General features: G+C 33.2%; 1 long non-coding RNA gene across 8 annotated transcripts; it reads right to left on the minus strand.

The window, feature by feature from the left end:
• Positions 1-7,278: 7,278 nt before the first annotated feature.
• LOC104647291 (uncharacterized) lies at positions 7,279-22,093 on the minus strand. Of its 8 annotated transcripts, XR_011220540.1 has the most exons (8): positions 22,001-22,093; positions 21,834-21,924; positions 16,018-21,083; positions 15,851-15,941; positions 14,490-15,728; positions 11,276-11,343; positions 8,652-8,784; positions 7,279-7,406 (listed from the first exon to the last, which is right to left on the minus strand). It is a non-coding gene; the product is annotated as an uncharacterized lncRNA (long non-coding RNA). The 8 variants fall into 8 exon arrangements; XR_011220539.1 differs by lacking the exon at positions 7,279-7,406 and having other exon boundaries at positions 8,355-8,784; XR_011220537.1 differs by lacking the exons at positions 7,279-7,406; positions 8,652-8,784 and having other exon boundaries at positions 11,035-11,343; positions 16,018-16,092.
• Positions 22,094-72,089: the final 49,996 nt, after the last annotated feature.

Raw genomic sequence — 72,089 nt, forward strand, 5'->3', positions numbered from 1 at the left:
GTTATAACTTTATGATAGAGTTATCTTGATTATGTGCTCAAATGTGTTGATATGCATGTTGTCTTGACTAGACTTAGTATGGTTGATCTTACGATGTACATGGACTTTACTTAATGTATATGTCATAATGATTGGTGCGGTTTTCTTGAATGTACATAAGTATTTTCAAAGTAAAGTACATGCTTTAATGAAATGTCCCTTTATAGCATAATTTTATGATGTTTGTGCATATGGTCTCATACTTAGTACAAGTGGTATACTTACCCCATTTTTTCCCTTCGCCACAGCATTTTAGGTTACAGTCATCTAAGGGATTTTGAGACGACTTTGAAGGAAGACTTGAATTATCATTCATCCAAGTTGGGTAGGTCCTCACTTTTCGAGGTCCATGCCGCTATAAAGCTTTTGGGTTGTTTTAGTTATATGAATTCTAGTTCTCTACTTTTTAGTTGAGTACTAAACATTGTATAGCCTATATATGGATTTATTATATTGATGTATGGGATATGCCCAATTAATATACTCTTGTTTTAGATGGTTATGAGATGAGACATCTGTTTAATACTATATTAAGTATCTTATTTATCTATGTTCAATAAAAGTAGAAGACCATGCAATCCTCTTATACTAAGAGTGTATGTATACTCGATATAAATATATTATGTGTATGCAAGAGGTCTATACAAACCTCAGGATATAGATATAGAAATTTTTAAATTTTCTGAATTTTGACCTATGAATGCAATAATATAAGCTAAGAGACTAGTCTCAATCCTCAGAGAGGAAGACGGTGTTGGTTACGTCGAGGGTGTGCTCCCCGGATGTGACAATGCGTACAAGGACCTAGAACCATAAGTGATCCCAAGCTAACTCTGATGGCATGCCATTAGGATATTATGATAACAATACTGATATGGAAACTTAAATAGACCGTGCGGAAGCAAAATATCATAGAAGTAATAATGATGGGGAATATCTATATACTAAACTGAATATATGAGAAAATGATAGTTTCTATACAAGAGAACATTAAACTCAAATACTAAGATAAGTCTAACTAGTAATATACTAGAAATGTTTGGACATGCCCCAACTAGATCTAGCAAAACAGAAACTAAAATACTAAGAGCGATAAAGATAAACATGTAAGTAGTCCTGAAAGAATCAGGACTCACCACTAACATTGTTAAACCGAAGATCGGGAATTGATCTATACGTGATTTGAATGTTGAGGACTTGAACCTACATCACAAGAAAATGAAGTACAATCTATGCATTAGTACCTAAGAGTATTGATCATGAGGGATAAAGTAGAGCTGAAATAAACATATAATTGAACAAATCAAATAAGAAATGAAATAATAATTAATAATAGAGATAATGAATACTGGACTATTTTAATGCAAAAACGAAATTCCAAACACGTGGAAAAATGTACTACTCACTATACCTAAATGGCCAATGCTACAGAGTCTGAGTGAAATATGGGAGCTACTAATAACCGAAAATGAAAAAATATGATCTAAATGTGAAGTCCGATGTATACACTCCATCGAGAGGACTCAATACCCGGCTAAAGGTATAGAGGCATGCATGTGTGATAACTAAAATGTTTCCTACAAAAGGGACTTGCAATCTAAGTGTCTAGAATTTTTTGGACCATTTTGGGTATGATAAAACCTAGTCCAACTCAAGTATTATGATACTCCCGCTACATTAAGAGCCCATCTTGATTGGCCAAAAAAGAGTAGCTTTAAATTTTTTTTTGAAAGTACTCAACTTATTTTTAAAATAAGTAGTTATGTGTTTGGATAAAAGTTTTGAAGTTAAAAAATTGTTGATGTGTTTGGAAAATAAGTGTTTGGTAAACATTTTCTTTAATTAAAATGTCTTGAATACCCTTAAAATCTGTTAACGTGATAAAGTTGAGTAATTTACGTTTTTTATACTTAAAAAAAAAGAAACAAAATTATTGATATTTTACATCCATAACTAATTATATTTTGCTATCATTCACATATTTCTTTGTTATTACAAATTATTTATGAATAATAATTATAATTATAATAATATATAATAAATATTATTATTAATAATAATATAATAATATGAAAAAAAATAATAATAATACTAAGATTAGTAATATATAATAATAAAATAATATGAAAAAAATAATAATGATAATAAAATAATATGAAAATATTAATAATAACTATAATAATAATAATATGAAAATAATAATAACAATAATATTAATAAAATGTATGAAAATAATAATAATAATACTAATAATATGAAAATAAAAATAATAATTACAATAATAATACAATAATAATAGTATATAATATATAATATACAATAATAATATTAAAGAATAATAATGATTATAAAATAATAAATAATAATAATTATTATATAATAATAATAATAGTAATAATAATAATGTTATATAATAATAAAAAGAAAGAATAACAAATAAATAAATAAATAATAATAATAAGTAATCCTAATTGATAATAATAAATAATCATAATATTTATTAATAAATAATAATAATAATATATTAATATAATAATAATAATAATAATAATGATAATAATGATAATTATAATAACAATAATAATGATAATATATAATAACAATAATAATAATAATAATATATAATAATAATAATATATATTATTATTAATAATATATAATTATAACAATATAAAATCAATAATAATAAATAATAATAATAAATTAATAATAATATTATAATAATAATAATATAATATAATAATAAATAATAATAATAATATATAATATTATAATTATTAATAATAATGAATAATAAAATAAATAATAATACTAAATAATAAAAGAATAATAATACAAATAATAATACAAATAATTATAATAATAATAATAATAATAATAATAATAATAACAACAACAAAAACAACAACATACATCATCATCATCATCATCAACAACAACAACAATTCTAATACTAATACTAACACTAATAATAATAATAATAATAATAATAATAATAATAGTAATAATAATAATAAAAGAATGACGGGTAAAAAGGTAATATACGCAGTTAATATAAAATAACTTTTATGTTTTTAAAATAAAAATTACCACTCACCTAGCTTTTAGCTTTTTGCTTAAAATAAGTTATTTTTAACTTAAAGTAAGTTACTTTGGTATTTGTCAAACACTCTTATAAGTCAAAAGTTAACTTTTAATTCAGTTTGCCCATCTTTTGAGCCCATCAAAACAGGCTCTAAGTGATGAACTGACCATTACTGTTATAGTGAGGCATGTATATTTTAATAACTGAATTAACAGAAACGTCTGACCTATGATATGTAATTCCTGAACTAAATGAGTACATAGCTGGGGTTGTGAAATTCACGCAATACACTGAACAATAACATACAAATATGATTTGCATCATTCTAACAGTTAAAACCCAAACAATTCTAACATTTAGGAATCATAATTTGAGATGACATTAAGGGAATCAAGAATATGACTGAAACCAAGGACTCAATTGGTAAAAGGGGCGCACTAGTGACATCTCACATACCTCGTCACAAATTCCATTGAGAAATCTTTCTATTACGGGGCAGAAACTTATGAAAACTTGTTGTGTTCTTGGAGCTAGGGTGTCACGCCCCGAGCTATCCCTGAGACGTGGACACAAAACCTAGGACCATAAGTGATCCCAAGCTAACCCTGCTGGCATAATCATGAGCATTCTAAAGATAATAAACATAATGTGGAAGCTAAGTCATAATTTAAACTGAAAAGATGGGGAATACCCATATTCTATAACTGAGATAGTTGAAAACAATTATTTTAATACAAAGGAAATATTAACTCAATACTGAGCTGAAACTAACTATGTCTGAAATAAGCCTCTAACTGATTAGACATACTAGGACAAGCCCAAACTAAGTCTAGCAAAAAAAGAAACTAAATCACTAAAAGACTGAAATCAACTCATGACTATGGACCTCGGAGATGAGGACTCACAAGTGATTCTGCTGAACTACAGATCTTGAATCGATCTATGCTTGATCTGGATGCTGAGAAACTGAACCTACATCATGAGAAGATGTAGCACATGTATGCATCAGTACTTCAAAGGTACTGAGCATGTAGGATAGAATAAAGGTAAAATAAAACATTACTAAACAAGCACAAAAGGAAGTATATTATCTGAACAATATATAAATTTTTAATGATGAGATAACTGAATGCACTGACCAACTTATAACATGCTGAAACTAAATACTGGATATATTATAAATGGTCAACACAGTGGAATCTGACTAATCTATCAGAGCTACTATAACTGATAATAAAACCACGTGAGCTAAATGTGGAGTTCGATGTATAGGCCTCATCGAGAAGGCCCAATATATCCTTCCAGAGATATAAAGTCAAGCTAGCATGATCACTAAACTGATGCCCACAAAGGGGACTTACAACCTACTTTGCTAGTAGTTCTAGGACTATTAGGTACACTTAACACTATTCCAACTCGGTATTAATGGAACTCCCAATGAATTATTTAATTAACTGATTTGGACATGCAAACATATAATACAACCATTAATCTTGTAATTATGTATTTAATTTGACCTAGCATGTCTAATTCAAGAACTCAAGAAATACATAGCTACGGCTATGAATTTCATGCGATAAACTAAATAATAACATGGAAATCTGATTTGGAACATATAACTAATTTATTTATGAACATCTGTTGAAGTTCTAGAAACCGTACGTCTAATCATGATATGGGAATCAAAAATCTGATTGAAAACTAGGGATCTTATTGGTGAAAGGAACCCACTAGTGAAATCCCACAAACCTAGTGATAAAATTCACGGAGAAATATTTAGATTTCAGGGCTGGAACTGATAAAACCTTTTTGGGTTCTTGAACTTGGTTTCTTGACCCTTTTCTCCTTTCTTTCTTCTAATTTTCTAAAAAAATTTATTAATGATTTGACTTAGGTAACTTTTAGTTATGTTTATAGGCTTAAACTTACTAATGTATGATAATTTATGGTCAAAATGACGTATCTTAGGGTTTAAACGAAGTGGAAAAACACCAAAAGACCCCTGATTTAATTGCTATCAGGCCAAACAACGACCTGTACATACGGACCATCGTTTAATCCACGGTCCATTTTTTTGGTCCGTAAGTTCGGTCTATTCGGCAGTCCTTATCTAAAATGGGCATAACTTTTTAGTTGGAGGTCTGACTTTTGCAAAGTCGGTTACTATAGAAAGATAATAATATTATTTATCTTTTGGTATGTGATGAGATACCCAAAATTATTTTGTGCTAAGAGTTATGATCATTTGAAGTTGACACAACTACATTTCCCCCCAACTGTCGGCGAATTTTCACCTACGGTCATATCTACAAAATGTAGATCGAATTAAGGTCCGTTTTCATTATTCGTCGCTTGTGTTAGAGGCTGGGTAGTAAGAGACTCAATCAACAAACATCGTCGATTTACCGTAGTCTGATCTACGTAGTATCAGTCCGTCCGTGGGTCGAGAATTTGTTGATTTTGTTGAGCTAAATTTTATGGAGGATACAGTGACAATCTACGGACTTGCAGTACGAGCCGTAGACCAGAATACGTTCTGTCGATGGTAACCATCGATTGGACCTCATTTTTTCTGACAGTCTGATTTTTTCTATGTTGTGAGTACAGAGTGTTACATAGGGATGGTAAACTCTTTCTCCTTTCTTGATTCTTATTTTCTATGTTTTGAAATTAGGGTTAAAACAATGAGGTTTAAAATTCTAACAAAGATGGAAATGTCTGAGATACCCTTACATAAAAACTTGACTGGCTGACCACGACACCTTCACAGACCGTGATAGGGACCACAAATCATGATGTCGGACGTGATCTTAACTTGAACATAAATTCTGAGGGTCCAAGATCACGGGCACTACTACGGTCTGTGTAAAGAACCACTAACTACGATAGTGTTTGTGGTCTTCACTTGGGTTTTAGTGTAGAAGGGGGATGGCTATGGGGATCAGTAGTCCAACCTTCACGGATGCAACTACGACCTGTGAAGTTCCTCGCAGTCCTCACTTAGGATTGGGCGTTTGAGGACTAGGCTTGTGAAAGCTACTGCATCACTCTTCAAAGATGCCTCCACGGTTCGTTGACATGACCACGACCTGTGATGGTGCCTGTGGTCTGACATCTGGGCCTGGTGGAGTCAAAGTGAGGACACGGGTAATTGAACATACAATGAACCCTCTCACGAGTTGTGAACCCTGCCGTGGTTTAGTGATTTAGCTAGTTTTCTGCATTTTCTTCTAGTTCTGCTTTTTCGAGGTGTTACAATTATAACACAATGAACCAGAAAAATTTAGACGTCCTATGATTGTTTTTGTATAACTCCTAGCTTCAACCGGTCTTATTCCATCCACAACCTTTGTTGTTAGTATATTTTGGAAGTACATCAGCGTGTTTACTGCCACTGCCTAAAATAAACTTTGGAAACTTTTTCTTTTTTAAGATCTTAGTTTTTCTTGTTCCTTAGGAGAAATTTTTTAGCATATATTGTATAAACTACTCTTAAGATCTTAGTTTTGCTCTTATGCACCTTGCCTTCACTTCTTTGTACTACAAAAACTTCGGGTTATGCTACATAAATGTACCACTTCGGGACTGTAAACGTCAATTGGAAGTTGAAAAGTTGTAGAAAATTTATGGTGCACTAATTTTAGAAGCCCTTCTACGCACCTAAGAAGATTTTACGGCCATATGAGAAAGTCTTGTTTTCATTTCTGGAGTTAAGGAAAATGTTATGTCTTACATTGGATTCCATGAGCAAGGAGTATGATTTTCAGAAAGTTGAGTCTCCGATTATTTTATTACGACTTGGTAGTACGGCCCATCAACGTATGTATGGACCATACTTGGCCAACGTGTAATTATTTTCATACAGTGATTTCAAAATTTAATGTATGTCCAAGTATATTTTAACCATCAATTGAGAAGATCACTTATGATTCCAAATGTATTATTTTTGCAGGGAGAAAAGTATTCCTATTTTAGTAAGAGCTTATTTAGTTTTTCAGAAGAATTTTTAGTCTAATGATTAATAATCCTTTAAAGATGGACATTTTAGTAATAACTCAATCTAATGAGTAGTATTATATGAGAACTAATACATACATTTTGGTAATAGTATTGAGTACCAATTTGAATAAGAGTTAAGATAACTTACACACCATAACTTGCTCAACCAGTGTATGTAGGATCGTATTGCAATTCGGGTGACTCCTCACAATCCTCAAGAAGCCCTTTAGATGGATTCAAAAGTTAAGGTTCCTCCTCTATCCCTTGAAGGTATACGGTGGTTCTGGAAACATGGTTAAGATGATTTATCATCACGAAACTGTTAGTGATAGTTGTAAGTTAGAGAAACTCCACAAGAACGTAAAGTATTTTGCTATCACTGGTTCCTACTTTTAAAGATTTTAATGATTTTGTTTCATACTTCGTGCTTTACTTCAGCCAATTATGTTAGTCGGTTATTTAGTTCATTTACTTTAATATAATTCATACTGATTCATGTAACTATATCAATTTCTTTTAGCTATTTGGTGAAATTTTTTAAACTTTGTTAAAAATTTCAGCAAGAAAGATTGAAAATTGATCGTCCGTTTTGTCCATTTCTATAGGCTTTTTCATATAAACAAAGAAAATTAATTTTAATATAAATGCTACATAACTGCGCTTTCTCTTGTCATGTTCACAACTAATAACGATGCTGAAATGATTGAAATAATTTCATTAGGTTCTTCAGTAAACAAAACTTTTATTTCTACCACTATTATTTGTAGTTTTTTTTCAGTATAGGGGAGTCAAATTCAAATACATGAATTAACCTTCATATGAACCGTGTTTCATTTCTAAAATTTCTCTTCCTCCTATTTCATGAAGCTTAATCTTTTGTTGTTATTCATAGTGATTCACGTATAGATTGCAATTTCTTTATGTTATTTTTTTTTAATTTTTAAAACTTTTTCAATTAAATTTGTGAACTTCAAACATCGATATAGCACTACCGACTATCTTTTTGAAAAATATGTTAACCAAAATATCATTTTCTTCTTTATTGTTAAGAAAGAAAAGCCATCCTTATTATTATTGGATGATATTTTAAGTTCAACTCTCACAAAATTAAATTGTGAGATTTTGATATGTTATGTGTCATGGTTTAGAATAACCAGTTATGAACAGTGTCATTTCGATAACACCTACTGCTTGGTTCATAATAGCATTAATTGTTTGTAACTGCATAATTGTCACACTATGAGCCTATACCTTGAGTGGGATTAACACTCGTTGACCATTGCTTACCTCGTGTGGACCCTTGAACTGACTTACTTAACTCAGCAGAACAAGATAGTCACACTTATAATAATAAAAGAACTTATCTTAGCTAAGTAATACTATAAGTGGAATTTCTTAATGATTCAACATTCAACTTGGCCAACATGGCAACCCAAGTCTTTAACATAAGAATGAAAATGTAAAAACTAATGAACTATTATTGGTCAATAAAGCCTCTAAACTGACTGAGATTGATGTTGGGACAAACCTTAGAACATCCTATAGAGCTCACTAGAAAGCACTACAAGATGTCCTCCGGAGTGAAAGGATTCTCACAAACTGACTATGGAGTGCTATGCTGGATAAACGATACTCTGGATGACGATCCTCATTACCTGTGTCTGCATCATAATACAATGCATGCGAACTGACATCACTAAATTTAATATACGAGTATTAGATGGAATGCTACAACACCATAGGCTAGAAAGAGATTCTGAAAGAACACTTACCTTGAATCTTCTCAACTTATGAATACTTACTAAACTCATTTCATTATAATGAAGGTTTAAATAAGGGACATATAAAGAAAAACTGGTTAAAAACATGGCCAAAACATTGTGTGTATGCCAAGATACAAGAAACTCTGAGATCTATATAAAAATACAATCAAATGATGTATATAAAAATACAATAATTGATATGGGAGTTTGTCTAATCGACATTCATCACATAAGATCTATAGTGAGGATTCAACGATCTACCTCACGTTGCCAGCGCATCCTTTACATGGCCAAAGGTATAAGACCTTAACTGCCTAATGGATCCACTAGTCTACTGTGAATACGCTTCATCTAAAAAGTATGACCCTTTTCTACCCATTATGGCTACATGGTTTAGGGGGAATGTGAGTTGTCTGAAATCTCCTTCATATCGTTTCCCACTACTACTCCCAAAATATATTGGCTTCTATGTTTCTAAATCATACTTATTTTGTGGTTTGAGATTATTGCTCAAAAAACTTTTCTCAAGGCTATGTTGGAAATCTCAATTTCCCTACTTACATCATTTAGAAAGGTTATTACTCTTTAAAAAAACTAGCCCGAATTCTCTTTGGAAATCTCCGTTTCCAGTATTGTTGGAATGTGAAAAAAATTCTTTTAAACCTCTTGGGTAATATATAGTCCCCATGTACTTGTTTGAAGAAATCACTTCAAACTACACTCTTTATTTAACTCAAAACTTCAGTCTTAGAACAAAGTTTAAATGGTTTTAAAAGACTTATGAAAATATGAAATGACTTCTCTGATTTACCTCATGTTTTCTTCTAACTTTAATTCTTCACTAAAATAATATATTTTGCACGTGGGAGATCCCAATGTTATGAGATCCTCAAATACATTTATAGGGCTCATCCTCGACAAATTTCACTCATAAAGCTAGACGTCCTTGACGAATTCTTGCCTTATCTCCCTTTCTTTCTTCTTTTCTCTCTTCTCCAATCCCTTAGAGTAACTATGACTTTTCCAAAGTGATATAAGACTTTTTTTTACGTTTATAACCTCTAAAAACAAATTGGAAATTTATTAGTGAAAAGACTAGTTTTTCCTTCCATAAATCTGGATTGAGACTTTCCCAAATCCAACGGCCCAACTCCTGAAGGGCATAACTCACTCATACAGTATTAAAATCGCGCAAACTCGGTGGAGTAAGAAAGATTTTTCCAAGAACTTTTTAACAATATCAATAAATACCTTTACGCATCATGAGCTAGAAGTTATGTCGTCTGCAAATGGTCAAATCCACTTTCTTAACTTAGACAAATTTTCCTGATTATTCTTTTTTCTTTTAAAGAATGATTATTTTTAGTTCCTAAGATATTTCGAGTTGCGAGATGTCACAATAATATAACCATAACAAATACGATGGTTCAATTACAAATAAATTAGGGTCGGTGATATAAAAGTTAAGCAATATTAATGATTATTATGAGACAATGAGAAAAACCATTTATGATACGGATTAACAATTTTAGGCTCGTTTTTAATATATACATGATAGGACCTACTATAATAAAAAAGATATTAATGGAGGTTAATATTAAAGGAGTCAAAGGTCCTCCATTTGAACTCAGTTAATTATGTTTCTGTATGGACGTAATTTTCAACTTCACCTGGGAATGTTGTTTTTCTAGGATTTTTGGTCTTTTCTTTAATGTATGATGTTCTTCTTTATAACTTCTTGGAAATGTGAAAATTTTATTATTTCTGACATTGAGACTTCTTTCTTTTTTCTTATACTTAAATCTCTCTATGACTCATATTTTTATATAATAAAAATGAAGAAATAGACCTTTATTATTTCAAAGAATGCTTTGCCTTCAATTTTTTTTTACAATGTAGCGTGTGTATAGAAAATATGATTTTTATTGAATGATCATATGTATTCTTCATATAATAGTTCAATCTCGTGTGAAGAATCAATAATTTACCTAGTATATATATAAAAGAGACCCCTAAACCTGTCACGCCCCGAGCTACACCCGAGACGCGAACACGGAACCTAGGACCACAAGTGATCCCAATCTAACCCTGCTGGCATAATAATTAGCATACTAAAGATAATAAACTGTTGTTGAAGCTAAATCATACTTAAAATGAAAAGATGGGGAATACCCATATTCTATAACTCAGATATTTGAAAACAATGAGTTTAATACAAACGAAATATTAACACAATACTAAGTTGAATCTAATTATGTCTTAAAATAGCCTCTAAACTAGACTACAATTACTGGGATAAGTCCTAGATAAATCTAGCGAAAAATAAAACTCAATGACTAAAGACTGAAATGAAAATCATGACTGTTGTCCTTGGAGAATGAGGACTCACAACTGAATCTGCTGAACTGGAGATTGAGAAATCGATCTATACGTGATGTTGATGCTGAGAACCTAAACCTACATCACGAGAAGATGTAGCGCACGTATGCATTAGTACTTGAAAAGTACTGTGCATGTAGGATAGACTAAAGCTGAAATAAAACATAAATAAACAAGAAGAAAAACAAGTATAATAATTTTAACGTGATATGCTGATTTCTGAGCTAACTTGATGCAATAACAAATTTATAACATGTTGAAACTTAATAATGAATATTCTGATAAATGGCCAATGCAGAGAGTCTGACTTAACTATGGGAGCTACTAATAACCGATAATAAAACCACATGAGCTAAATTTGGAGTCAGATGTATACGACCCATCGATACACTGCCAAAGATATAAAGGCATGTTGTCATTATCACTAAAGTGATTTCCCACAGAGGGGACTTCTAACCTACTTGGCGATTAGTTCTAGGACTATTGGCTACGTTAAACCCTAGTCCTACTCGGTATTATGCTAATCCAAATGAATTTTGTAAATTAACCGATTATATCTGAATTTCTGCAAATACTGGATACCTCAAAACTGAACATGAAAAATGAAAATGCAACAAATAATCTGGTAATTATGCATTTATAATGGAGGCATGTATATCTGAAGTGTTTGAAATATATGACCTAGCATGTGTAATTCAAGAACTAAAGAAATACAAAGGTAGGGTTCTGAAATTCAAGCGATAATCAGAGTAATAACATGATAATCTGATTTGGAACATATATTTAATAAATCAATGAAGTTATATCAAAGTTTTAGAAACCCTAGGTTTAATCATGATAAGATAATCAAGAACTGACAGAAACTAAGGACCCAATGGGTGAAAGGAACCCACTAGTGAAATCCCACATACCTGGTGATGAAATCCAAGGAAAAATACATGTTTCGGTGCACGAACAGTTGGAGCTTTTGGAATTCATTAATTAGGGTTCTTGAGCTTTTTTCTCCTATCTTCCTTCTAATTTTCTATGTTTTGATTTAATGATTTGACTTGGATATGTTTTAATTATGTTTCTAGACTTAAACAGACTAAGATCTGATAATTTATAGTAAAAAATATGTAACTTAGGGTTTAAACAGAGTGGGAAACGTCAAAAAGACCCCTGGGAAGGTTACAGCCAGCCTTCACGATAGCCAGGACTGACTGTACGTCGTGCGCCCGACGCCCCATTGTTGGGTCCATCGTAAGGGCCCTTTTGACAGGCCTTTAGTAAAATGAGAATAACTTTTTAGTCGGAGGACTTATTTTAGCAAGGTCGGTGGCTAAGCAATGATAATTTAATTATGTATCTGTGGGTAGGTCATGGGAGACCTAATTTATTTTGTGCTAAGTGTTATGATCATTTAAGTTGGCCAAACAACATTTCCCCTTAACTAGCTTCAAATTTTCACTTACGGTCAGACCTATGGACCGTAGTTCCACCTACAAACCATGTTTGTCATCCATAGCTCTTGTCAGAGAGCGTTTGAAGGGAGTCTTGATTGATGCTCACGGACTACGGACCTTCGTTGACCTACGCACCATAAGTCCTCCCGCCGTTCAAGACTTAACCACTTTTTCGAGGATGAAATTTTTGGGAGTTTCTGATCCCATCGACGATTGTGTATGACGGCCCATGGTTCAGGCTACTGTCCGTTGATTCAACTGTTGGTAGCACTTGCTGATTTTTCTGAAAAAACTAATTTTTGGTTTGCTTTTGCTACGGGTGTTACAAAAACCACCTACGTGGCGCCGCCACAAATCAGGATTCCTTTTTTAATTTTTTTATTTCAAAAATTTCTATTCACCTTTGATGAGAAGTTGTGCCTATTATGATAAGTTGTGCCATTTTATGAAAGGTTATAAACTTTTTGAAGGGTTGTAACTTTATCTAAGAGTACAAACCTTTTCGAAAAGTTGTGACTTTAATGAAGAATTTGCCTCTTTTATGAAAATTTTTTATTTTTATAAAAGGGTGTGTCCTTTCAAAGGATTGTAACATTTTCAAAGAGTTGTAACCTTTCGATAAGACACAATTATCATTTGTTCGCACTTCCATTAGTTGTTAAAAAAATAGAGGAATTCCCTCTTATTTTAAAACAATGAAAATTTTGTACTACTTCTTCCTCTCTTCTTATGGGAAATTACAGAGTTGTTTACTTTCTCTGGTTGAATGGCTCACTCAAACCATTATCTTTGTATCAATATAGTTGTGCATAGAATCTTTATTTCTTTAAATGATTTACTTCTAGTAAACATGTTACTAGAGGAGAATAATTTCCTGAAGGAGCATTGTGCATTCAATGGCTTTATTTTCTCCATTCTGTTTCATTCTGTTTTTGAAGATCCTGGTAAATTTTTTACAATCGTTACTTATGCTTACATTATTAATTTTTGTTTTTTAGTACATGTCACGATCCAAAAACGGACGTGATGGCACTCGTCTTTTCCCACCAAGACAACTCAGCCTAAAACTCAATCATTACAATAAGTGCGGAAATAAAATATGAGTAACTTAATAAAAACCCCAAAACCTGGTAGTCAAGTGTACAAGTCTCTAAAGTATTACAATTGATTCAAAAGAAAAACTCAGTCTCAAATAAACTTGTTTCTAGAATAAAACAAGATCATAATTATTGAGAAGAAAGTCTGCTAAGATGGAAACAACTACCTCACAAATCTCCAAGAAGTCTCGAAAAAGAAGAGAATGACAAGTACAACAAAAATCTAGGCTCATAACCTACAAAAAAATTTGTAGTAGCAAGGGGTGAGTACCAAACCACACGGTACTCAGCAAGTAAACCTCTAAACACAAGCTAAGGGGATGAAATACGGGTACTCCTACCACCCACAACCGAACCTCCACAACTACAACCTGCATAAACATCAGCCCAACCTAACAGCTCCCAATTTACATAGCACATAACTCAATACATAGCACGTAACTCAAAAAAAAAACACTTACACAAATTACATATCCTCAACAACAACACATTAACGAATTACATATCCTCAACAACAATACTTCAACAAATTACATATCCGCAATAACAATCTCAATATTGATCTATCACAAGTTCCACATGATGCAATCGAAGATCAGCAAAACACGATATAAAGTTCATTAATAATAAGTATGTGCAATGCAATGGAATGCAATGTCAAGTAGAATGATAGATGTCTGACCTAATGATACACACCCGCTGTCTCTCAGTCCGGGACCCATGGGGGACATATCTGTCCATGCATCTGTCGCGGCGCACGACACGGCCCTCGATAATAGTAACCATCGCGGCGCACGATACGTCCCTCGAAATATCGTATCCATCGCGGCGCGCGATACGTCCCTCGAAATGGTACATCCTCTTAAGTACCCATTCTTTCTCAATGCATATAAAACTTTTCACAACCAATGCCTCAGGATAATGCAAATGACAAGTTCACACAAATAATGAGGAGATGACCATTTTCATAACATTGCACAGTTCACAATAACACAAACATGAAGTTACATCAACAATGATTCAACAAGCCTTCAACCATTTCTCAACACAACACACATAAACAATTAATTACATTGCCTTTTTGTTGTCCCCATTCTTTTAATCATTAGAATTAATCAATGTGGACAAGTCAAACCATCACCAATCCCATTACTCCCAAACATATAACACGAAGACATACACACATTTCATACACTTCACAAGAGTTTAGAAATCCACTTGTCTCAAGTAGTCGAACAATGACTCCAAAATTCAAGCCTTCGCTTTCGTTGGGCTTTTAAACCAATGCAATCTATCCAAATATTTAATCAGGATAAGATTTCGAAACCAACAACACCCATATTACTATTGGTTTAGTCTATATTTAAAATCTTACACAAATCAAAAATCAATTTCCTTAATTTTGATGTCAATTAACATGTCAACTCTCATGTTTTTTTTAAGAATTTTAAATCTAGGATCAAGTTCAAATTTCTCAAAGTATCATCAATTTAACAAAATAAAAAGAAGAATTTCAAGAAAATTAATAACTTTCAAATAATCTATCGTTGCACCAACAAGAGGAATCAAATTTAATTCATGTTTTTCCTTTCAAACCTATATGCCATAATGGTAATCATTATCCAATAATGACAATTGTTATAAGCAATCACTGGCAGCAACTTGCTGCCCCAATCTTTTGCCATAATTTCCATCCTATAATTTCCACTTAAATCATCCAACAGTATATAATTGCTAGTAATAAAAAAATATAGATCAAAATCTCAATTCACTTTAACCATTAACTTAACAATCAATTGGTAATGAATACATAATGATTATTCCAGAAACAAAATAACCAAAGTCCACCCACTGTAGTTATATATATGATCATCGAGCATATAGATTCCAATCCAAAATTTGCTTATTCTCCTTTCTCAATCTACCAATAATAATAATAATAATAATAATAATAATAATAATAATAATAATAATTTATTACATTTTGACCTCTAAGCATAGCATGTTCACAAATACACAAATTGATGCAGGATTCAAACTTACCTCGATGAAAGATTAAGCGGTTCCCATGCCGACCATCGTTTTCCAGGTAATTTCTTTTCCTTTATTTTCTTTTGTACTCCTTTTTGTTTCACTATATTATATAATAATATTATTAATAATAACATAACCTATAAGTATATGCTTTAATAGATCAACTGAAATATTACCTGATGTGCAGAAGTCAATTCCTATGCCGGCGGCCGGTTTGCACAAATTAGTGTTTCTTCTTTCCTTTTTTTTTTCTAAAATAAATATATACTAAAAGTGATAAATTTTACTAACTTAATTTAACTATATGGAACAAATGGTATAAGATCTTAAACAAATGATACTTTAGTCCATTAACTATCAGTTAAGTCAATTATCCACAATTACCCATCAAATAATTAACTAAAGTCAATGAATAGTTCAAAATTTTAAAAAAATAACTTTCTGGGTCATTACATTATCCACCACTAAAAATCATGTTCGTCCTCGAACATAATGAAGAAGAACTAAGAGTAATTGATATTACCAAAAGCGTGAGTTATGACCTAACTGTCAGTGTTTATCTCTCTAAGTGAGCTCATCCTTAAAATCATTCCATCAAAATCAACTACTAATAACTGAACTTTTAAACAAACTTTGTAAGATCTATAAGTTAAGTGTGATTATCAGGCCACCAACTAACTCATGAACCTAATCTAAACTGAAACTCATTGGACATTAACTCACAACCATCATGATGAATATATATTTATTTTCACATAACCAAGATAACCATCCGAATCAATATTGACTACAACTAGAAGTGAGCCTGAATCAATCACTAAACACTCATAATGCACAAACCATTACATATATTATCAAGATTTCTCTTTCACAACACAATCTTTTCACGAAATTAAATCATAAAATCTGATTTTTTTTGACATTGAGTACTCATCAAGGGGGAATCAAACTTATCTAAGTCAAGGAATGAATTGATCAAGTAATCACTCAACAAGCAATATAACTCAAAAAGCAGAACCTGTAACAACACTATTAGACAATTGTAACTCATAGTAGCTCTTATATAAGTTCTCATAAGCAAGGTTGTGTGAATAGAACTATTGATACATTTCAACTATTCCAAACAATACCAAATCCATCATAACTTAAATGACTGAGTTTTCCCAAGGATCCTACCCTAACAAGAGGAAACAAGAGGATCGGTACATCGATCCACCACTAGGGATTCACCCATAGATGTGAAAACACGAGTAGCATAAGCAGTGATTCATACTCCAGATAATATCTAGTACGAAGAAAGTTGTCATATAAAAATTCTTCCATTATGCCCATATAAATAAAATTATTTCATTTGACTCTATCTCTCGACTTCTTCTTTTAGCTACCAACAATCAACCAAACTGACCCCATTACAATATTACAAATACTAGATTCATCGAACCCCACATACTTCTCAAGTACTCCATTGAATTCAACGCTCTTAAAACCAACAATCATCATAAATATACCAGTCATTTACCTTACTCTCAAACTGTTGCTAGTATTAAAGTCTCCTTAAAAAAATACATTACCACCTCCAAAATTTGAAACAATGGCGCTCTCTCTTTCCATTTAAACGTTCTGTGAAAGATACGCATCACACATAAGATTGATAGAACTACTTCCAAGTCAATAATACTTTTCATCGAGGTAAAATAATTGAAGCACACCCAACGCTACTCTACGCAATATTTCACATACCAAATTTAAACTAATATACAAAGTAATTATATATCTTATATCAACACTTACAAAAAAAATTGATCACCCAATTTACTTAGTATACCATAAGTTCATTATCTCTGATCACCATCAAATGCTAATGTAACAGATCATAATAGTCTGTATTGGCCAATCAACAAAGTAATTTCAATCTCCTTGAAATCCTCATTAATCATGTAAAACTGTAGGTCCACACTATTTAACATCCATTTGTTACTTAATCACATTCTGAACAATCTAGCTCGACATAACCATGTATAATCTTCCATACGTCATTTATTGTAACCATCAAAACTTAATATTTAGAAAAGTTAATAACAAATCCATAGTAAGTAGGTGCTGAACTAGTTCACATCTCATAGTCACATCTAAACTCAAAGGCGAAATCGCTACAACCATCACCTCCGAATCCAATGATTGTACGAGAGATCTTATTGTTCCTTTGCCTTTCATAAAATCTTTCCATGACGGAAATTTCAAATAACTTTAACTCTTCAATACACCATAATTTCTCTCCTTTTTGCTAACTCACTTACAAGTCGTTTTTTTTTTGACCAACAATATGGGAAACCTTAGGTATAACTACCAAAAGTAACCAAATGAACTGCTCAAATTTTAAGTCCTTCTAAATGCTTCATACTCAATGTGATCGATCATTTCTTACCTTACCAATTCATACCTTTACAAGATACATTATCATAAATCAAAACTCACCATGTAAACTTGAAGTTTTGATCCCAACCATGTAACACAATCCCATTATCTGACAATATTAGCTCATACCTAAAAAAATTACTTAACGTATTTTAGTTATCATTGATTGCCTCTTCATTGACTCTACCATATCTTTTTCTAAGAATCTTATCATACTCCTCACCAAATCAAAACCACAAAAGAACTAATCATGATACTCGAGTTGAACGTCCGTACTCCTTTCTCAAGTTTTATCCAATAGTTTTTTTAATCAATCTATTGATCTTGTCACACTATATTATATCATAATCTGGAAGAAACAGGTAAAATCACTTGTCTCTGAACCCAATTCTCCAAATTCCTCTGAAGATACATCCTTAACCCTTGCAACCAAAGTAAAATAGCCTAGATTAATGCTCGGTCATGAAAATTAAACTATATACCACTAATTCTTTCCATTATGGCTCTAGCCCCTTTCAATTTTATTCGATGAAATCCCAACTCCTTATAAAAATTACCATAAAACCACAGTACTTATGAAATAGAAACAACCATAACCATAGAAACTCAAAATTCATAATTACCATAAAAGATCGTTTTAACCAACACCCGTATCATATAGTTGCATTTCAATCATAATGCGTCATACAATTTTATAATCATCATGCTTAGTTCGTCATTTCCCTCACTACAAATTTATCATTGCCATTAACATGACAATCCAAACCTAGCTATGCCAACCATCCAAGGTACTTACACAATTTATATGTACTTTCTTACTAAAATTCTCAATTAAATTCACACAAGTATAACTTTTTGAGACTTCCTTTACTTATAAGCTTATCATCCATATTTCCACTTCCATGGAGTTAACGATGAAATCGACACTCATTTACAATCCACAAAATACATATCACAACTTGAATGTATCAATATCATACCAAAGATCCACCACTAAATGCTTCCTTATAAATAATTCTTAACACATCCACTCCATATATTGCTTATACAAGATAAGTACTATATTTATTATTATTATTTTACAATAATAACAAACCTTGCTCAACGTTTTCAAATATAATCACACATTCGTTTCATAAGTATATCATTTCCACCTTAATACTAAATCTAACATCAAACCAATACATGACATGTCAATGATTCACAAAAGGAACTACGCACGAGTCATCATATAAACGAAAGCGAATGGGGTGAAGCGATAACAATCAAAATGGGACCAAGTACGCACCAAAGAGATCCAAGAAGTGAAGATATTTCCTAAAAGTCACTATAGCCTCTCGAAGATAGGTACAGACGTCTCCGTACCGATAATCGAGACTCTATTTAGACTCGACTTGTACACACGTGAGACCTATAAACCTGGGGCTCTGATACCATGTTGTCACGATCCAAAAACAGACGTGATGGCACTCGTCTTTTCCCACCAAGACAAGTCAGCCTAAAACTCAATCATTACAATAAGTGCGGAAATAAAATATAAGTAACTTAATAAAAACACCAAAACCTTGTAGTCACGTGTACAAGTCTCTAAAGTATTACAATTGATTCAAAAGAAAAACTCAAGTCTCAAATGAACTTGTTTCTAGAATAGAACAAGATCATAATTGTGGAGAAGAAAGTCTGCTGAGATGGAAACAGCTACCTCACAAATCTCCAAGAAGTCTCGGAAAAGAAGAGAATGACAAGTACAACAAAAATCCAGGCTCATAACCTACAAAAAAATTTGTAGTAGCAAGGGGTGAGTACCAAACCACACGGTACTCAGCAAGTAAACCTCTAAACACAAGCTAAGGGGATGAAATACGGGTACTCCTACCACCCCAACCGAACCTCCACAACTACAACTTGCATAAACATCAGCCAAACCTAACATCTCATAATTTACATAGTACGTAACTTAATACATAGCACGTAACTCAAAAAAAACAATAGTTACACAAATTACATATCCTCAACAACAACACTTTAACGAATTACATATCCTCAACAATAATACTTCAACAAATTACATATCCGCAATAACAAGCTCAATATTGATCTATCACAAGTTCCACAGGAGGCAATCAGAAGATCAGCAAAACACGATATCATGTTCACTAATAATAAGTATGTGCAATGCAATGAAATGCAATGTCAAGTATAATGATGCATGTCTGACCTAATGATACACACGCGTTGTCTCTCAGTCTGGGACCCATGGGGGACATATCCGTCCATGCATCTGTCGCGGCGCACGACACGACCCTCGATAATAGTAACCATCACGGCGCACGATACGTCTTTCGAAATATAGTATCCATCGCGGCGCACGATACATCCCTCGAAATGGTACATCCTCTTAAGTACCCATTCATTCTCAATGCACATAACACTTATCATAACCAATGCCTCAGAATAATGCAGATGACAAGTTCACACAAATAATGAGGAGATTACCATTTTCATAACATCGCACAGTTCACAACAACACAAACATGAAGTTACATCAACAATGATTCAACAAGCCTTCAACCATTTCTCAACACAACACACATAAACAATTAATCACATTGCCCTTTTGTTATCCTCATTCTTTTCATCATTAGAATTAATCAATGTGGACAAGTCAAACCATCACCAATCCCATTACTCCCAAACATATACCACAAAGACATACACGTATTTCATACACTTAACAAGAGTCTAGAAATCCACTTGCCTCAAGTAGTCGAACAATGACTCCAAAATTCAAGCCTTCGCTTTCGTTGGGCTTCCAAACCAATGCAATCTATCAAAATATTTACTGAGGATAATATTTCGAAACGAACAACACCCATATTACTATTGGTTTAGTCTATATTTAAAAACTTACCCAAATCAAAAATCAATTTCCTAAATTTTGATGTCAATTAACATGTCAACTCACATGTTTTTTTTATGAATTTTAAATCTAGGATCAAGTTCAAATTTCTCAAAGTATCATCAATTTAACAAAATAAAAAGAAGAATTTCAAGAAAATTAATAACTTTCAAATAATCTATCGTTGCACCAACAAGATGAATCCAATTTAATTCATGTTTTTCCTTTCAAACCTATATGCCATGATGGTAATCATTATCCAATAATGACAATTGATATAAGCAATCACTGGCAGAAACTTGCTGCCCCAATCTTTTGCCATAATTTCCATCCTATAATTTCCACTTGAATCATCCAACAATTTATAAGTGCTAGTAATAAAAAAATATAGCTCAAAATCTCAATTCACTTTAACCATTAACTTAACAATCAATTGGAAATGACTACATAATGATTATTCCAGAAACAAAATAACCAAAGTCCACCCACTGTAGTTATATATATATATGATAATCGAGCATATAGATTCCAATCCAAAATTTGCTTATTCCTCTTTCTCGATCTACCAATAATAATAATAATAATAATAATAATAATAATAATAATAATTTATTACATTTTGACCTCTAAGCATAACATATTCACAAATACACAAATTAATGCAGGATTCAAACTTACCTCGATCAAAGCTTAAGCGATTCCCATGCCGACCATCGTTTTCCAGGTAATTTCATTTCCTTTATTTTCTTTTGTACTCCTTTTTGTTTCACTATCTTATATTATAATATTATTAATAATAATATAACCTATAACTATATACTTTAATAGATCAACTGAAATATTACCTAATGTGCAGAAGTCAATTCCTATGCCGGCAGCCGGGTTGCACAGGTTAGTGTTTCTTCTTTCCTTTTTTTTTTCTAAAATAAATATATACTGAAAGTGATAAATTTTACTAACTTAATTTAATTATATGGAACAAATGGTATAAGATCTTAAATAAATGATACTTTAGTCCATTAACTATCAATTAAGTCAATTATCCACAATTACCCATGAAATAATTAACTAAAGTCAATGAATAGTTCAAAATTATTAAAAATAACTTTCGGGGTCATTACAGTACATTCTTTGAACTTGGTTGTTTACATTTATGAAAAGTTATTGTTATAATTATTTGTTAGTACACATTAAATAACAAACGTTAATTGGGTATTCACGCAAGTTTTCTCTACATAAATTGTTGAAGGAACAATAACAAACCGTTACAAATCTATAATTTCTTCATCAAAAACGTCATTCCTTCACTTACAAGGATGAGATTTAGTGTTCTTCAAAAAATAATCTGATAGTTAATAACTTTACATATCCATATCTTTTGGTTTTTATGTTATTGTTATCTATTTTACTAAATTTTGTCAGTGGATATTATGAGTACATCATGATTGAAACTTGATTGAAGTGTTAATTAATTTTTATGGTATGTTATTAAAAGAATGGAACTTTTCTGGTTAGTAATGATGCTAAGGAACCTTTATTAAAAGTTCTCATTATTTGCTCATGTTATTGCTCTAATATAGTAATACTTTTACATTCCTCTATAATCTACTCCTATATATATATCTTAGGAATGATTGAACAAAGCTATAATCAAATTTAAAAGACAGAATGTTATTCGAGTTATGAGACCTTCTGAAGAAACTCAGGTCACAACTTATAAACTTGGTAAGTAAATCCAGTCTCTGCATCCTCAATTAAGGCCCACAATTTCGAATGCCAGACTACTAAAGAATAGTCCATCCTCATTTCCTTTTTAAATGTGCTAAGCTAACCTTATATCATCAGCGTTACAATGATACCTATATATAAGTCCCACTTGTATTAATTAACTCCTCGTTCACCACTATGAAAACAACCATTCGTCCTATAAAAAGAATTTTAAATGTGAACCTCATCTATTGAAGGAAAATATCTTGCATGTGTGAAGAACATCAAAACGTTCAATCTCACACAACCTCTAAAAACTGTAGTAACAGGGCATACTGATATTGGGATAAAATCCTATGTCAAAAAAAAAACTTGAACCAAAGATAAGAACTTTAGTAATTGGTATGAACTCAGCGGAAAAGGATATCTACTTGAACCAAAGATAATAATATTAATGTGAAATATGTATGAAAGATACGTGAAAGAGTGTATATTGGGAGAAAAACATTGACCACCATAAACAAGGATTCATTCATTCGAGATATTGTGATTCAAGCTGTCAAGTTGTTTATGATTGGCTGTATATGAAACGTACTTGGCAAGATCAACAATAAAACAAATCAAACTCATCGGTAAAATTACTAAGATAAATGGAATAACAATAAATAATGGGTTAATGAGTTTAGATTTGATAATCTGGATCAGCATAGGGGAGTTGATAAAAGATAAACTGAGGTATGCACAGTTCATGAAAACAAAAAATCGTTTCCACACTAGAGAAAAGATGCCAAGTCGGATTAGTAATGCAGATGACTTAATATAAATTTTCAGCAATCTATGGAAAAATGTGTGTGCCTATTCGCCATTTATTTAAGCTAATTAGAGCTAAATGTGTGAATAAAATTTATTTGAATAACAATTGATTCAGAATCTTGGTACAACATATTTTTTTCTTCTTCCCTTTTCTGGCAAATTTTTAAATTTAGTACCATGTTGAAGAAAATCTCAAATTTAGGTTACTAGCGATTTGTGTTTGATTTTCTTCATTTCAAAATTTCAAATCAGTCTACTAGTTTATAGACTTTTAGATGTTAATAATCATATATGGTGTTAGCTATATTTTCTTTTCATTTTCCATGATTAGATTTTGTTGGTAAAGTATCATCCACCAGAACCTGAGCAAGCAGTCATAGAGCACGCAGTGATAAAGGCAAGAGCAGCTTCCGGTCGAATCAGTTTCCATTTTTCTGAAATTGACCGACGGTTTAAGATGTCTCATATGATAAAAAATATATGTGACAAAAGTATTTTTCTTTGTCATCTTAGATTTTGTTTTCATATCAAAAATGTCTTAAAAGTAGATATTGATACATGATTGCTAGATATTCAGACATGTAGAGAGTGATACTTAGTTAACTTCAATAGCTAAGCAGCACGATGAGACAAGAGAGACTAAGAAAACAATTCATTAGAATTGCTTTTTCATAGATCCAGATCTAGATGATTGATTAGAATTCCTTTTTTAAAGATCAAGATCTATATGATTGACTAGAATTCCTTTTTAAAAGATCCAGATCTAGATGATGGCCTTAGTACCATTTATGGGTTGAAATACATCGACTTTGGATTTACGAAAATGAAAGAAAACATTACCTATATTTTTGGTAAATGATACGGATGAGATGTTAACGATAAAGTTGTTTCATCCTCTAATCTATGATGAAGAGCAGTTCGGTTTTTCCCTCATATAGCTTAGCAACATACTTCATAAGCATACAATTAAGATGATAATCTTCTACATTAAAGACGAACATTGGCATAGCTAGATGAGTTATAACTTCATAAAGTTCATCGGCGAAGAGAAAGAAGGAATCAGTGTGAAACTAAAGCAGTGAATTGTAAAAAGTTAGAGGAAATAGAAAATTTTAGGTCAAACTTCAAAGAGAAGCGTCACAAAAAGGCTTAGTGCCACAAAAATAACGTTGGCCCAACCAAACTCGTTATTGGGATAGGGTTCAGGTAATATTTTTTAACTCAACTCTACCTATATTTGATGTCTTTTAATGAAAAACATAATATCCAAATATTTGTGTGCAATTTTATTGGTATTAGTATTATTTTAAGCTACACAAATTAATATGGTACTTATATGGGGTACGTATGAAAACCATGTAACACACATTACTATTGATCCTGATGAAACATTGAAAAAACCAAAATTTCAAATTACAATTTCTATCAGAGTTTTGTTGCAAATATATGTATCTAACGGAGAAAAGATGTGTATACTTGATATATGCAGGTTAAGAGTATACAAATTTGGGGCAGCCAAAAAAAGATCATAATTTAATGACCAAAAATAAGTCTAGTCAAGCCAACATGCATATCAACACATTTGAGCACATAATCAAGACAACTCCATCAAGTTATAACATCAAAAATCATGAATAAGGGTTCGTTACAAAATAACCAAAGAAAGACCATTACTCATGAACCCTCATTAAGTCAAGTAGTGCAATGACTAAGTAAATCCCCATAATCTTACTCATTCAAGTAAACCCAACAAGAACCATAACCTATGTCCAACTTCTCATAGCATATCATTTCGAGTACATATCACCATTTTTTAGCAATAGAGACCAAACACATATTCATAAGTAAAAACAATCCTCATTTAGTATCACCAATATGAAAGAACATCATATACATATCATATACCATTATAAGAATATATAAATATATAATTATTATTATTAATATTATTATTATTATAAGTGGGAAGTTTCTAACCTCAAAGTTGAATTACCATTTTACCCTTATTTTACCTCTAAAATAAATTAATATTAATATCTATTGAATTAATTAAATATTAAGTAAAATTTATATTTAAATTCATGCATCAAATAAGATCTTAATGCATCATATATTCATGTACTAATTAATTGTAGACAATGAAGAGTCTAATAACCTTACAACATTAATTTGTATGATAAGTGGGGTAATGAAGAGTCTATCAAACACACTCACACCACATTATATATATTCCTTGTTTTTATAAGTTTGTAATCATCTTACATACTACAGTAGGTTATTCTACATCCCTTGTAAAATATTCATTACTAGTTTGTGATTATAAACTTAATATTTTATTTATTTGTATTCTTTAAAATTTCATGCATATTAGTCTTCTTTTTGTTGAGAAATATGTAAATTATGATAGTTATATGAAGTTGTAAGTAAATATTTATTTTTCACATCTCCATCGTTTTGAGTTTTTAAATATAACTTTGTAATTGATTACTGTATTTTTGTATTCATACTTTGTTCTATTTTTAGGATATATATAGTAAAGATAATCACATTTTGTATTTATCATCAACTATTTTAACGGTAAACATGTTAAATCCCATAGAATAATAATTACGTTTTTTTCATAGTTTGATAATCATTTATCTTTTTAAACCAACATATTTGTACGTTTTCCTTTTTATATGTAATCTCAAATGTTCAAAAAATTCATGTACTTAACTTCTCTAGAGAGGTAAAAAATAATTGCAAAATTAAAATAAAAAAAAATAATGTATAGTAAAAAATGACTAAATGATACATTGAATAATATTATTTTAGAATTCATATATATATATATATATATATATATATATATATATATTAGAATAAGTCTACTTTTAAAAAAATGTAATTCAATTAGTATGGAAATATTTTTGTCTATATATTTTAATGTGATGTCTTTTATAATGGATGCCTTGTCTTTCTATAACTTTTATGGTATACCGCCCAAACATTTTGTAATATGTTTCTCGATACTTATCTTTTTTTATAGACAATTTCTTTTTTGATTATTGGAACATCATTTTAATAATTAAAATATATTGATTCCTCTGATAAAATAAAATGTTTATTTTTCATGATGTATTTCATATATCAAACCTCCAACATCTAACACAAGATTTTCATGTTATATTTTGTTCAGAATTATATTCTTAAGTTAAACTTTCATATGAAAGGACTAAGATTTGAACTTTGCTATATAAATTAAAATTTTCTAATATCAATTAGGGGACAAACGTGCGATGCACGTTTCGAGGACTAGTATATATATATATATATATAAGAACATCATCCTAATACTTCCCTCATTGTTAACTAGTGCAATGATTATGCAGAGTCTCATACCCCTACCTATTCTAAAGTAAACCCCTTAGGTCATTCTTGTTAGAGTTTATTCCTTTAGTTCATTTTACCTTTTAGGAAACATCTTGCCTTAACCAACATAGACACATAAGCTAATGTGGAATCCGGTGTCATGGAACCCTACACCGAAAGAAGGGTGACTACTTGCCAAGGTAGTACCAAAACATGAACATAACATCTATGTTGATCCACTAGCTATTATTTCTATGGGGAAACATAGTTGAAGAACTAGATGATATAGTTTGCACCCTTTTTATGCTACATGCATTATAGTCTCCAATCTCATGAGTATATTATTGATCCTACCTTCCCTATGTGGGAAGGGACACTTCTCACTCTAGTTCACTCAATGCTAAGCTAGATTCCCTTTTGAAATGTATTTAATGCCTTTAGTAATCATCATTCCTTAATATAGGTCATAGGGTATACCCCTTATATAATAATAATCATCATAGCTCAATAATAATTGCATGAGTATTGTCCTTTCATCACAATTCATACAGGTCAAGTTAGCACATTTACATAGTCACATCATAATAAGACACATTGGTAAGTAATCACCATCCTTATAGCCTTTACATCTTAGAAAAACTCTCACAATTCATAGTTCAATACATTTCAATTCAACATCATACCAACCCTATCAATCTTAATGTAAGGTATACTTTAATATAAAATCATCACTTAATCAAAAGTAATCACAATTGAAGTAAATAATAAAGATAATAAGACTTATTCAATCTCCTTTACAATGCCATTATCAAGGTCTTACCATCAACCTCTAACTTAACCCAATAATGGTATAATAACATAATAGTAAACAACATAATTAAGAGGGCAATTGAATCACTATACAACAATCCATCACTAGTTCATAGCCTAGAATTAGAGTCTTAGGTCGAATTCATAACCTACTTCACAACTTAGCATAATTGAATTACAATTTATAACAATCTACTCATAATTAACATAATAACTACATAGGATATTAATTCACACACTAACAAAACCAACTAAGTCAATAACATACAATTCAATTCAAAATCACCACCTAGTGTTAACGGGAATACGTCATCTTCTACAATTGAAACCAATACATCAAGAAGTAACATAATTGAGTTATAATACACGTTAATCTACACATTATATCCAAAATTTATCATAAAAAAAGTAATTCAAAAGCACAATGCCTTATTGGAAGAAAACCCACTTTAATTTCATGTTTTTTAAATCATTTGGAAGGAACCCTTTGGGTAAATAGATCCCAAAGGTAAAAGTAATCAAATACCTTGTTTATTGATTAATTTTAATGGATAAACTTCACATTAGTATCCCTACAACCCTCTTAACCTTGACTTCTATGGTGTTCTTCTACTTGGGAGAGAGAAAGAAGGGAGAAGGAGGATCAATTTGGGTTAGGGAAATTATGAGGGTTAGGTTAGTTTTATTAGTTTAGGTTCTTTATATAGGTAATAAAACAACTTAATTAGACCTCCCTTAACCCCTAACTAATTAACTAAACACCTAGTTAATTAATTTGACTCACCTTAAAACATGCAGCAAAACAATGGACTCCACAGACGAGACCACGTCTACGGTCCATTTGTCAAACAATGGCCTTGGGACCATCCGTCCTATTGGTCCCTTGTTTTGGTAAGATACTTGTTAAAACAAGAATCCGATGGATTTTTTAAAGTTACCATCGACGCTCGGTCTATTGTCCCATGATTCGTCGTCTGCACTTGTTTGTGGACATTGCTTTTGGAAGCTTTTTGCCAAATTGCAAGGGTCCTCCTCAATGTCTGTGGTTGTTCCTTGAGGATTCATACCCTGTTTTTTCGACTATATACTAACTCTAATACATTTTAGACACCCTTCCACTAAAATTCATCACTTTTAAACTCCTAAAACTTACTCAAATAGGCTAAGGAACATTAGCACCTCATTGAATTAGTTCCTGGATGTCATGACCGTTCCTTGATGTTTTGATTCATAAACTTCCTAAATGACTTATATACACTATTTTTTACCTTAAAACAGTGACACAACCTTTCGACATTCATGTTAGGCTATATATTAGGCTTTTGACTTCCGGAGTATTACACACATCTCAGGGGTATCTCGGGGCATGACAAACTTGGTATCAGAGCATTAGGTTTAAGTTTCCTTGGATGTGTGAAGAGATGCACTATGTAGGGTCTTTTTCATGGATGTGAAGTGAAGAAAATTTAATGAAAAATGAGACTCCAAGGTGTTTTAGGAAATATCTCTATTTTCTTGTTAGCCTAATCGTGCGTAATGTATGATCTAATTCTATTGTAACTCGACATTTTATGTTTCAGTGATCATGCCTCCTCATAGAAATAACTCAAGGAATGCAAAATCAGTTCCTCTAGTCCTAAACAGGAAGTTTCGAATGCAGAGTTCAGGAATATCGTTCAGATTTTGGCTTAAAATGTTTCCAACCATAACAATAAGAAGTTTCCAATTCAAGCAAATGTGAATGTTAGGTCAGCTTTAGCAAGAGTGCGGGACTTTGTTTGTAGTAATTTTTTCAAGTAATTTGATGTTCTCATCAACTCGACCCTAAATGAACTTTGCAACATAGCCTTATCAGATCTCGATTGCTTGTTGTTCCTTGAAGGTAGAAGTTTTAACATATCTAGGATTAAATAGTATTGGTGCACTAACCAAAGCAACACATGTACTTGTATATGGCTCAATAAATACCATGTATTCTTCATCCGTGTCTATATCTTCTCATATTTCTTTGTAATTTAAAACATCATTACATAAAATCTGCAAAACCATTATTTTTTGTAATGATGTTCTAAATTTTGAAGATTTAACAACAAAAATTGACAAGATAGATATTGAATCCGAATAAATGCAAGTATTTTTTTTGACACCAAGATTAATTTATTCTAGATAAACTAAAATTTCTTTCTGTAAGAAACACAAGAAACATAGCTCAAAAGTTGCCAAAGTCTTTTTTGGGCAAAGGTGATAAATACATAAATTTATCATTTAAATAGACTCTCAACAAGGGTCTTGGATAGAATGACATCATTTGTATCTTAGAATTACATAAGACTATCAATAACAAATCTTAAAGTGTTTGTTCATTGTGTTATACTAATGTACCAACTTTCAAATAGAGAAAGTTTCATTCGTTACAGGATTTAGGATCAGCTTTGATTGGCTCATAGATTCTTGTTATTAATAGGAGATTAGTTTTTTCTTAGTCATTGTACTAGTAATTAGTTATAATTGTTTCGTATTCTATAGGCATGTTAGATGTCTTTTAGAAGTCCATGTCTTGTATTATTTGTATTGCCCCTCTACTTATTGAATTAACTCGAAGTTCGATAAAAGTTTTTCTTCATATTCAAATTCATCTTGTTGTTCAAGTTTATTAATATCATTGGAAATGAACTTCCTTATAATAGAATAGTATAGAAGATACTTGTAACTTTACCAGAGAGATATGAGGCAATTATTGCTTTATTGTAAAATAATAAAGATATGTAAAAACTTAGCTTGGAAGAGTTATTAAGTTCAGTACGAGCACAAGAACAACAAAGAATGATGAGGCATGAGGGATCCATTAAGGGAGCCTTGCAAAACAAGTTTCAGCTCGGTTCAAGTGACAAGGGAAACTAAGGAAAAGGAAAGAAAGAAAATCATGGAAACTAGGAAGAGAACAACGAAAAATGGTGTTTCTGCAACTAAGAACAACAAAGAAGACCAATATCCTCCATACCAACATTTTTTGACGAGAAATCATCCACACTTCAAGTATTGGAGGAAATCTGATATGAAATGCAGAAAATGCCACAAGATCGGTCATGATGATTATTTGAAAAGAGAGGTATTACAACAACCAAATGATGCACATATTGAAGAACAACAAGAAGAAGATCTACTATTTGTGGCCATCTCTTTCTCTGGCAAAAATTCAAGAGAAAGTTGGCTTATTGAAAATGGTAATACCAACAACATTACCGGTGATGAAAACCTTTTCAGAGAACTTGATAAATCAACTAAATCAAGATTAAGGATAGAAATGTAGAATATCTCCCCGAGCAAAGAAAGGGGACCATAGCAATTGAAAGTTACAAAGGTACAAAAATTATATGAAGTTTGATTTGATCGTGAAATTGATGGGAGTTTATTGAGTATTGGGAAACTCCTAGAAAATGGATTTAAATTATTTTTTAGAGATATAGCGTGTCTGATCATTCATTCTATTGGGCAGGAAATATTATGAATTAAAATTAAGAGAAAAAGGTTTTCACTGAATCCATTGAATGAGGAACACATAGCTTTTCCAAGCAAGGTCAATGTAGCAGAAACATTGCACAAAAGGTTGGGTCACTTCCATAACAAAGCTTGATTGTTTATGAAAAGTTGAAAAATGGTAAATGGTTCACCAAACATGGAGGAGAACTCCTCAAATTGTAGAGCTTGCGTGCTTGGCAAGCATAGTAGACATTCATTTAAAAGATTCACTTTGTGAGCTATAGTAAAGTTACAACTCATTCACATCGATCTTTGCGGTCCACAATGAACCCCATCACTCAATAGCAGCAAGTATTATGTTATCTTAATTGATTATCTTAAAAGAATGTATAGGATTTATTTTATGAAGTTTTAGTCTGAAGCTGCTGGAATTAATGTGAGGTTGAAAGCTTTGATAGAGAATCAGGGCTGCAAGATTCAGGTCATCAAGTACGATAATGTAACTGAATATACCTCAGATACTTTAAATTATTTTTATGAAGAAGCTTGAATTAATAACCAACTTACTTTCCCTTATTCTCCACAACAAAATGGAGTGAGTGAGAGAAAAAGTAAAACAATCATGGAGATGTCGAGATGCTTACTGGATAAGTAGTATCTACTAAAGAAAGTTTGGGCTGAAGCAACAAGCACTGATGTTGTCTTGTTGATAAGACGACCTACGCGGGTATTGGGAGGAAAGACTCCATTTGAGGAATTGTATGGTGTCAAAACTGTTTTCAAATAACTCAAGATATTTAAATGTCTATGTTTTTCTTAACTACAAAAAGGGGTCATTTCGTTGAGGATTTTTTATCAGTTTGTTGGAGTTTTTGGCCCACATAAAAATAATTGAGGCTGTTTTAGAAACTGCCACAATTACCTACGCCACAAGCATATTTGTGATGGTTTAATAGAGCCTCCATTGCGTCTACCACAAAATAAATTCGCAATTTGTGGTGATTTTTAAAATCAATTTGTGGTAATTCGTAATTCCATATATATGATTTTAGAACTTGAACAACTACACTCTAAAATGGTTTATAACTCACAAAATATAGTCTTAATATCTTATTTAATATATTTAAAGGGTTTTTACCATTTTTTAAAATTATTTGTACCCTTCCTAGGGGCTCCCTTTCCTTTTTCTCCCTTGGTGACTCGAACTCGTAACCCATCCTACCCCTTTTGCTCCGTTAGTGACTCGAACTTGTAACCTTTGGGTTGGAAGTGAGGGGTGTTTACCATTAAAACAACTCACTCTCGTCATTAAAAAACTTGAGTTTTGTCATTTATAACATAGACTAAACTGAAAATATTCAAGTTAAAAAACAACATAAATCTTAATTCTTGACAAATTGACACAATTAGTAAACATATTTGATAACTTAAAGTTAAAACTTTAACAAGTTATTTCACATCAAACAAATGTAAAAAAGGTAATATAGTAATTTAATTATTGTGATTTGAGTTTATTATTTTTATTTCATATTTTCTTTCATCACAACAACACCATATATTCTTCTAACATAATAATATTTTGTTGATATAGTATAAGATGAATTTCAAATTTTACTAATTTTATATTTAATTTTTAGATAAAGAAATTAATTTACATTCATATGTAAAAGTAATCTTAACTATATAATAATTGGATATTAATAGAACATCATAAAATTCTAAACCTGTCTTTAAAGTCAAATATCAAAATTCAAATCCACAACTTAATTTATGTTATTATTTTTACATTTAAAGTTAGTAAAAATAAATGATTTCTATATTTTCTCAAATGATTTTTCATTTTAAAGTCAAAATGTCCTACAAGTACATTATGGTGAAGGTTGTTATTTTTTAATCTTCACTAATATTGTATGACTGCACTTCCAATTTCAACTGAATTCAAAATATTCATCTCATAAAATTTTACTGACATAGTGCTCATCATCATGTAATTGTCCCCATATAAATTTACCTCTTACTTTAGTGAGTGTCATATCTATCTATCTATCTATGTATGGATGAATGCATGTATCTATCTATCCATCTATCTGTAACGACCTGCTTAGTCGTTATGAGCAATAGAGTATTTCAGGTAAATAACTGGCTGACTCGACGGATCCCACGATGGACCGTCATGGGCAAGACGGACCATCGAGAGGGTCTCGTTACAAAACACTTAGAATTTTGAAATTTGGATACTGAGATTGACTCTCTGAACTTCGTGACGGAATGGCAGGACGGACCGTTGTTGGCACGACGGACCGTCACAGCTCTTGCCACAGAATTAACTCTCTGAACTTTGTGACGGACCTGCAGGACGGACCGTCATAGTCATGATGGACCGTCACAGGCTCCGTAAGTCCACTCGGGTCGGAATTCTGCTAAAGTTTTTAAAGGGGCGTTTTGGACTATTCATACTTATAATTATAAAATTAGTGGGTTAATGTTAATAATTCAATTTCTTAGGGGTTAAAGGAGATAACCTTAAAATAAATAGTGGGTTATTTTATCATCTTTTATACTTAATTATATGCTAATTAGGGTGAAAGAAAAAGGTTTGAATAAGAAAAATAGAAAGAACAAGGAGAGGGAGAAACGAACGAACGAGAGGGAGAAGAAGAACGCAGCTTTGGGAAAATAGATTGCTTGATCGCGATTCTTGATGGATGTAGGATATGGTTTATACTATCTCATAGTAAACACTTAATAGCGAATGATATGTGTTGGGTAGTATTGTAAAGTCTTCTATATGCTTAATTGTGTACTTGCATGATGTGATTATGTAATTGTAATGGATTGAGAAGATGAGGCTATGAATCTTGAATCTTAAATTTACTTTGTTAATGATGATGCCTTGGTATAAAAGAAGGCTTGATAAACTAAAGTAATGAGATTAGAGGATCGAGTGTCACGTTCCGACACCAGGATAGTAATAGAGGATCGGGTGTCACGTTCCGACACCAGGATAGTATATGGATCGGGTGTCACGTTGCGACACCAGGATATTATATGGATCGGAGTGTCACATTCCGATACCAGGATGTTATATGGATCAGAGTGTCACGTTCCGACACTAGGATAGTTAAGAGAATGAAACTTGAAATATGCTAATGTACTCAATCTAAAGAACTAATTGCCAAATGAGTATGGTGTGGAGGCTTGAGTCCTCATAGATGTGGTTGTTGCTGTTGTAAATGATTATTATGCGTGTTTCTATCACCCTTTAAGTATTTGGTTGGTTTTATGTTATTATCTGACATATACTGTTTTCTTTTTTGAATTGGTCGATGATACTTACTCAGTACTTGTGTGTTGTACTAACCCCTACTTGTATTTGTTTTTCTTTTTTAATTGCGGAGTGCAGCAAACGTGCCATCATCTTCAACTCAACCGCAACTCTAGCCAGTTTTCATCACACCAGATTTCAGGGTAAGCTAATGCTTCTAGCTTGGACTGGATCTTCTTCTTCATGTCTTGATGCCTTCAAGTTCTGGCATAGACTAGCTGTTATTTATTTTTAGTTTCGTAGATACTCTTAGCTTTAGTAATTTGAGGATAGATGTTCTTGTGGTGATTACTTCCAGATTTTGGGGATAGTAATTGATAAATTTTAGAAGTTATTAATTGATTTCGTTAATGACTTTTAAGTCTTCCGCATTACATTCTGTTTATATTGTATTGAAATGTTGGGGTTTAGATTGGTTGGTTCGCTCACATAGTAGGATAAGTGCGGGTGCCACTCGCGTCTCGTTTTCGGGCATGACGAACTTGGTATCAGAGCATTAGGTTCGTTGGTCTCATCACACAAGAACGAGTCTAGTAGAGTCTTAAGGAACGGTAGGGGGACTCCTTTACTTTTCTTTGAGAGGCTATAGGACTTTAGGAAAATTCCATTCTTTCTTTCTATCATGCTATTACTTAAATCCAATTGGTATCTAGGTAATACAAATTGGTATCTGACCATCTTCACTCTATTTCGCAGATGGTTATAACTAGAGCAACGACTGCGCCTACACTAACACTAGCAAGACAAGATGGGTCTGAGCCAGCCACTGGGGCTGTAGCTCGGAGAGGAGCAGTGGCAAGAGGCCGTGGTAGAGGTCGCGGGAGGACGTCCTCTAGAGGAAGAGGACAAGCACCTATCCCAACTAGTACTAGGGATGTGACTCCTCCACCGATTGAGGAAGTGGTAAGAGAGGGTGAGGAAGGGGAGAATGAACAAGTGCAGAACGAGGAATTACCACCCCAACCTACCCCAGAGATGATTAATGAGGTTCTTGCTTATCTTAGCGGGGACACCTCCTGTGTTTTCTGCACCAGCACCTCAGGTTCCGGAAGTACAACAGGCAGCTGCTGTGGCTCCCCGCATGGATGCCTCATTGGAAATAGGCACGTTTCCTCGTTTGACTACAGGGCCTATAATGACAAGTGATCAGCATGAACTTTTCAGTAAGTTCTTGAAATTGAAACCTCCAGTCTTCAAGGGTGCTGAATCTGAAGATGCCTACGATTTTCGGGTTGACACTCATGAGTTACTACATAAACTGGGCATAGTGGAACAATTTGGCGTTGAGTTTGTAACCTATCAGTTTCAGGGAAATGCCAAAATGTGGTGGCGGTCATATGTAGAGTGTCAACCCGCAGGCACCACCTATGACTTGGGCGTCATTCTCTAGCTTATTTATGGAGAAGTATATCCCCCGGACCTTGAGGGATAGGAGGAGAGATGAGTTCTTGAGTCTACAGCAAGGCAGGATGTCGGTTACTGCGTATGAGGCTAAGTTTCCTGCATTATCTATGTATGCCAACCAGCTTTGTTTCAGTCCACAAGAGCGGATTCGCCGTTTTGTGAAGGGGTTGAGGTCAGATTTGCGAATTTCAGCCTTACAGGTAGCGGCTACAGCAAAATCCTTTCAGGATGTGGTAGACTTCGTGATAGAGGTGGAGGGAGTGAAGCCAGATGACTTCACCATGGCATCTATATCTAAAAGGTTTCGTAAGGGAGGTGAGTTTAATGTTTCTTACTCCAGAGGGCAGGGTTCGGGAGGTTATCCATCCCGACCTATTCAGTCTTCAGTACAGGCTGTAGTTGGGGGTCCACTGCAGACCGGTCAATATTTCTCTGAGTTTGGAGGTTATCCCTGGACTTCGTCATTCTCACAGAGATCGATGCTTGAATCAAGAGAGTGTTATGGATGTGGGGGATTGGACATATTAAGAGGTATTGTCCAAAACAGAGTTACAGACCTCCAATAGTCAGAGGTAGAGGTGGTCATGGAAGAGGCCGTCATTCTGAAGGACGTGGTGGTCGAGATAATGGTGGTCACCAAAATGGCCGGGGTGACGGGCAAACTAGGGCCACTACAACACAACATGGTAGGGGCAACGGGCAGACAGGCGATAGGGCCCATTGTTACGCTTTCCCCGGGCTGTCTGAAACGGAGACATCTGATGTTGTTATCACTTGTAATCTTTTGGTTTGTGATTTCATGGCTTCTGTATTATTTGATCCTGGATCCACATTTTCATATGTATCTTCCTCATTTGCTAATGGTCTTAATTTACCTTGTGAATTGCTTGACATGCCTATTCGTGTGTCTACTCCGGTGGGTGAGTCCGTGATAGTTGAAAAGGTATATAGGTCTTGTCTTGTGACTTTTGTGGGGAGCAATACACATGTAGACTTGGTTATCTTAGAAATGATTGATTTTGATATAATTCTAGGTATGACTTGGCTTTCTCCAAATTTTACAATATTAGATTGTAATTCTAAAACTGTGACGTTGGCCAAGCCTGGGACAGATCCGTTAGTGTGGGAGGGTGACTACCTTTCCACTCCAGTTCGTATCATCTCCTTTCTTCGTGCTAAGAAAATGGTTAGTAAAGGGTGTTTAGCGTTCTTGGCAAACCCCAGGGATGATAGTACCCTAGTACCTTCAATTGAGTCGGTTTCGATAGTCCGTGTATTTCTGGATGTGTTCCTTGCAGACCTTTCTGGTATGCCACCGGATAGAGATATTGATATTTGCATTGATCTTGAACCGGGTACTCGCCCCATTTCCATACCCCCTTATAGAATGGCTCCCGCGGAGTTAAGGGAGTTAAAGACTCAACTTCAAGAACTGTTAGGTAAAGGATTCATTAGACCAAGTGCATCTCCTTGGGGTGCTCCTGTTTTGTTTGTGAAGAAGAAGGATGGAAGCTTTCGGATGTGCATAGACTACATACAACTGAATAAGGCAACTGTTAAGAACAAGTATCCTCTTCCTCGCATCGATGATTTGTTCGATCAGTTACAAGGTGCTTCTACCTTCTCAAAAATCGATTTGAGCTCTGGTTATCATCAATTGAAAATACGGGCAACGTATGTGCCCAAGAATTCTTTTCGGACCAGGTATGGGCATTATGAGTTCTTAGTAATGTTTATTGGGCTTACGAATGCCCCTGCCGCTTTCATGAGCTTGATGAAAGGGATTTTTAAGCCATATCTGGATCTCTTTGTCATTGTATCCATTGAGGATATACTAGTATACTCAAAGAGCAAGAAAGAACATGAGGAGCACTTGAGAATTGTATTGGAAATGTTGAGGGAGTAAAAGCTTTATGCCAAATTCTCCAAGTTTGAGTTTTGGCTAGATTCGGTGTCCTTCTTAGGGCATGTAGTTTCTAAGGATGGAGTAATGGTGGATACATCTAAAATTGAAGCAGAGAAGAGTTGGGAGAGACCTACTAATGTTACAGAAGTAAGGAGTTTTGTTGGTTTAGCTAGCTACTACCGTCGATTTTTTAAGGGATTCTCCTCTGTTGCTTCCCAATTGACAAATTTGACTAAGCAGAGTGTTACATTTGTATGGTCGGACGAGTGCGAAGAAAGCTTTCAGAAGCTCAAGACCTTGTTGACTACTGCACCAATCCTTACCCTGCCAGTAGAAGGTAAGAATTTCATTGTCTATTGTGATGCAACCTATTCTGGTTTGGGTGCACTGATAATGCAAGAGAAGAATGTAATTTCTTATGCTTCGAGGCAATAAAAGGTGCATGAACGTAATTATCCAATCCATGATTTGGAGTTGGCTGCGGTAGTCTTTGCATTAAAGCAATGGAGACATTATCTATATGGGGTTAAGTGTGAAGTCTATACGGATCATCGTAGCCTACAATATGTCTTTACTCAGAAAGATTTGAATTTGAGACAGAGGAGATGGATGGAACTACTAAAGGACTACGATATCACTATCATGTATCATCTGGGAAAAGCTAATGTTGTGGCAGATGCTTTAAGTAGAAAGGCAGGAAGCATGGGAAGTCTAGCTCACTTGCAAGTTTCCAGACGCCCATTGGCCAGAGAGGTTAAGACTTTGGCTAATGACTTTATGAGGTTAGAAGTAAATGAGAAGGGCGGATTTTTTGACATGTGTGGAGGCAAGATCTTCATTTCTTGACAAGATTAAGGGAAAGCAGTTTACTGATGAGAAACTGATCCGGATCCGAGATAAAGTGTTGCGAGGAGAGGCTAAAGAAGCAAAAATCGATGAGGAAGGTTCTTTGAGAATTAAGGGAAGGGTATGTGTACCCCGTGTCGATGATTTAATCCACACTATTCTTAAAGAGGCTCATAGTTCAAGGTATTCTATACATCCTGGTGCAACCAAGATGTATCATGACCTAAAGCAACATTTTTGGTGGAGTAGAATGAAGCGTGAGATTGTGGAGTTTGTCGCCAAATGTCCAAATTGTCAGCAAGTAATGTATGAACACCAGAGGCCTGGAGGAACACTTCAGAGAATGCCCATTCCGGAATGGAAGTGGGATATAATTGCAATGGACTTCGTGGTTGGTCTTCCAAAGACAATGGGTAAGTATGACTCCATTTGGGTAATTGTTGACAGATTAACTAAGTCTGATCATTTCATTCCGGTCAAGGTGACTTACAATGCAGAGAAGCTAGCCGAACTGTACATCTCAGAAATTGTTCGATTGCATGGGGTTCCACTCTCCATCATATCAGATAGAGCTACGCAGTTTACTTCTATGTTTTGAAAAACATTGCATGCTGAATTAGGTACTAGGTTGGATCTTAGTACCGCATTTCACCCTCAGACCGATGGTCAGTCTGAGCGAACGATTCAAGTGTTGGAGGATATGCTTTGTGCATGTGTGATAGAATTTGGTGGTCATTGGGATAAATTCTTACCCTTAGCAGAATAATAGCTATCACTCAAGTATTGGTCTGGCCCCATTTGAGGCACTGTATGGGAGGAGATGTAGGTCTCCCATTGGGTGGTTTGATGGATTTGAGGTTAGACCTTGGGGTATTGACCTTCTGAGGGAATCGTTAGATAAAGTAAAATGCATTCAAGAAAAGATCTTGGCGGCTCAAAGTAGGCACAAAGAATATGCAAATCGAAAGGTTAGAGACTCGGAGTTTATGGAGGGTGAGCAAGTCTTGCTGAAGGTTTCGCCCATGAAAGGGGTGATGCGGTTTTGTAAGCGAGGGAAGCTTAGTCCAAGGTATATTGGTCCCTTTGAAGTTCTGACGTGCGTGGGGGAGGTATCTTTTGAATTAGCCTTGCCTCCAGGACTGTCAGGAGTGCATCCGGTATTTCATGTGTCTATGTTTAAAAGATACCATGGGGATGGAAACTATATCATTCGTTGGGATTCAGTTCTGCTTGATGAGAATTTTTCTTATGAGGAGGAGCCTGTTCCTATTCTAGATAGAGAAGTCCGCAAGTTGAGGTCAAGGGAGATTGCATCCATCAAGGTTCAATGGAAGAATCGGCCGGTTGAAGAGTCCACTTTAGAGAAGGAGGCATATATGCAAGAAATATACCCTCACCTGTTTACAGATTCAGGTACTCCGTTTTGCCCTTGTTTTTCTTCTTGTGATCGTTCGAGGACAAACGATGGGTAAATTGGTATCTATTGTAACGACCTGTTTAGTCGTTATGAGCAGTAGAGTATTTCTGGTAAATAATTGGCTAAGTCGACGGATCCCACGACGGACCGTCGAGGGGGTCTCGTTCCAAAACACTTAGAATTCTAAAATTTGGGTACTCATATCGACTCTCAGAACTTTGTTACGGAATGGCAGGACGGACCATCGTTGGCACGACAGGCCGTCACAGCTCTTGCCACAGAATTAACTTTCTGAACTTTGTGACGGACCTGCACGACGGACCGTCACAGTCATGACGGACCGTCACAGTCATGACGGACCGTCACAGTCATGACGGACCGTCACAGGCTCCGTAAGTCCACTCGGGTCGGAATTCTGCTAAAGTTTTTAAAGGGGCGTTTTGGACTATTCATGCTTATAATTATAAAGTTAGTGGGTTAATGTTAATAATTCAATTTCTTAGGGGTTAAAGGAGATAACCTTGAAACAAATAGTGGGTTATTTTATCATATTTTATACTTAATTATATTCTAATTAGGGTAAAAGAAGAAGGGTTTGAATAAGAAAAATACAAAGAATAAGGAGGGGGAGAAACGAACGAACGAGAAGGAGAAGAAGAACGCAACATTGGTAAAATAGATTGATTGATCGCGATTCTTCGGTGGAGATAGGTTATGGTTTATACTATCTCATAGTAAACTCTTAATAGCGAATAATATGTGTTGGGTAGTATTGTAAAGTCTTCTATATGCTTAATTGTGTACTTGCATGATGTGATTATGTAATTGTAATGGATTGAGAAGATGAGGCTATGAATCTTGAATCTTAAATTTACTTTATTAATGATGATGCCTTGATATAGAAGAAGGCTTGATGAACTAAAGTAAGGAGATTAGAGGATCGGGTGTCACGTTCCGACACCAGGGATAGTAATAGAGGATCGGGTGTCACGTTCCGATACCAGGATAGTATTGATGGATTGGACTGTCACGTTCCAACACCAGGATAGTATATGGACCGGGTGTCACGTTCTGACACCAGGATAGTATATGGATCTGAATGTCACGTTCCGACACCTGGATAGTATATGGATCGGAGTGTCACGTTTCGACACCAGGATAGTTAAGAGAATGAATCTTGAAATATGCTAATGTACTCAATCTAAATAACTAATTCCCAAATGAGTATGATGTGGAGGCTTGAGTCCTCATAGATGTGGTTGGTGCTGTTGTAAATGATTCTTATGCGTGTTGCTATCACCTGTTATGTATTTGTTTTTTTTTATGTTATTATCTAACATATACTGTTTTCTATTTTGAGTTGGCCGATGATACCTACTCAGTACTTGTGTGTTGTACTGACCTCTACTTGTATTTGTTTTTCTTTGTTAATTGTGGAGTGTAGCAAACGTGCCATCGTCTTCAACTCAACCGCAACTCTAGCCAGTTTTCATCACTTCCAAATTTTCTTGTGGTGATGACTTCCAGATTTTGGGGATAGTAATTGATAAATTTTAGAGGTTATTAATTGATTTTGTCAATGAGTTTTAAGTCTTCCGCATTATATTCTGTTTATATTGTATTGAAATGTTGGGGTTTAGATTGGTTGGTTCGCTCACATCGTAGGATAAGTGTGGGTGCCACTCGCGGCTCGTTTTGGGGTGTGACACTATCTATCTATCTATCTATCTATCTATCTATATATATATATATATATATCACATATGACCTCAATAAATTTTTTGTTTTAACCATTCAATTACATATTATAGGAGTAACATTTTTATTTAATATTTCATTCTCTTCAAAGAATGAACCTAAACTTCTGAATTGTTTGTATTTTAATATCGCAATTCAATTTACAGATTTATTTGCTCTTCTCATACTAATTAAACATGCAATGTATATAATCAGTTTTATTTTTACTTTCCATGAATCCTTTGTTTTCTAGAGTGTTTTCTATTTTTTGATGTTTTTTGATTTATTTCCTAATTTTTACAAGTGTAACTACTTGTTATGAATTGCGGAATTTAAAAAGCTTTACAATTTAATGTAAGTTGCAAAGGTTATCAAAAACCTCCACAATAAAACTGCTACAAATTTTAATGTTGTGTTCACAAAACCTTAAAAATTGGTGTTATTTGCGGAGGTTATCATAAGCCCTCACATTAAAACCATCACAAAATAAATTATATCCCACGGGTTAAAATAAATGCTACAAAATGATTTTATAGTGGAGTTCTATAAAATTTCCATAAATAAACCTTTGGAAATTAGCATATTTTTTGTAGTAAAGGTTAAGAGAAACAAGCTAGATAAGAAGAAAGATTTGGGAAACTTCATTAGCTATAGCTTATTTTCTAAAGATTATAGGATCTTTCAACCTCAATCAGACAAGATTAGGGTAACTAGAGACATTCAATTCTATGAGGATGATCAATGGGAATGGAATGATGAGTCTCGAGTTAAAAACAATAATTCATTATGATGACTTGGTCGATGATCAACATATTAGGGAAACCAACTCACTCTATGATATTTATGAGAGATCCAATGTTGTTGTTTTTGAAACAGCAGGATATGAGGAAGCAAAAATGAATCAAAATTTGAAAAATGCAATCAAGGTGGATCTTATTATGACAGAAAAGAACCAAACTTGGACGCTCGTGGAAATACCCCAAGATAGAAAAGTGATTGGAGTGAAGTGGATTTTTTGGGAAAAGTTAAATCGAGATAGTCCATTAAACAAGCACAAATCAAGATTGTTGGTGAGAAGCTATGCACAAGTTTGAGGAGTAGATTTTTATGAAACTTACGCCCCAGTAGACAAATTGGATACATTTTGTATGCTTTTGGCTATTGTGGCACAAAGACATTCATTTTTCTAATGGACATGAAGTTTTCTTTCTTGAATTGTCTATTACAGGAAGTAATATATGTTGAGAAGCCAGAAGGGTTAAGCATACAAGGGAATGAAGATATGGTTTATTTGTTAAAGAAAGCTCTACACGGAATAAGGCCAGCTATTATAGCTTGGTACAACTAAATGGATAATCATTTGCAAGACTTAGGGTTTGGAAAAAGCTTAAGTGAATAGACTATTTATGTCAAGAAAGTTTTCTCTAACATTATTATTAATTCTCTGTACGTCAATGGTTTACTAGTGACAGGATATAATAAAGGGATGAATGAAGAATTCAGGGAGGAAATGATGAATGTCTTTGAGATGATTGATCTTGAATTCTTTAATCATCCTTGTATGATTTCTTGTAACTAGAGATGTGAAAGTGTATAAAGAGGCTTATTGGAATTGGAATATCCCCCAAGTCAAAAGGACGTGTGTTGAACCGACTTATGAAGATTCAAATGATTTCTTGGATGCGGAATGGTGATGATTTTTCTGTTCAGGATACTAGACCTTGCCGGTAATTTATGAAATTTGTGATCTTGTTATCCTTGAATGTTCAAACTTTGAAGTTTCTAGTTTTATTGAAGAATTCAAGCGAGTGAACAACGATGATTGGGAATAATAAGACATGGAAACTCATTGAAAAACCTGAAACTAATCAAGTTATTTGAGTAAAATGGGTGAACGGAGTAAAGTTGATGATACACTACTCTTTGTTTTCTATAAAATTAGGAATTTACTCTCATTTTAGAAACTAATAACTTTTTTGAACTTCTTCTACTACTACTAAATCTGGTATTCAAAGTGTATTTTACTGTTTTTTGAGTGGTTAACTAACACTGCGATTTTAGGTACTGATACAACGGTGACTAATATTGTTCTATCCTAGAAGGATACATTTTGTTAACCTTTGTTACCTGAGAGAAATAATTTTCTTCAGGGGACAATGTAAATTATGTGGGCTCGATTTTCTTTCTTTTAGAAAAATATTTTTATGTTGCTTCTAATCAATTTCTGGTTTTATTTTCTCTGCTAGATTAATTTTCTAGTTTTGAAAATACTCTTTAAACTTTGTTGTTTCTTACCAAGTTCTTCAATGTTCTGTTCTATGTAACTTAGGAATACAAGATAAACAACAATTTCTATCTCATTTTTAATCTCCAATGGAATTGAATTTCTGCCAAAAATGAATCTAAGTTCTCTCTTTTTTTAGATTCTTCTTTTTCAAAAAGGTTTATAATAAAATCAACCTAAATCATTATATGAGGTGTAATCCTTTAGAAGAATTTCACCCATTTTATAGCCATTATATATAATTTCAAAAATCAAGTTTAAGAATGTATGTACCACAACTATAGGTCATTTTCAATCTCAGATATAATGATTTTGAAAAAAATGAAAAATACACTCTATTTAAAATGGAATATGAATTAAATAGAAGAAACAAAATAAAATCTAAGTGACGACCAAAATTTAGGAGAGAATTTGAATTTTTTTGATATATTAACTTTAGGTTTACGATACTCCATATCCTCGAAAGACTTTACAGTCGTGGATTACTCTTTAATATTTTTCATTAAATAATGCTCTTTTTATTTACTTCCCAAAATACATATACAGTTAACATGCGTATATCAAAAAGACATATCTTTTCTCCGTTAGATACATATATTTGCAACAAAACTCTAACAGAAATTGTAATTTGAAAAAAAGTATTTTTAATGTTTAATTAGGATCAATAGTAGTGTGTGTTACATTGTTTTCATACGAACCCCATATAAGTACCATGTAAATTTATGTAGCTTAAAATAATACTAATACCAACAAATTGGACACAAATATTTAGATTTTATGTTTCTCATCAAAAGATATAAAACTAGGTAGAGTTGAGTTAAGAAATATTACTTGAACCTTATCCAATTAAGTAGTTTGGTTGGGCCAACAACATTAACCAATCCCATTTTTGTGGCACTAAAACTTTTTGTGACTCTTCTCTCTAAAGTTTGACTTAAAACTTTTAATTCCTCTAAATTTTTACTATTCACTTCTAAAGTTCCACACTGATTCCTTCTTCTTCTCCATCGGTGAACTTCATGAAGTTATAGCTCATCTAGCTAAGGCAATTTTCGTCTTTGATCTAGATTATTATGATTTTAATTGTATACTGATGAAGTATACTACTAATCTCTATGAGGGAAAAAACAAGCTGCTCTTCATTATAGATAAGAGGATGAAATAACTTTATCATTAACATCTCATCAGGATCATTTACCGAAAACATAGGTAATGTTTTCTTTCATTTTCATAAATCCATATTCGATGGATTGAAACCCATAAATTATACTAAGGCCACCATCTAGAGTTGGATCTATGAAAAAGTAATTCTAATCAATCATCTAGATCTCGATCTACAAAAAAGGAATGGTAATCAATCATCTAGATCTGGATCTATGAAAAAAGAAATTCTAATCAAATGCTTTCATAGGTTCTCTTTTATCATTACGCTTCTTAACTATTGAAATCAACCAAGTATCACTCTGTATAGGTCTTACCTACCTGTTAACAATTGATTTACAGTTGCACGTTGTAAAAAAACTTCCTCAGCTCATAACACAAAGGAAAATAGATCAATGAAGCAGACAAGGTTTTAAGTTTTTGAAAAACCGTACATTCCAATGCTTTCTAAGCTCCACTTCTCTTCCTTTTTTTAAACATTAGAAACTTAACATTTTGGATTATATGATAGTCAAACTTTGATCAATTAGATTTTGAACTCTTTCTTTAATACGAAAAACTAGATTTCGACATGAAATCCAATTCTTTTATACTTTATTTTACAATTAGTTAAATTGAAAAATATACAATCTTATCCACTCATACAACTTTTTCCACTCTACGGTAAGTTTCCTCATGTTAGTATCAATTATCTAAATAGTTTCGTCTTATCGTATTCATCACCAAGAAGAGTTATGTTCAGCCAGTTGCTATGCTCTACAGCCGATAGGTTGAGGAGATTTTAGTTGGACAACAGATGTGAAGTGTCCTAAAGCTAGTGTTTTCTGGGTACGTTATGTATTGTGTCCCTTTGATTTATCATAATATATGTTTGATGATATTATTGTCTTGTTATAATTGAGTCATGTTCTAATTTAGCAATCAGAAATCACTTTTTATATTTTTGTGCATAATTTAATTTTCTCCCTTAATGTTTTTAATAATGATTATTATTTATGAATAAGTTAAGACCATTAATAAATGCACACCACAACAACATAAATAATTTTTTTAGAGACTACTTTTGTTAGATAAAACATTCACCTGTTTTCGTTATTGTTACTTTGTTGTTTTAACAAAATTTATAAAAGGAGAAAACTAAATTTGAAACAAAAAAATAATAGTTTTGACCCTTTTAGAAATTCATTCTGCAATAAACTGATGTTATGAAAGCCCTTCTAGATGATTCATCAATGGAACTTTATGACTTGATCATCAATATGTATGTTATAATTGTTTCATTATGAATGTACAAGTAGATAAAAATGGTGGATTCTACACTCAGCTAAAAGAAATATTCTTGAACATTAAAAGATTAAAAATGAGTCTAACTCAGATAACTCAAATTCTCATCAATGACTTGGAACATGAAGGACAACAAATCTATCTTAATACACATATCTTTTGTAGTTTAAGACATTACATTTATTTAGAGTAGGTTTTGTTTATTAATTTGTAGTTTAAAATATTTTTTATTTGCCAAAAATTTTCATAACTCACACCAAAAATATTTTAAAGATCCATATGAGTAGGAAAAGAAGAAAAACATTATAAGAACGGAAAGTTGTGTCCAAGTGAGATAATATAAATATCAATCAAAAAAAAAATCAACACAATATTAAGAAAGCTGAAAAACCATGAGAAAAAACAGACATGAAAGGGAGTAAACTATGAAATATCCAGTGATGATGACAAATCATTCTAACCAGAAAAGTTTCAATTTTTTTTAATAACATTTAAAAAAAATTAACTAGCACTTTAATCAACTTCAATAATAATATATTCATAATATCCACTGACAAAATTTTGTAAAATAGATACCAACAACATAAAAACCAAAAGATATGGATATGCAAAGTTATTAACTGTCAGATGAATTTTTAAAAAACACTAAATCACATCCTTGTATGTGAAGGAATGACGTTGTTGATTAAGAAATTATAGATTTGTAACGGGTTTTTATTGTACCTTCAACAATTTAAGTAGAGAAAACTTTTGTGAATATCCAATTAACTTTTGTTATTTAATCTGTACTAACAAATACTTATAACAATAACTTTTCATAAACGTAAACAACAAAGTTCAAAGCATGTACTAATACGAACAATTAATAATATAAGCATAATAAATGACTGTAAGAAATATAGCGTATACCAGGATCTTAAAAAATAGAATGAAACAGAATGGAAAAAATCAAGTTCATTGAATGTACAATGTCCCCTTAAGAAAATTATTATCTTCTAGTAACATGTTTAAATGAATAGATCATTTCAAGCTATAAAAATTCTATTAACAACTGTATTGATACAATATTAGTGTCCTTGAGACATTCAACCGAAGAAATGTAAACAAATCTTTAATTGACCATAAGAAGAGAGGAAGAAGTAGTTCAAATTTTCGTTATTTTAAAATAGAGGGAAGTCCTCTATTTATATACAACTAAGGTTAGTGCGAACAAATTATTATTGTGTCTTATCAAAAGATTATAACTCTTTGAAAATGATACAATCCTTCAAAAGAGTCAAAACCTTTCATAAAAGCTACAACTCATCATAAAAGGCACAACTTTTGAAAAAGGTTACTACTCTTAGGTAAAGTTACAAACCTTCGAAAAGGTTCATAAAATGCACAACATTTCATAATAGGCACAACTTTTCATGAAACGGGAAGAGAAATTTTTGAAATAAAATAAATTAAAAGGTAATCATGATTAGTGGTGGCATCAAGTTGGTGGGCTTAGGGTTCTAGTTTATATATATGCTAGGTAAATTACTCGTGTTTCGTACGAGATTGAACTATTTTACGAATACTACATTTGAATATTCAATAATTATCATATTTTTGAAACACACGCTACATTGTCAAAAAAAATTTTTCTTAAGGCAAAGTGTTCTTTGAAATAATAAAGGTCTATATTTCATTTATTTTCCTTTTTTTATATAAAAATGTGATTCATAGAGAGATTTTAGTATAAGAAAGAAGAAACAATTCTAAGAAGTTATAAAGAACAACATCATACATTAAAGAATAGACTAAAAAGCCTAAAACAACAACATTCCCACGTAAAGTGGAACATTACGTCCTTACAAAAACATAATTAACTAAATTCAATTTGAGGACCTTCGGATCCTTTTATTAAACTCCATCAATCACTTTTTTAATATAGTATGTCATATCATACCCTAAAATTGTTAATCGGTATCATAAATGGCTTTTCTCATTGTCTCATAATAGTCATTACTATTGCTTAACTTTTATTTGGAATTGAACAATATTTTTTGTTATGGTTATAGTATTGTGACATCTGGAAACTCTAAATATCTATGAAACTAAAAATAATTATTTTTTGAAGAAAAGGAAAAATCTGAAAAAAATTTGTCAAAGTTAAGAAAGTGAGATTTGACTATTTTCAAATGGCATAACTTATAGCTCATTATGCAATATAGGTACTTATTGATATGGTTGGAAATCCCTTTAAAAGATCTTTCTTACTCACGAGTTTGCGCGATTTCGATATTGCATGACTCTATTATGCCCTTCGGAAGTTGGTCTATTGGATTGGGGAAAGTCCCAATCCGCATTCAGGGAACGATAAATTAGTCTTTTCACCAATTAATTTCCTATTTAGTTTTAGAGGTTTATAGGGGTAAAAAGAAATCTTAAATCACTTTGGAAAACTCATTGTTAGTCTTTGGTCTTGGAGAAGAGAGAGAGAAGAAAGAAAGGGAGATAAGTGAAGAATTAGCCAAGAACGTCTAGCTTTATGAGTGAAATTCATCAAGGGTGATCCCTATAAAGGTATATGATGCTCTTATAACATTGGAATCGTCCACGTGAAAAATATATTATTTCAATTTTGATTCATTATAAAAGCATTTAAAGATTGATTATCATGATGCCTACTTCTTGATTTCATATGATAATCTTGAATTGCCTGAGTTGTGAAGTTTTTGAATTTGTTACATCAAATTATGGGGTCTTTTTAGGTTAGGTGCTGTGATAAACTTTCCGGGTACCTGTATATAAAGGAGATTTAGGAAAAAGAATCGAGTTTGAGTGAATAGGGGAAGAAAAATGAAGTAGAAACACGGATGACCGAAACATGGACATTGGAGCACGTTTGGCGACCTGTTCCCAGAATCCAAAATTCAGCCGAGCATCGCGGGGCTGACACAAAGTGTTCTGCCCCAAAATACATTTTCAGAACCATAATTTAAAAATATCTCCGCGTCGTGAGCCTACCTCCAAATATTGATTTCCATATTTTATCCATTTTTAGATATCTAGATTAATTCCTATACATCATCAAATCTTTTTAAATCGAAATCCTAATCCTTGATAAATAATTCAATTCAAGGATCATTTAAGAGTCAAGTCAAGAGTACTTAAAAATTAAAGCTAAGAGAAAACAAGTGTTAAATAAAAGGAGTCATTTCAAGTTTTCATAAGTCTTTTACAACTGTTTTAACTTTGTTTTAGGACATAAATTTTGAGTTTAATAAAGAGTGAAGTTTGAAGATATTTCTTCAAACAACTACATGGGGACTATATATTACAAAAGAGGTTTAAAAGAATTATTTTCACATTTAAACAAGAATAGAAACTGAGATTTCCAAAGAGCATTCGGGCTAGTTTTTACAAAAGAGTAATAACTTTCTAAATGATGCAAGTAGGGCAACTAAGACTTCCAAAATAGACTTGAGCTATGTTTTTTGAGCACTAATCTGAAACAACAAAAGTAAGTATGTTTAAGAAACTTAAAAACAAATATATTTTGGGATAGTAGTGGGAATCGATATGGCGGAGATTACAAAAAACACATAACCCCCTTAAACCATGTAGCAATTAAGGGTATAAAAGGGTCATACTTTTAGATGAACCATTTTCACATTACACTAGTGGATCCATTAGGAAATTAAGATCTTATACCTTTCGGCCGGGTATAGGATGCACTGGCAGCATACGGTAGATCGCTATATCAGCACTATACCTCTTATGTGGTGGTTGTTAGTTAGAGAAACACCCATATCATATATTGTGTTTTTACATACATCATTTCATTGTATTTTTATATAAATTTCAGAGTTTCTTGTATCTCTACATAAACACAAAGTTTATAACATGTTTTAAACAGTTTTTATTTATACGGAACTTGTTAAAACATTCATTATATTAAAATAAGTTTACTAAGGATTTATGAGTTGAGAAGATTAGAGGCAAGGGTTCTTTCAGAATCTCTTTGTAGCCTATATTGTATTAGCATTCAAACTCACATACTCGTATATTCAATGTAATGATGTCAGTTTACTTGCATTGTATTATGATGCCGACGCAGGAAACGAGGATCGGCATCTAGCTCAACATTTTTCCAGTTGAGCACTCTAAAGTAAGTTGGCGAGCCTCCTTGCACTCTAGAGGACTTCTTCTAGTGCTTTCTAGTTAGTTCAAAATGATGTTGTGGGGTTTGTCCCAACATCCATCTCAGTCAGTTTAGAGGTTTCATAGACAAATAATAGTTCAATAGTTTATAGACTTGGGTTGCCATTTTGTACAAGTTGAATGTTTAAATCTTTAAGACATTCCCAGTTTTTTTTTATTCAGCTCAGATAAGTTATTTTATCATGATAAGTGTGATTGTTGTCTTCTAGTGAGTTAAGAAAGTCAATCCAAGGGTCCGCTCGAGGCCAACAATGGTCAATGAGTATCAATCCCGCCTAAATGGAACTGTTCATATCTGGATGTTCTAAACCATGACACATAACATATTAAAATCTCATAACATAATTTTGTAAGGACTTGAACTTACAAATATCCACTAATTATAATAAGATGACCTTTCTTTCCTAACAATAAGTAAAAAGACTTATTTTTTTACATATTTTTTGAAAAGATAGTCGGCCGAGCTGTATCCAAGTTTTCAGTTCACAAATTTAATTGAAAAAGTTTGAAAAAGTCACCAAAATAACATGCATAAATTGCAATATATAGGTGAATCCTTAGAATAACAATAAAAGATTATTTTTCATGAAATAGGAGGAATAAAACTTTGAGGAATGAAACACAGTTCATAAAAAAGTTAATTCATGTATTTGAATTAGACTCCCCTACAGTGAAAAAATAAACCTACAAAAAATAGTGGCAGAAATAATGGTTTGTTTACTAAAGAACCGAATGTAATTAATTCAATCATTTCAGCAATATTATGAGTTGTTGACATGACAGGAGCAAGAGCACTTATGTCGCATTGATGTTAAAATTAATTTTTTTTGTTTGTATGAAAAACCTTATAGAAATGGACCCTAAAATCATGATGCATATAGTTGAATTAAAAAAAAATTAAAATACAATAATTTAAAACTACGAACCCTAAAATCAATGTATCCAACAAGTTGAGAAAGTCTGGATACTGTTTTATTGAGAAGAAGATAGTGTAACCAATTAATTTAAATGAACTAAATGACCGACTAACATAATTCGGCTGAAGTGAAACATGAAATATGCAACGAATCATTAAAAGCTTTAAAAATAGGAATGCAGTGATTGAAATATATTTTTCTTTCTTGGGGAGTTTCTCTAACTAACAACTATCACTAAGAGTTCCGTCATGATACAACATATTAACCATGTTCCCACAACCACCCTATACCTTCAAGGGACATCGGAGGACACTATACTTTTGGATCCATCTAAAGGATTCTTGAGGCTGGTGAGGGGTCACCTGAGTTAAAGTAAGATCCTATATACACTGGTGGCACAATTTATGGTGTTTATGTTTTATTAACTCTTATTCAAATCGGTGCTCTTTACAATTATCAAAACATATGTATTAAAGCTCATAATAGAATATTCATTAGATTGAGCTATTACTAAAAAGTCCATCTTTAAAGTATTACTAATCTATATACTGAAAATTCTTCTGAAAAACTAAATCTGCTCTTCTTAAAATAGGAATACTTTTCTCCATGCAAAAACAATACATTTGGAACGATAAGTGATCTTCTTAATCGACGCTCAAAATATACTTGGACATCTTGGACATACATTTAATTTTGAAATAATTGTATGAAAAGAAATGCATGTTAGCCAAGTATGGTCCATGCATACTTTGATGGGCCGTACTACCAAGTCGTAATCAAATAATTGGAGACTCAACTTTCTAAAGGTCAACTACTAATAAAAATCTAAAATCTGCAGTTCCTTGTCTGACTCGTAAAATCCATGGTTAGAACTTAAATTTCCAAAATTTCATAATTTTTTACATCTATTAACTAAGCCTCATACATGATCCATAGGCCCATACACGAGCCATACTCCTGGATCATGGAATCCAATGTAAGACATAACATTTTCCTGAACACTAGAACAGTAAAAACGACTTGCTCATACGGCCCGTAAAATCTTCTTAGGTTTGTACAAGGCTTGTAGAATAGTGCACCAAAACGCTCCTACAACTTTTCAACTTCCAATTGACGTTTACAGTACCGAAGAGTTACATTTATGTAGCATAACCTGATTGTTTTGTAGTACAAAAAAGTGAAGGCAAGGTGTATAAGAGCTAAATTTGACTCGCATTGAGAATGAATTACCTATTGAGTAGTGCCACGAGGACCTTCACGGGTCGTAGTTGCGTCCGTGAAGGTTGGACTAGTGAGCCCCATAGCCATCCACCCTCCAGACTACATCCAAAGTAAAGAACACATACACTATCATAGTTAGTGGTCCTTCATAAGGACCATGGTAGTGCCCGTGATCTTAGACCCTAGAAATTCATTCCAAGTAAAGATCATGTTCGACTTCATGATTTGTGGTACCTATCACGGTCCTTGAAGGTTTCTTCGTCTGTCGGTCATGTTTTTATGTAAGGGTATTTAATTCTTTTCTATCTTCTTTTGAAATTTAAACCTCGTCGTTTTAACCCTAAATTTCAAAATTTAGAAAATAAGAATCAAGAAAGGATAATGAGGTGACCAACCCAATGTAACACCCGTACTCAAAAAATCAAAAAACAAAATCAGAAAAATTGCAGGTCTAATCGATAGTTACCATCGATAGACCATAGTTTGATCTACGGCTCATACTGTAAGTTCGTAGACTATCACTGCAATTGTCCCAAAATTCAGCTTAGCAAAATTGGCTAACTCTCAACCCATAAATAGACCAACAGTCCGTAGATCAGACTACAGCCCGTCGATGGTGTCCATGGATAGAGACTCTTATTACCCATCATCTCACAAAAATGAAGAATGAACAAAACGTACTGTCGTTCTATCTACAATCCGTAGATATGACTGTAGGTGAAAATATGTAGACAATTAAGGGGAAACTATTGTTGGGTCACATTTAAATGATAATTACTCTTAGCACAAAATGAATTAGGTATCAAATTACATACCAAAAGATACATAATATAATTATCTTTCCATAGAAACTTACCTAGCTAAAATCAGACCTCCAAGTAAAACGTTATGCCCATTTTAGTAATGGCTTGTTGATCAGACCCAACCTACGGACCGAAATGATGGAATGTCGATTCAACGAAGGTTCATCATTCTAGGTCGTCTTTTGGTCTGACGGTAATTAATGCAGGGGCCTTTTGGTCTTTTCACACTTTGTTCAAAATTTAAGATATGTCATTTGACCCTAAATCATCAGATTTTAGTCAGTTTAAGCCTTTAAACATAACTAAAACTTATCTAAGTCAAATCATTAATAAAAAACTTATAAAATCAAAAGAAAGAAAGGAGAAAAAGGTCAAGAACCCTAGTACAAGAATGCAATAAGGTTTCATCTGTTCTAGCCCCGAAATCTAAATATTTCTCGGTTGATTTCATCACTAGGTATGTGGAATTTAACTAGTGGGTTCCTTTTGGATTTCACCACTGGGTTCCTTTAACCCATTAGATCCCTAGTTTTCAGTTAAATTTTTAGTTCCCATAACATGATTATATCTAAGGTTTCCTGGACATCAACATAAATTCATGAATTAATAAAATATATGTTCGAAATTATATTTTCATGTTATTACTCAGTTTATCACAAAAAATTTTGAACCCTAGCTATGTATTTCTTTTGTTCTTGAATTACAGATGCTAGGTCAAATATTCCAGTTATTTCAGATATACATGTCTTAGATATAAACGAATAATTACCAGATTAATTGTTCCATTCGACGCTTGATTGTTCAGTTTTGAGCTATCCAGTAACTATAGGAACTCACTCATAATCAGTTAATTACATAATTCGTTACGATTATATTAATACTGAGTCACCTAGGATTCAGTTTACCCAATGATCCAAGAACTACTAGCCAAGAAGGTAGTAACTCCCCTCTGTGGACATCAGTTTAGTAATCAAGCCAACACGTCTTTATAACTTTGGCAGGCTATATCGGGTGTTCTCGATGAGGTATATACATCAGATTACACATTTAGCTCATGTGATTTTATTATCGGTTAATAGTAGCTCCATTTAGTGAGATTCCACTACATTGATCATTTATCAGTACATATAGTACTTAGTTTCAACATGTTATAAATTGGTCTTTGCATTCAGTTATCTCAACATTCAAAATCTATATCATGTTCAGATTATATACTTGCTTTTGTGCTTATTCAGCTAAGTTTTATTTCAGCTTTATTATATCCTATATGCTCTGTACCTTTCAAGTACTAAGGCATATGTTAACTACATCTTCTCATGATGTAGGTTAAGGTTCACCAGATCACACATAGATCGATTCCCGATATCCACTTGTGCAGATTTTCAGTGGTGAGTCCTCATTCTCCGAGGACCATAGTTATGAGTTCATTTCAATCTTTTAGTCATTTAGTTTCAGTTTTTGCTAAACTTAGTTGGGGCATGTCCACCGTTCCTAGTAAGTTAGAGGTTTATTTCAGACATGGTTAGTTTCAGCTTAGTATTCACTTAATATTTTCTTTTTTATTAAACTCATTTTTTTCAAATATCTCACTAATAGAATATGGGTATTCCCATCTTTTAGAATTAAATAATGACTTAGCTTCCATATTAAGTTTATTATCTTTAGTATGCTCAAGATCATGCCAGCAGGGTTAGCTTGGGATCACTTATGGTCCTAGGTTTTGTGTCTGCGTCTCGGGGGTAGCTCAGGACGTAGAAAAACATGGTATCAGAGCAAGTTTTAAGTGTCTTAGGATCTTTGAAAAGCTGCACTAAGTAGAGTCCTTTTCATGGGTTTTAAATGCACCACTTCTAATGAGAGAGAGAGAGTCTACAAAGTATTCTAGGAAAAACTTCACTTTCTTGTTACTCTTATCGTGCGTAATGTATAATTTAATTCCATTCTAACTCAATGATATACATTTAAGATTATGGCCTCATCATAGAGCTAACACGACGAATGCAAATGCCAGGAATTCAAATGCAGCTCCTCCAGTCCCGTATCAGCAAGTCTTTAATGTTGGGTTCAGGAAGACTCCATACAAAAGTTGCCTTTGAATATGACCAACAAGAACAATCGGGTTCATGCTCCTATGAATGAAAATCGTTGATCAACAGCAACAAGGGTCCGTGACTTTGTGAGAACTATTCCTTTTAAGTTCATAGGATCACAATCTAATGAGGATCCTCATAATTTCTTGGATGATATCTAGAAGATTATTGAGTTGATGCATGTCACTAGGAATAATCGGGTTGATTTGTCATCATACCAATTGAAGGATGATGCTCATATCAGTTACACCTAGTGGAAGGAAAAAAACGGTATAGATGCAACTCCTATTACTTAGGATTGCATTTTTGAGACCTTTCTGGACATGTTTTTTCCAATAGAGTTGAGAGAAGCAAAGGCTCAAGAATTCATGAACTTAAGACAGGGAAACATGACTGTCCAAGAGTATGGGCTCAAGTTTAACCAACATTAAGATACGCTCCTCACATAGTTTCTTACTCTAGGGCTCAGATTTATAAGTTCTTGTATGTAGTGTCGAATTCGGTTAAAACTAAGTGCAAAAATGCTATATTACTAGTATATATGAACATCTCTAGGCCAATGACTCATTCTTAGAATGTTGATAGCGATAAGCTTAGGGAAAAAGCCAAGGAGAATAGGAAGGCTAGGACTAGGAACTATGACTATTCTCAGCAGAAATTCAGGTGGTGGAAATAGCTCACAGAGTCAACAAAAGTTTTCAGCTCCAGCCCCTTCATCAGCTATTGTCACATCCTCCAAGAACATGTTTGACAAGAAGGTTAGAGCACCAGGATTTAAGTCTCAAGAAAGTGTTTCAAGCACCAAGACTTACCTCACTTGCCCTAAGCTTAATAAAAACCATCTATTTGAGTACCTTGAAGTAATGAAAGGGTGCTTCGTGTGCGGTCTGTCTTGTCACATGTTGAGGGATTATCCTTCTAGACAGGGTCAAGGAGGTGGTAATGTTAGAGCTCAATCTAAAACTTCATAAACACAAGAAAGACACCCGACTCATAAGGGTAACTTATATGGTACAGGTGTTTGTCAGTGACTGAACAGGTTGTATTCTCTTCAAGCTCGTCAGGATCAGGAACGTTCTCTTGATTTAGTCACTAGTACGTTACAATTCTTTGACCTTGATGTTTATGCATTGTTAGATTCAAGGGCTACTTTTTGTTTTGTAACTCCTTATATAGCAGTACAATTCAGTGTTAGTCCAGAAACTCTCTTAGAACCTTTCTCAGTCTCTACTGCAGTTGATGACCTAATTATATCTAGAGGGGTATAAATAAATTGCCCTGTTTTTTTCTCAAAATGTCACCTCAGTAGATCTTGTAATGTTAAAAATGATACACTTTGATGTCATTCTAGGCATGGATTGCTTATATTCATCTTATGACTTAATCTTATAGTGAAAGGATAGTAGTTTAGCGTCTATGGGTTGATTCATTGCTTACCTTAAGGCCATAAATATGATCTGTAAGGGTTTTCTCTATCATCTAGTTCGAGTTAATAATTCTAACTGTGAAACCCCAACTCTTAAGTTAGTTCAAGTAGTGTTAGCTTCAAGAAGTATTTCAAGATTATTTTCTCGGAGTCCCTCCATAAAGGGAAATCTAGTTTGGAATTGATCTCCTTCCAGATACCCAGCCTATTCATATTCCTCCTTATATAATGTCTTCAACAGAGCTTAAGGAATTAAAAGAGCTGTTGAAAGACCTTCTACATAAGGACTTCATCAGACCTAGTATTTCACCAAGGGGTGCGCCAGTGTTGTTTGTAAAGAAGAAATATGTTTTTCTCAGAATATGCATTGAATATATATAGTTGAACAAGGTCACAATGAAGAATAAGTATCCCAGCCCTAAGATTGATGACATGTTTGACCAACTTCAGGGTGCTAGTCACTTCTAAAAGATAGACCCCACATCAACTTATCATCAGCATAGAGTCAGAGATAATGACATTCCAAAAAAGCCTCTAAAACTCGCTATGATCATTATTAATTTTTTAGTGATGTAGTTTGGACTAACTAATAATCATGAAAATTTCATGTATTTGATGAAAAAAGTGTCCACACGGTACTGTGAATTGTTCGTTATCGACTTTATTAATGGTATCGTCATTTACTCTAGGGATGATAAAAACATGCTAGTCTTTTGAGAATTATACAGACTCTTAAGGATCGCCAGTTATTTGCTAAGTTTAGCAAATGTGAGTGTTAGTTGCAATCCGTTGCTTTCCTTGGTCACATGGTATGTAGAAAAGGGATCCGAGTGGATTCATATAAGATAGAAGCAGTGAAATATTGGCCCAAACCTACCTCTACTACAGATATTAGAAGTTTCTTTTGTTTGGAGGTTATTATAGACGGTTCATGGAAGGATTCTAATACATAGCCTCACCATTGATTAGGTTTACTCTAAATATGATCATGTTTCAATGATAAGATGATTGTGATAAAAATCATGCTGAATTTAAAATAAGGTTAACTACAGGTCCTGTCTTGACTCTACACGAGGGTTCAGATGGTTATGTAATCTATTGTGATGCATCTAGAGTAGGCATATGTTGTGGGTTGATGTAGCGAGATAGGGTTATAGTGCATGCTTCTAGACAGTTAAGGGGTATGATAAGAACTATCCAACTCATGACCTTGAGCTTACAGCACTGATGTTGCACTTAAGACCTGGAGACACAACTTATATGGTATTCCTATAGATAAGTTCACTAATCATAAGAGCCTTCAATATGTGTTCACCCAAAAAGAGATGAATCTTCGCCACAGGATATAGCTTGAGTTCCTTAAGGATTATGATATAAGTGTGCATTATCATCCTAGTAAGAGGAATATAGTTGCAGATGCTCTTAAAAGTTTATCTATGGGTACTTTAGCCCATGTTGAGGAAGAAAGGAAAGAGCTGGTGAAGGATGTTTACAGGATTTCTTGTTGAGCAGTTTCCGTTATGAGCGTATCAGACAATGGTATAGCAATTCAGAATGGGTCAGAATCTTCTTTTGTATTGGAGGTCAAAGAAAAGCAAAAAAGTGATCCAATCTTGCTTGAACTTAAGGGTGTAATCCACAATCAGAGAGTGGAGGTTTTCTCCCAAAGGGGAGATGGTGTACTTGTCTACAAGGATAGATTGTGTGTTCCTGATGCGGGTGGGTTGAGAAACCATATCCTTGCAGAAGTCCATAACTCCAGATATTCTATTCACCCAGGTGTCACTAAGATATACCGCGATCGCAAGAACTCTATTGGTGGAATGATATGAAATGGGATATAACATATTTTGTGAGTAAGTTCCCCAATTGCCAACAAGGCAAGGTAGAAAATCAGAAACCAGGAGGTATGACTCAAGAGATCGATATTCCTACATGGAAGTGGGAAGTTATAAATATGGATTTTATCACAGGGTTACCTCGTACTCGCAGACAACATGACTCAATTTGGTGATAGTTGATACGATGACTAAGTCTTCTCACTTTTTAGTGATCAAGACTATTGATTCGGTAGAGGACTATTCCAAGTTTTACATTAATTAAATTTTAAGGTTTCATGGGTTTTCTTTGTCTATCATCGCATGTGGAGGTCTTTACTTTACGTCTCATTTTATAAATCCATTTTAGAATGATCTTGATACTCAAGTTAACCTTAGCACAACATTTCATCCACAGACGGATCGACAGGAAGAGTGTACAATTATGAACCTAGGGAATATGTTTAGAGCTTCTTAGATCGATTTCAAGGGTATTTGGGATGATCACCTTCCTCTGATTGTGTTCGTCTACAACAGTATCTACCATTCCATCATTCAGATGGCCCCTTATAAAGATTTGTATGTGTGTAGATGTAGATCTCCTGTTAGTTTGTTTGAAGTAGGTGAATCAACTTTATTAGGGCCTTTGATTCATTCCTTTATACTATGGAGAAAGTGCAACTCACTAGAGAGAGACTTAAGAAAACCAATATTCATTAGAAATCTTACGCTTATATAAGTAGAAGGGAACTAGAGTACAAAGTTAATAATTGGTTTTTCCTGAAAGTGTCACATATGAAAGGAGTGATGAGATTTGGCAAGAAAAGGAAACATAGTCCTAGATATGCAGGCCCTTACAAGATATTGAAAAGGATTGGCAAGGTGACAGATAAGTTAGATTTACCAGCAGATCTAACATTAGTGCATCCGTTCTTCTTTGTCTCACACTGTAAGAAGTGTGTGAGTGATCAACCCTCTATAGTTCCATTAGAGAGTGTGGCAGTGGGAGATAGTCATTCTAACGAGGATGTACCAGTTGGGATTCTTGACCATCAGGTTAGAAGGTTGAGAAATGAAGAAGTCTCTTGAGTAATGGTTTTGTGAGGAGTCAGTATGTAGAGGGAGCTACTTAGGAAAAAAAAGCATCCATGAAAGCTAAGTATCCGCACCTCTTTGCTTTAGATTCCACTCCAGCTTGAGGTAATAGTTCCTCTTAATTTTTTTTAGTCATTCATGCGTGAATTCAGTCTTAGAAACATGTTACCTCAGTTGGTATTTGCACTTTCAAAGTATTTTCATGTTCACGGAACTCAATTTAGTCAGAAACTCAACATTTAGAGTTTAGTAGTAGGGATTGCACCTCTCTCCCTCTATTTCAGCTATATTAGTCTTCATTCGAGGAGGAATGTTCACACTAGGGAGATAATATAACACCCCATACTAAAATCAGACCAAAAATCAGTTCTTCAGACAATTTATAGGTCCAATCGATGGTTTCCATCGACTGACCATAGTATTATCTACTGCCCGTACTGCAGTTCCGTAATTTGTCACTGCATCCCTCCCAAAATTCAGCTCAGAAAAATTGATGAAGTCACGACCCGCGGACGGACTAACGGTCCATAGATAAGACTACGTTTAGTCGATGGTGTCAGTGGATTCAGACTCGTACTGCTCATCCTCTGACATAAAGGACGGATGACCAGCATGGACCGTTGTTTGATCTACGGTCCGTAGGTTAAAATATGAAGACTATTAGGGGGAAAATGTTGTTGTGTCAAATTCAAATGATAATAAATCTAAGCAAAAAATGAATTAGGTTTCCCATTACATACAAAATGATAGATAATTGAATTGGATTTCCATAGCCACCGACCTTGATAAAATCAGACCTCTGAGTAAAAAGTTATGAATATTTTAGTAAAGGTTTGTCAAACAGACCCAACATACGGACCCAAACAACGAAACGTCAATCAAGGTCGTCGTTTCATCCGACAGCAATTAAATCAGGGACATTTGGTCTTTTTCCATTTCTTTTAAACATTAAGATGCATCGTTTTGACCCTTAATCATAAGATTTTAGTAATTTTAAGTTTAGAAACATAAATAAAACTTACCTAAGTCAAATTATTAATAAAAAAACTTAGAAAATTAGAAGTAAGAAAGGAGAAAAAGGTCAAAAACCCTAGTGACAGAACGCAACAAGGTTCCATCTATTCCTAACCTTAAATCTAAATATTTCTCAGTGGATTTCATCATCATGTATATGGGATTTCACTAGTGGGTTCATTTCACCCATTAGATCCCTAGTTTTCAGTCAGATTTTTTATTCTCATATCATGATTAGACCTAAGGTTTATAGTACTTCAACATAACTTCTGGAATTAATTAGTTATATGTTTCAAATCAGATTTATATATTAATTCGGTTTATCGCATGATTTTGAGAACCCTAGCTATATATCTTTTTTAATTCTTGAATAACACATGCCAGGTCAGATATTTCTGTTACTTCAGATATACATGCCTCAGTTATGAATGCATAATAACCAGACTAATTGTTGCATTCTGAATTTGCATGTTTAGTTTTGAGTTATCTAGTATTTACAGAAACTCAGTCACAATAACTTAATTAGCATTAATACCCAGTAGGACTAGGGTTCAGCGTACCCAATAGTCCAAGAACTACTAACCAAGTCGATTGTAAGTCCCCTATGTGGGCATTAGTTTAGTGATCAAGCCAGCATGTCTTTATACCTCTTGTAGGGTATATTGTATATCTCGATGGGGCGTATATATTGGACAATACATTTAGTTCATGTAGTTTTATTGTCGATTATTAGTAGCTCCCACAGATCAGCAAGATTCCACTTCATTGACCATTTATCAGTATATCTAATATTAAGTGTCAGTAGTCATAAATTGGTCATTGAATTTAGTTATCTTAGCATTCATAATCTATATCATGTTAATATTATATGCTTGCTTTTATGTTTGTTCAGTTATGTTTTATTTAAGCTTTATTCTATCCTACATTCTTAGTACCTTTCAAGTATTGAGGCATACGTGCGCTACATCTTTTCATAATGTAGGTTCAAGTTCTCAGTATCCAGATCATGCATATATTAATTCCCGATCTCAAATCCATCAAATTCTGTGGTGAGTCCTCATTCTCCGAGGACAATAGTCATGAGTTCATTGCAGTCATTTTGTCATTTAGTTTCTGTTTTTGCTAGACATAGTCGGGGCTTGTCCTAGCATTTCTAGTCAGTTAGAATATTATTTTACACATATTTAGGTTTAGCTTAGTATTTAGTTAATATTTCCTTTGTATAAAACTCATTGTTTTCATATATATCAGTGATAGAATATGGGTTTTCCCCATGTTTTCTGTTCAATTATCACTTAGCCTCCGTATTTAGTTTATTATCTTTATGATAATCATGATTAGGCCCCACAGGGTTAGCTTGGGATCACTTGTGGTCCTAGGTTTCATGTCCGCATCTCGGGGGTAGCTCGAAGAGTGACACCCTAGCTTCAAGAACATAAAAACTTTTCATCAGTTTCAGCCCAAAAATATATATATTTCTCTATGTAATTTGTTACAAGATATGTGGGATTTTAGTGGTGGTCCCTTTTTACCGTTTGAGTCCCTAGTTTTCGTTCAAATTCTTGATTCCCTTAATACCATCTTAACCTAGGATTCCTAAAGATTAGAATTATTGGGTTATTAACTGTAAGAATGATGCAAATCATATTTTTATGTTATTGTTCAATGTATACATGAATTTCACAACCCTAGCTATGTACTATTTTAGTTCTAGAATTACTCATTGTAGGTTAGACATTTCAGGTAATTCAATTATTTAAAATATACATGCCTCAGTATAACAGTCATGGTAAATTAATCACTTAATGTATCTTGTGTACCATAATACTTGAGTTGGACTAGGTTTCCGCGTACCCAAAATGGTCCCAAAACTACTAGCCACGTAGGTTGTAAGTCCCCTTTGTAGGCACATTTTAGTGATCACACTAGCATGCCTCTATACGGTTAATCGGGTATATTGAGTCCTCTTGATGGAGTGTATACATAGGACAAGACATTTAGATCATGTTGTTTTATTATCGGTTATTAGTAGCTCCCACATTTAACTCAGATTCTATATCATTGGCCATTTTAGGTATAGGAGTAGTAAAGTTTCCACATGTTATGAATTTGCTCTTTGCATTAAAATAGTCTAGTCTATAATTAATAATTATTTCATTTCTTATTTGATTGCTTCACTTATATGTTTATTTCAGCTTTCCTTTATCCCTCATGCTCAGTACCCTTCAAGTACTAACACATATACTATACTACATTTTTTCATGATGTAGGTTTAGGTCCTTAGTATTCAGATCACGCATAGATCAATTCCCGATCGTCAGTTCAAAAATATTAGCAGTGAGTCCTCATTCTTTGAGGACTAGTGACTTGTTTATCATTATCGCTCTTAGAATTCATGTTCTGTTTTGCTAGATCTAGTTCGGGCATGTCCTAACATTCTAGTATATTGGTAGTTAGATTAATTATAGTATCTGAATTTAATATTCTCTTGTATTAAACTCTCAGTTTCTCATATATTCAGTTTAGTATATGGAAAGTGAGGACCTATACAATTTGAATCAGTGAGAATTCCAAGTCTTTTTTCAAAGTCATCTCAGAAGCCCTTCAACGATCGTTACCTAAAATGCTGGGCAAAAGGGAGAAAATAAGGTTAGTACACAACTTATACTGCGTATGAGACCATATGCACACACATCATAAAATTATGCTAGAAATAGACATTTAATTAAAGCATGAACTTTACTTTGAAAAGCCATATGCACATTCAAGAAAACCAACCCAACCAATATGACATCTACATTGAGTCCAGACCCTGTACATCACAAGACCAACCTTACTAAGTCTAGTAAAGACAACATGCAAATCAACACATTTGAGCACATTATCAAGACAACTTATCATCAAGTTATAACATCGACAAGCATGAATAAGAGTTCATTACAACATAAACAAAGCAAGACCATTACTCATGAACCATCATTAAGTAAACTAGTGCAATGACTAATCAAAATCCCACAACCTTACTCATTCAAGTAAACCCAACAGGAACCATGACAAATGTCCAACTTCTCATAGCATATCATTTAGAGTACATATCATCATACTTTAGCAATACAGATTAAAACCACGTTCATAAGTGAAAACAATCCTCATATAGTATCACCAATATGCAAGATCGTCATATACATATCATATACCATTATAACCATAATCATATATTAGAACATCATCCTAAGACTTCCCTCAAGGCTAACTAGTGAAATGTTTAGGTAGAGTCTCATGGTCATCCTAGTTTGAGTACATTACATTAGTTCATTTTACCTTTTTGGGAACATCTTGCCTTAACCGGCATAGAACACATGAGCTAATGTGGAATCGAGTGTCATGAAACCCTACACCGAAGGAAGGCGAACTACTTGCCAAGGTTGTTCTGAAAAAAGAACATAGCATCTAGGTTGATCCACTACATAGTATTCCTATGGGGTCAACATAGTTCAATAAATAAGAGATGTAGTTGGGACCGTCTTTATGCTACATGTATTATAGTTTCCAATCTCATAAGTACATTAGTGATTCTACCTTCCCTATGTGAGAAGGGACACTCCTCACTCTTGTTCACTCAGTGCTAAGATAAAGTCCCTTTTGAAATGTCTTTAATGCATTTATTAATTATCATAGATTTATGTAGGTCATAGGGTCTATACCTTATAAAATCATCATCATCATAACTCAATAATAATTACATGAGTATTGTCCTCTCATCACAATTCATATAAGTGAGGTTAGCACATTCACATAGTCATATCATAATAAGGAACATTGGTAAGTTATCACCATCCTTGTAGCATTTACATCATATCCAACAACTCACAATCCACAGTTTAAGTTATTGTTTAATATATATCATCACTTAATGATAAGTAATCACAATTGAAGTAAAGAAACAGGATCACCAGACTTACTCAATCTCCTTCACAATGCCATACTCAAGGTCTTACCATCAACCTCCAACATAACCAAACAATGGTATAATAGAATCACATAATAGCAACCAACATAATTACAAGGCCAATTGAATCATTATACAACAATCCATCCCTAGTTTATAGCCTAGAACTAGAGACTTAGGTAAAATTCATAACCTACTTCACAACCTAGGTCAATTACTGAAGAACCAGCATAATTGTATTACAATATATCACAATCTACTCATAATTAGCATAATAACAATATAGTATAGTAATTCATAGACTAACTAAACTAATTAAGTTAATACTATACAATACAATTGAAAATAACAACCTAGTGTTAAGGGGAACACATCATCTTCTATAATTGAAACCAATACATCAAGAAGCTACATAATTGACTTATAATACATGTTAATCAACACATAGTATCCAAAAGAAATCATAAACAAAGCAATTCACAAGATCAATTTTTTATTAGAAGAAAACCTACTTGAATTTCATGTTTTTGAAATCATCTTGAAGGAACCCTTATGGGAAAGATATGCGAAAGCTGAAAGAAATCGCATACCTTGTTGATTGATCAATTTTGATGGATAAAATTGACCTTTAGTATCCCTAGAACCCACTTGACCTTTACTTCAATGGTGTTCTTCTACTTGGGAGAGAGAAAGAAGAGAGAAGGAGGATCAATTTGGGTTTGGAAAATTATGAGGGTTAGATTATTCTAATTAGGTTAGGTTCTTTATATATTTCATCATTCAACTTAATTAGAAATCTATTAACCCCTAAATAGTTAAATAACCATCTTGTTAATTAATTACTTACCTTAAAATGTGCAGCAAAAAAGTGGGCTTCACAGACGAGACCGCGTCTACGATCCGTTTGTCAAACAACGGACAAGGGACCAACCATCTTGTTGGTCCATCATTTTGTTCAGGGACCTGTTAAAACAAGACTCCCATGGATTTTTTAAGTGACCATAGAGGCCTCACCGGTTGGTCCACGATCCATCTTTTTTACTTGATTCAGGACATTGTTTTTGGTCCTAGGGGAGTCGTACCCAGACATTTAGAGTATAAACTAAATCTAACACTTTTTAGACACCCTTCTACGAAAATTCATCATTTTATAAGTCCTAAAACATAGCCAAATAGGCTGAGGAACACTACCACCTCATTGAACTAGTTTTCGAACGTCATGAATGTTCCTTGACTATTTGATTCCTAAACTTCCTAAATGAATTATATACACTATTTTTTACCTTAAAACAGTGAAACAACCTTTAGACACTAATGTTGGGCTCTAGATTAGGCTTTAGACTTACCGAGTATTATAGGCATCTCGGGGCATGACAAACTTGGTCTCAAATCATTAGGTTTAAGTTTCCTAGAATGTCAGAAGAGCCGCACTAAATAGGGTATTTTTTATGGATGTGAAGTGCAGAAAATTTAATGAAAAGGAGGCTGCAAGGTGTTTTCGGAGAAATTTCTATTTTCTTGTTAATCTTAACGTGTGTAAGGTATGATCTAATTCTATTGCAACTCGACATTCTACGTTTCATTGATCATGCTTCTACATAGAGATAACTCAAGAGATAGGAACTAAAGGAATGCAAACTCAAATCCTCCAGTCCCATAAAGGAAGTTTCGAATGAAGATTTCAGGAGTTCATATTTTGTCTTAAAGTGTTTCCAACCATATCAATCAGAGATTTCAAATTCAAGCAAATGTGAATGTTCGTTCAGCTTTAGCTAGAGTGCAGGAATTTGTTTGTAGTCAATTTTGCATGTAAATTGATGTCCTCATCACGTTGACCCTAAAATAATTTTCCAACATTTCCTTTTCATATATCTTTTGCTTCTCGTTCCTTGAAAGTAGGATTTTTAACATATGTAGCATGAAATAGTATAGGTGCATTGGCAGAAGCAACACCTGTACTTATATCTGGCTCAATAAGCACCATGTATTCTTTATATCTGTCGATATGTGCTCTTTTTTCTTCGTAATTTAGAACATCATCACATAAAATATGCAAAACCATTATTTTCTGTAGTGATGTTCTAAATTTTGAAGATTTAAGAGCAAAAATTGACAAGTTAGGTATTGACTCCGACTAAGTGCAAGTGTTGTTTTTTAGAGCACCACGATTTGTTTATTCTAGATAAAATAAAATCTTCCGATAAGAAGTAGAAACAACCGTGCTCAAAATTTTCCAAAGTCTTTTTTGGGCAAATGCGATAAATACATAAATTTATTATCAACATAGACTCTCAACAAGGTTCGTGGATTTAATGACATCATTTGTATCTTGGAATTGAATTAGAGTATCAATAACACTTCTTAAAGTGTTTGTTCATTGTGTAATACTCGTGTACCAACTTTTAAATAGAGAAAGTATTGTTGTTACGTGTTTCAGGATCAGCTTTGATTGGCTCATAGATTCAGGTGATTAATACGAGATTAGTTTTCTCTTAGTCATTGTACTATAAACTAGATATAATTGTTCCTATTTTATAGTCATCTAAGTATTTTTTAGCAGTCCAGATTCTGTGTTATTTGAATTCATCTTGTTGTTCCAGTTTATTAATATCATTGGAAATGAACATAAGAATTATTCAGATAGGCCTCTTGGTATTTCCAATAAGATAAGGATACTTGGAAATGAACTAACTTATAATAGAATAGTTTAGAAAATACTTGTAACTTTACCAAAGAGATATGAGGCAGTTAGTTCTTCATTGGAAAATGATAAAGATATGTAAAAACTTAGCTTGGAAAACAAAGAATTATTAGGAATCAGGGATCAATTGAAGGAGCCTTGCAAGATAAGTTTCAGCTCGGTTCAAGTGCCAAGGGAAACAAACAAAAAGGAAAGATTGAAAATGATGGAGACTTCGAAATGCAGAAAATGCAACAATCTCGATCATTGTTGATTATCTGCAAATCGAAGGTATGACAACAACAAAATGATGCACATATTGCAGAACAACAAGAAAAAAATCAACTATTTCTGGTCACCTCTTTCGCATGCAAAAATTTAAGTGAAAGTTTGCTTGTTTAAAATTTTTGTACGAACCACATGACCAATGATCAAAAGATTTTCAAAGAACTTGATACATCAACTAAATGAAGAGTAAGGATTAAAAACATAGAAAACCTCCCCGAGCAAAGAAAGGGGACTGTAGCAGTTGAAAGTTACAAAGGTACAAAACTTATATATGAAGTTTTATTTGTTCCTGAAATAGATCAGAGTGTATAGAGTGTTCGGAAAATCCTATAAAATGGATTTAAAATATTGTTTGAAGATAAAGCGTGCCTGGTCAGTGATTCAAGTGGGAAGGAAATATTATGAATTAAAATTAAGTGAAAAAGTTTTTCTTTGAATCCATTGAACGAGGAACACATAACTTTTCCAAGTCAGCTAAATCTAGAAGTAACATTGCACAAAAGGTTCGGGAATTTCCATCACAAAGCTTAATTGTTTATCTAAAGGAGAAAAATTGAAACTGGGTTTACCAAACTTGGAGGGGAACTCCTCAAATTGTAGGTCTTCCGTACTTGCAAGCATACTATACTTCCAATTAAAAGTTTTAGTTGGTGAGCTATAGAAAAGTTGCAACTGATTCACATCGAACTTTGCGGTCCACAGAGAACTCCATCACTAAATGGCACCAAGTATTATAATATCTTAATTAATGATTTGACAAGAATGTATTGAATTCATTTTATAAAGTTTTAGCCTGAAGCTGCCGGAATTAATATCAAGTTGAAAGCTTGGATAGAAAATCAGGGCTGGAAGATTTAGGTCATCGGTTCGATAATGTAACTGAATAGACCTCATATATGTTCAATTCTGTTTGTGAAGAAACTTGAATTGGGCACCACCTAACTGTCCCTTATTCTCCACAGCAAAATTAAGTGAGTTAGAGAAAAAGTAAAACAATCATGGAGATGTAGAGATGCTTATTGGATAAGAAGTATCTACAAAAGATATTGGGTTGAAGCAACAAACACTGCTGTTGTCTTGTCGCTAATACGGCCTACGCGGGCAGTGGAAGGAAAGACCCCATTTGAGGCATAGTATGGTGTCAAACCTGTTTTGAAATAACTCAAGATATTTGAATGTCTATGTTTTTCTTAACTACAAAAACTGGTCATTTTTTTAGGGTTTTTTTATCGATTTGTGGGAGGTTTTTTTACCCACATAAAAATAACCGAGACGATTTTAGAAACGTCCACAATTACCTATGCCATCAGCATATTTGTGATGGTTTAATAGAGACTCCAGTACATCCTCCACAAAATGAATTTCAATTTGTGGTGGTTATTAAAATCAATTTGTGGCAATTCATAACCCCGTTAATGTTAATTTAGAGCTTGAATAACTACACTATAAAAGGGTTTATAAGTCACAAAATATTGTGCCCAATATGTTATTTAATATTTTTGAAAGGGTTTTTACCATTTTTTGAAATTATTTTTACCCTCCCTAGGGGATCCCATCCCTTTTTCTCCTTTGCGGACTCGAACTCGCAACTCATCCTACCCCTTTTTCTCCCTTGGTGACGCGAACTCACAACATTTGGGTTGGAAGTGAGGAGTGATTACGATCAAACCAACTCTTTCTCGTCATTAAGAAACTTGAGTTTTGTCATTAATAACATACACTAAACTTAAAATATTAAAGTTACAAAACAACATAAATCTTAACTCATGACAAATTCAGCACAGTTAGTAAACATATTTGATAACATAAAGTTAAAACTTTAACAAGTGATTTCACATAAAACAAATGTAAAAAAGGTAATATAGTAAATTAATCATAGTGATTTGAGTTTATTATTTTTATTTCATATTTTCTTTCATCACAACATCATCATATATTCTTATAACATAATAATATTTTGTTTAGATAGAATAATATGAATTTCAAATTTTAATAAATTTATATTTAATTTTTAGATAAAGATTTTTTTTACATTCATATGGAAAAATAATCTTAACTATATAGTAATAGCGCTATATTATTTCCTTTCAAAATAAACATATAACTTAATAAATAAAATAATCATTAATGATGGAGATACTGAATACTGGACTATTTTATGCAAAGACCAAATTCCTAACATGTGGAAACTTTACTACTCACCATACCTAAATGGCCAATTCTATAGAGTCAGAGTTAATTGTGGGAGCTACTACTAACCGATAATAAAACAACATGATCTAAATATGTAGTTTGATGTATACCCTCCACTGAGAGGACTCAATATACCGGGTGAACGTATAGAGGCATGTTGGTGTGATCACTAAAATGTAGCCTACAAAGAGGACTTACAACCTTCGTGGCTAGTAGTTTTCGGACTATTTTGGGTACACTGAACCCTAGTCCAACTCAAGTATTATTCTACTCCTGATACATTAAGTGATTAACTGACCGTGACTGTTATACTGAGGCATATATACTTTAAATAACTGAATTAACTAAAATGTCTTACCTATAATGTGTAATTCAAGAACTACAAAAGTACATAGCTAGCGTTTTGAAATTCATGAAATACACTTGACAATAACATAAAAATATGATTTAAAATCCTTCTAACAGTGAAAACCCCAACAATTCTAACATATAGGAACTCAATTTTTATTAAGGGAATCAAGAATATGATTGAAAAACTAGGGACTTAATCGGTAAAAGGGGCCCACTAGTGAAATCCCACATACCTAGTAACGAATTCCACGGAGAAATCATTTTATTTCTGGCCTGTAGCTAATGAAAACTTGTTGTGTTCTTGGATCTAGAGTGTCAATCCTCGAGTTACACCCGAGACGCGACACGGAACCTAGGACCACAAGTGATTCCAAGCTAATCCTGCTAGAATGATTATGAGCATACTAAAGATAATAAAGTAAATGCGGAAACTAAGTCAGAATTTAAACTGAAAAAGATGGGGAATATTCATATTCTAGAACTGAGATATTTGAAAACAATGAGTTTAATACAAAGGAAATATTAACTCAATATTAAGCTGAAATTAACTAGAAATGTTGGGACAAGCCCCAGCTAAGTTTAGAAAAACCTAAAACAAAATAGGTAAAACACTGAAATGAACTCATGACTATGGTCCTCGAAGAATGAGGACTCACCATTAAATTTGCAGACCTGGAGATAGGGAATCGATGTATGCGTGATCTTAATGCTGATAACCTTAACCTACACAATGAGAAGATGTAGCGCACATATGCATCATTACTGTAAAGGTACTGAGCATGTATGATTGAATAGAGTTGAAATAAAAAATAATTGAACAAGAACAAAAGCAAGTATATAATCTGAACATGATGTAGATTTTAAATGCTAAGATAATTGAACGCAATGACCAATTTATTACATGCTGAAACTAATACTGGATATACTGATAAAAGGTCAATGTAGTGGAATCTGACTGATCTATGGGAGATACTAATAAACGATAATAAAACCACATGAGCAATGTGCAGTCCGATGTATACTCCCTATCGAGAGGAGCCTATATATCCTGCCAGAGGTATAAAGACATGCTGACATGACCACTAAACTGAGTCGTACAGAGGGGACTTACCACCTATTTTGCTAGTAGTTCTGGGACTATTGTGTATGCTAAACCCTGGTCCAACTAGGTATTAATTTTACTACAAATGAATGATGTAAATAACTAATTAAGAATGGGTTTCTGTAAATACTAAATAGCTCAAAACTAAACATGGAAACTGACAATGCAATAATTAATCTGGTAATTATGCATTTATAACAGTGACATGTATATATGAAGTAGCTGAAATATCTAGCCTAGCATGTGTAATTAAAGAATAAAGATATACA

This window comes from Solanum lycopersicum, chromosome 1 (genome assembly GCF_036512215.1).
Source record: "Solanum lycopersicum chromosome 1, SLM_r2.1".
Lineage (NCBI taxonomy): Eukaryota > Viridiplantae > Streptophyta > Magnoliopsida > Solanales > Solanaceae > Solanum > Solanum lycopersicum.